Source organism: Hesperophylax consimilis, chromosome 5 (genome assembly GCF_061612785.1).
Source record: "Hesperophylax consimilis isolate HC1 chromosome 5, BYU_Hcon_1.0, whole genome shotgun sequence".
NCBI lineage: Eukaryota > Metazoa > Arthropoda > Insecta > Trichoptera > Limnephilidae > Hesperophylax > Hesperophylax consimilis.
The window spans coordinates 8,058,907-8,130,995 of NC_142840.1; the positions used below are offsets into that span (position 1 = coordinate 8,058,907).

A 72,089-nucleotide genomic window follows, 5' to 3' on the forward strand; every position below is an offset into this window, starting at 1 on the left:
AGCAACTGTGGGAGTTAGACACCATTCCCCAGTCTTCACACCTTACTCCTGAGGAACAACTTTGTGAACAAATGTACTGCACTGACCACTCACGGGACGGATCTTCGGGAAGATACATCGTATCCTTGCCTTTCCGAGAAAGGGGAAGGGATATCTCTTTCACAGGGTCGCGTGAGATCGCTTTACGCAGATTCCATTCACTCGAGCGCAAACTCATAGCAAATTCAACCTTACGTGAACAACATTCTGCTTTCATGACTGATTATTCACACAGTGGTCACATGACTCGTGTTCCTGGAAAAGATTTGCACAAGGGAAAGTATCACACACCTCATCATTGCATTCTTCGTCCAGGCAGCGCTAGCACTTACTTAAGAGTGGTTTTTGACGCCTCAGCGACGGATGTGAACGGATCCTCGTTAAATAATACCTTGATTTTCGGTCCAAAGCTTCAAAAGAACCTGCTGGAGCTTTCGCTAAAATTCCGTACACCATCAGTGTTAGTGTTCACTGCTGATGTACGACAAATGTATCGCCAAATATTGGTTCAAGAACCAGATCGTGCTTTTCAAAGAATATTTTGGCGTTTTCATTCGTCGGAACCCATCCAAGAGCACCAATTGCTTCCGATCTCCAATACGTTTGCGTGGTCGGATTCAACCATCGGGCTCGCCTGGTTACGCTCTCCTTCGCGTCGCTGGAAGACTTTCGTGGCCAACCGTGTCAGTCGCATTCAAGATGCCTTCGAAGGGACTCCTTGGCATCACGTGTCATCTGGAGATAATCCAGCGGATGTCGCTTCTCGTGGTCAATCTCCAGCCGATCTAATCGATAACACGTTATGGTGGGCGGGGCCTTCGCGGCGGATCCAATCACTCGATTCTTGGTCGTCTTTCGATGGCAATGTCGACGAAATTGAACTTCACTCTGAGGAACGAGTTAGATCGTTATTTGTCCAACAGGACGAAAATCTGGTGGACCTATTACTAATTAAATTTTCTTCAATTCCGACGATCCAACGCATTCTCGGTTACTGTCTTAGATTCATCTACAACCTACAGAATAACGAATCTCGTCGTTCGTATCTTCCATTAAACCGTGCCGAAATTCACACTTCAATTTTGACAGTAGTTAAACGCACTCAACATCTACATTTTAATGATGATATCACGCGCTTGAAAGAGGGCAACCTTATGTCGAAACAAATGCGGAAGCTTAATCCCTTCATTGACGACCACGGTGTGCTCAGGGTGGGTGGCAGGTTATCTCGATCCGGGCTCGAATTCGAGTATAAACATCCTGCCCTACTTCCTCGCGAATCTAAGCTTACTTCTCTTATGATAGACGCTCTACATCGAGAACATTGTCACCCAGGCCCCGACGGCGTTGTTCGTATCGCTACGGTTCGTACATCGAATGGTTCTCTTCTCACGAGACCATTAACCAAATTATGTCCATTGCCTAGTCAATGTGACTAATCATCTTCGCTTCCGCGGCGCATTCTTTCTTATCATTTTCATTATTATTATTAATATATATATGTTTTTCTTTTCTTTTTCTTCTCTCTTTTCACTGTCTCTTCATTCACGCAACGTTCCACAGCATTGCCCGTTTTGTTTCTAAATTTTCTTTAAAATACACGTTGTTGTATTTTGGTGGGCGGAATGTTCTGTAACGCCGATCGCTTTTGACAGGCTGTGTAATGACCAATCGTATCGTCAGAAATTAAACTGTATAATTTAATTTCGCACATGTCAGCTGGAATCACGGAGGCCGTGGGCCGACCAGTTGCACAAAAACGGTTCGTCCTGTCAACTCTCGATCGCCGGTTGTCTAATCGGAATAATCATAACACGTATTTTTATCGCAATTTAATCTAAAATAACGAGTGCTAACAACCACGCTAAATGTCCCAGTGCTGACAGATGATGCTCACTATGCAGATTTCACCATCTCCTCCCGGTAAGTTGATTGTGAATTAACGTTATGTATTGTGTTTTTGCATCGCCTGTCACAAGCCATATAATTCATTTATACTTTATCTGTGTGGAATAGCCCTTTAAAGTGTGGCTATTCCAACCCCTGTTCGTTCTTCGAACAATGGGCATAGAATAAAGAATAACACAAGAATTGCCTTGTAGGCGCATTTCGTGATCGAGTTTCAATTCGGGCCTACATTTCCATACAAAACTGTTTTTCACTAGGATTAAGAAATTCAAATGGGATGGCTATATACGATTTCATGCAAGTGTAAGAGAGACAGACCGAGTGCTAAATGGTCTAGAACCAAAAGGTAGTAAGTCAATCCATTCAAATTTACATGGAAGGCATTTCTAGTTATCTTCTTTATTCTATGTTATCATGGTTGCTGGGTACAAAACCGCGATGAAAACAAACAAAAAACATTGAAAAAAAAATATGGTTTTTAAATTCAAACCAATCTACGCTCCTGACACAAATAAGAAAAAACTTTGAAATTTTCAGTGAAATTGGAACAGTAGTCTTTTAATCTAGTTTTGGTGAATTCAATTTCACCCCTGTGAATCCAAGATATCAACCATACCTAGTTAAGAAAATTATAAATTAAAACACTTTGTTATACATTTTACTATAAAAAAATGAAATAAATGAAGAGAAAACCAAAGTTTTCTGATATGTGCCTAAAATAAGTGTTCTTTAAAAATAATATGAGTGAAAAAGCCCGCGATCGTTTATTTGACATTTACTACTGAGCTGAATAATAAAAGCAGTTGTTATTTGTTGTTTTGTTTCAGATGTATCAACAATTGCGTGACTGTGGCATCGGACGGATTGAAGGCGCCGGCGGAGGACACAACATTGTTCCTGTGGCAGTTGAGGAGAGAATCCTGAACTTAATTACCGAAGATCCCACGCTGTCCGTGCGTCGGGTCGCTCTGATGATAGGACACAGGGAACACATGGCGGTATGGAGAGTTCTGAAGAAGCAAACCTTTTCACTATAGGCGCTGCCAAGGCCTCATGGAGAATGACCACTTTTCCAGAGTCGTGTACTGCAGAAGAATGCTGCATAATGTCATAAGGGATGCAGACTTCATGACAAACATATTGTTTACCGACGAAGCACAGTTCACTAAAACAGGAGTGCTAAATGTGCACAACTTGCACCATTGGGCTGAACAAAACCCCAAGCTTGTTCGGGAGTCGTCGAGCCAGGACAGATTTTCCATCAACATTTGGGCAGGAATCCTGGGAAATCAAATACTCGGTCCAATCGAGTTGCCTCCCAGACTAAATGGACCGATGTATTTAGAGTTCTTACACGTGCAACTGGGCGAGATTCTGGAAGATGTGAACCTTGAATTACTACGGAGAATGTGGTTCCAGCACGATGGAACCCCACCACACTATTCGATTGCCGTGCGGAACTACTTGGAAGTCGAGTTTCCTGGTCGTTGGATAGGCCGTGGAAGTCCGACCATTGCTTGGCCACCAAGATCACCCGACCTAACCCCCCTGGATTACTACCTGTGGGGGGCTCTCAAGGAAAAAGTGTATGCTAAGCCAATAGCCTCAAGAGAGCAACTGCTCGAACGAGTGATGGAAGCCGCTGCAGAAATGAAAGCAAATCCTGCAAACTTAAATAATCAAATTATAACAAGACTACACGCTTGCATTGAAAATAATGGTAGTCACTTCGACAAATGCTCCAATAAAAAATATAACATAAACTACATGTCCGCATTTTCATTTATTATTTATTGGTAAAATTCTCACAATGTAATTCATTTACACATCAATATTACCTACATATCAATATTTAATCAAATCTGTAGAAATAATAAATCCTGGTGAGTATGCCCGTCGGCATTGTTTCTCGTGCTCAACAGCTGTTATTAGCAAGTGTGTCGAAAAGCGTCTTCGCTCTTTCCTACACACTAAATAATAATAGTTAAAAATGAGACGAATAGTGCCATACATTTCATTGTGATTGTAAAAGCGCGCCAATACGTAAGTATATTATTCAACGAAACTCGAATAAGAATTGCCAGGTGGGTTTTTTAATCGCTTTAATCTGACTTCAAACAATAAATAATTAAACACGTAAAAATTTAGTAAAATATTTCCAAGTATTATTGAATATAATATTACAGTACAGTACTTTGAACCTTTGCAATAAATTTATTTGATTTTAAGTTTAGTTTGTAGTATTTCAATTTAGAGAGAAAAAAAAATTGAACAGTCTTATTATTAAATTTATAAAAACAGTGTGTTTATAAACAAGTTCTGCTAGTTGTAATTATTATTACGCGTGACAGCTGTTTCACCTTCTGACGGCATTATCAAACTGTGGTGAAGCCACTTACAGACGACGTAAGTGATAACTTTCTATTTTTATTATCCTGGCTTTATTGATATCCGAGTAAATTGTCGTAAATTATTATTTGCTAATCCCTATTATTGCATTGTTTAAAATTTCACTTAATGTCGTTGGTATTTCCAACTGATGACTCAGGGGTTTATTTCCCTGAATAATTAAGTATTTTGGGGTCTAATTATTATGCATTTCATTCCATCCGATTTATCTACACAATTTTTATGTTGAATTGGGGTAAGTTTTATGGCTTAGGGAAGGAGTGGAAGGTGAGGAAATACCTGGATATTCAGATCTGGTCACCAAATACGGCTAGTCATTTCAAGCAACGTTTTAATTCTGAATTAATTAATCAATTACGAAAAAGCGTGGGGTTAAAAATATTTTTTTAAATTATAGTTGTAATTTATTGTCGAGTTTTTAAAAAATTTGCGATGTTTTAAATAAAATGTAATAATTATGTAAATAACTTAGCGATCTGGCAGCATTCATTTGGCAGATGGTCAATCCCGTGCTTATCCCATGCAGTCATGACGTGTTTTCCTTTGTGTGGGTGCTTTCTGCTCGCTGTTGAGCGGTTTTATATGAACCGTTTTTTGATTCATCAGGATTGTTTTTAAAACTATACATTCTTTGTACCTTCAAATTAGTAGAAATAAACTTAAGGACCGGTTGTTTCGGAGAATTTGAACAATTCATCAAATTTCAACGTTAATATGCGAGTTCTGTGAAAGAAATTTTCTAGTTCTGTTATTATTTCAGTTCTGTCAAGCAACTAGCCTATAATGATATAATATCACAACTGAATAGGACTTTCACAGAACTCGCAAATTAACGTTGAAATTTTATGAATTCTTCAAATTCTCCGAAACAACCCGTCCTAAGTGTGTCAAGCTGCTCGTTATGTTCCGGTAATTCTGGAAGGCTTTTAACATAAGCAATAATATTCATAAATCACAGTCCGCGAAGTTGTAAATAACTAAATTTATTAAAAAATATACCTTGTAGGATAGCCTAGTAAGTAACATTTTTATAGAGCACTTACGGTGATTTAAAAAACAACGGCGCTATACAAATAATCCAATTATTATTATTGATAAGTACCTAAGTGAGGAAAATTGTTTTTAACAGTGCTCAGAATTATTGGACTTCGATGGTCTTCGATTATAAATTCAGGAAACCTACTAATTAGTTTCTTAGTTTCAAAATTAGACTATTTAATACGTGAAACGCGTAAGAGGTGAAACCAGAGCATTCCAGAGGTGAAACAATTTCGATACAAAAATAAAACTGATGTGTACAATACAATGAGACAATAAGTGATTCGCATACGAAAAATGTGAATAATCATTATTGTTAAATAAAATATTTATTTTCTGGTACTGGATTGTGTAATACGGGCTTCGTTCGCAGCGACGTCAGGAATCGGTATTGAAACGCGAGTTGAGTTGCGACGTTGCTTTCAAACTTTGACAAAAGATAAAACAGTGGTGACATGTGGTGAAAATATAAATATTAAATTTTTTATTAAAAAAAACCTTACCGGACAGCAAAGTGCACATTAGATTTTTTACTCCAAATGTGCTAAGGAATAGCTGGTTAAAGTTTGTGGGGTACGTGCCGATACACCCTGAGAAGATTACATTTGCTTTTGATTAATATGGCTCTAACAATCCAGCTGAATCTATAAATTGGTGCATTGACTTTATAGTTACCGGAAGTGCATTATAATATTGCATTCATTTGTATAGTAAACTGTTTTGTGTATTGTCTTTGTCTAATTTCTAACTAAAATCGTATTTAAAATAGGTTTCTTCCTTTCCAGCGGTTTGCCATCGTATCCTCATAAAGTACGCTTATCTGGTGACAATGTTACTGTGGTTAACGTATTTCTGTCGGTATGAAAGAGACAGGCATATCTGAGTGAGACAGCATGACCGAGACGTATAAAAAGGCGTGTCTGTTGTAACTCGTCCTCTCTTTGCAATAACATCTCAAATACTGTCCATTTGTATAAATACTAAATAAACCAAATAGTATGGAGTATCCAAACGAATATTATTTACATATTATCTGAGTGATCGGCACGGCAGATCACCACAGTTACATTTCTAAAATAACGATTGGAAATAAAATCCGGCATGACCGACATGCTTGCCCCTGAATCAACCATAGCAGAACATTTTACTTAATTAATTACCACATTAGCCCTAAACGGATTAATGTATGAAATACTATTATTCTGGGATTGTTCAAAAATCGGATTAACATTGTGATTCCTACATAATTTCTTCAAATGCCCTACCTTGTGACAATTAAAACATTTTGCGTTCTTGAATTTACAATATTTTTCTAAATGACATTCACCGCAAATCACATCAGCCATCAGCTAAGCTTTCTGGCAAGCGCGTTCAAAGTTCGCAAAAAGAAGATAACCCCCTTAAACGTACTGCGAAATCTCTGACTGATTCCCCATGCGATTGCTTGGCTTGATAGAATTTTTCTCGTTCCTTGAACACCGATCGCGGTCTGGAACAATGTTTCTCAATTAATTCTATTAACTGATCGAATGCCACGTCTGTAACTTTAGCAGGGAAACATAAGTTAATCAAAACATGAGTTAATGTCTCCGCTTCTAGAAGATTCAGCAAATATGCGCGTTTCTGTGAAGCATCTAACTTAGTCGTTTTTGTGTCATCACGAATTAAAAGGAACTGTTTTAACCTCAAGCGAAAAAGACTCCAATCTCCATTAACGTGAGAGAACCTGGAAATTCCGCCCGATTCCATGATCGCAACAAAAAAAAAAAAAAAAAACACCCGGCAACAATAACACCTTCCAGAAACAAACAAGAAACAAGACAACCTGACTCCAGGAACCGGCGCCAATGCAGTCCAGCGCCCAGCCGCTTCCAGGAATTCCAAGTCTTCTCTTCTGTGTTACTGGTCTGGTCTTTGTTACCCAGAGCCACGTAATTATTTCTTCTTCCAATTGTCCTTATTATGCCCTATGAATCTCCTTTTACGATTTATTGTCACCTTGATAATAAAATACCGGAGATTTCCGCAAGTCACGATCACTGGTGTGAATTAGACCGACTTGCCGGCAATCCGAAAAAACTGTTTCCGTATACTCCTTATGACTGCGCCACTGTAACATATCGTTATAGTACGATATCTTCTTAAGAGTAGAATACTGGGCCCATTATCTCCAGTATTCTATGAGGAAAGGATCAGGTATAAACACTGAATACACGTAAATACTTGGTACACGGAAGCTGGTTTATTTGGAATATAATACTATGACAATGCAAGTAAGATGTTGCCCAAAGGCCGTCTAGCCAATGAATCGTGCTCTCTTGGCGAACACGACAATATAAAGCGCGCTCTACACTCGCGGCGCGAACGGCCGCGAAGGCCGCGAAACGCGAGTGTGGATCTTGTTCACGCCTTCGCAATCTTCGCGTTCGCGCTTCGCGCCATTCCCCGATTTTTGTCGGTTTTTTGGCCCGCGACAAAGGGTTTGCGGTTTTAAGTCGCGAACAAGACTGAAACTTTGCGAGTGTGGATGGACACAGTTCACGCGCGGATCGCGGCGTATATTCACGGCGTGAATTCACGGCGCGACTTCGCGCGCGAGTGTAGAGCCAACATAACAGGTGACGGTAGGTCGCGTTCGGTTAAGTTCGGTAAAACCCGAACTTACCCGAACCTTTTAATAACCAAATTCTACAGTTATGTAACTGAAACAGTTTTATTTTACAAATACATATTCAACGAAGATTTATTTTAAACTTAACTATTAAAAATAAAGATTAACAAAATATTTTACTGAGGAAGAAAATACTAATAAACAATCCTAGATTTGTTAGTATTATCTTAGCAGCGGAGATGACCCATCCTCTCGGGGTGTTAAATGATAAATGTCAGAGTTGATCAATGTTAGGAATAGGGACAGGGTAATTATCATTTTTCACGGAAGTATATTTTTTATCAGTCAGACAATGATTTCATTGAGAAAGCTTTCAGATTTTTTTCTCCCACTTTCGATCAGGTAGGTAATTCGTTTTTAAAAGAGTCTGTTTTATGCTTACTGCATTGCTGATGAATCCACTATATGCTTTAGGAGCTAGGAAGATATTAAATCTTTGTCCAAATGATGTAAATATTGTCGTGTAGCTGTGATCTACAAGACCATAAAGCTTGGAGTTATACATATAGTAGGTACATACAAGTGCATGTATAATCCATCTGCCTTACATCTAATAATTATGTTTCCTTGGATAGAGGTGTCAATGGATATATGTAAGGTTTTTGTACCCATCACCCTCGCTACAACTTTTTGCACCTTAGCTAACGATTCTAGAATGGTTTTGGCTGCACCGCCCCAGCTTCGTATGCCATACATAATAATTGAATGGCACTCTACTTTGAAAACTAAAAGTTTTAAAATGGGGAAAGGCGGGAAGAAATAGGGGAGGAGAAATAGAGGGGATGGTTGGGAAAGTAACAGGCTGTTCAGATATAGTCATTTAAGAAACCTTTTTTATTTAGTCGAAATGCAGATGCGAGTATGTACCTTTCGTTTTTAGTGTGATCATGACACAAGAGTTACAACTACTCGGGGCCAGTAGGTCTATGGCATCCCGTAAATTGGTTATGCTGTGAGACTGAAGGAGATGGAAAGAGAAGGATTGAGTGGTCTTTCGTTGGGGTTGTATTGAGAGTATCTACCAATCTGGACTGGTGCAAATAGGTATAGGGGAGAGTATGGTATATCGCAGTGTTCCGCAAACTTTTTATGTTCACGGTACACCTAACTAATCAAGAAATTTTAACGGTACACCAAAGAAAAAAAAAACAAGGTAAATTTTGGATAGGCTTATTACGAATAACGGCGAACTTTGAGGTTAAACTACGAAAGCTGCATGTCATCATAATTTTAAAAAACATCCCAGGTTTTGAATGGTTTGTTTGGCAAAGCAGGGTTTGTCTAGCCGGGTTTGTGTAATTATGATTGATATTTATCACATAACAGTGACAGAATGACCGCCAACTGTCACCGAATCGGTTCGAGAAGTGAATTTTAATTTTACGCAATTGATAATTAAAATGCATCTTTTTCCGCCGCTACCAAGCCAAAAAGTTTCCTTTTATAGTAATTACGGCATATCTAAAGTTTTTTTCTAAAAATTATTCGTAATAAGCGTGGCCACTCCGAACCAAAATTTACCAAAAACAATATTTTATTAATATTTATTATTAAAATCAATATAACATGAAAAGATGTTTAATGCGAAATGTGAGCCTGTTTAACTGAACACACACGATCAAAATTTGGAACAATCGTTGATAACGCTGCTCGCATCTCTTCGTCGATCGTCCTCAGGCGTTCTCTTTTTTTTGACTTTATCGTTGTGAGAGTTGAAACCCCCAATTCGCATAAATAGGTCGTGGCAAATGGTAATAGAATTGCAATAGCTCGCTTTGACAGCAGTGGATACTCATTTTTTTACGTGGAGCCAAAAATGTGCTAACTCTGTTTCAGAAAATTTTAATTTTAGTGTCCGATCAGTTTTAAGCTCCATGAATTCTTCCTGCTCGTTTATTGGTAAATGTCCAAGGGAAATGCTTTCCAAAAATGGATTTCTTACCCAGTCCATAGGTTGCAGGTCACACTTAGGAAAATATGAGTTCATTTTTTCTGCTAACAGCTCCAAGTGTTTCACTATCACTTTTTTTTCTGAATCGGCAGCCATGACATTTGGAAACATTTCGTTACTACCATTGGTAGCGTGGCTTATCCATAGCACCAACTTAGCGCGAAAGCTTTCAATCTTGTCCGAAGACGTTAAAGTGTTACAATTTCTTCCTTGCATTTATTTGTTCAGCTCATTTAATTGAACGAATATGTCCGCCAGATATGCAAGTTTTGCTACCCATTCTTCTTTTTTAAATAGAGAAGCAAAGTCTGAACCCTGGGTTTCTAGAAATGTCTGGGTTTCATTTTTCAGCTCGTAAATCCGAGAAAGCACTTTTCTGCGAGAAAGCCATCGTACTTCTGTATGAAACAGAAGTGACTGATGATCTGCTCCCATTTCCTGACACAATGCATTAAACAGACGAGAGTTCAGCGGTCGCGACTTGATGTAATTGACAATTTTGACGACTTCTTGTAAGACAGACAACAATTCATCAGGCAGAGACTTCGTCATCAGTGCCTCTCTGTGTAAAAAGCAATGTAAATTTTTAATATTAGGATTTTTTCAGAAGCCCTGGTTATAAATCCCCTAATTTTTCCTGTCATAGCTGCTGCTCCGTCTGTGCAAATGCTTAAACAGTTGCGCCATTCCAAATTATGTTCACTGAAGTACTGGTTTGTTACTCTGAATATTTCTTCTCAGGTGGTATAACCAGGTAGTGGCAGACAAAATAAAAACTCCTCTTTTATTTCATATCCATCCGTGTACCTCTCATTTGTGATGAGATGCGCGTGACCACTGATATCAGTAGACTCGTCGACTTGTAGCGCGAAAACTCCACTTAGCCTTAATTTTTCAATTAACGTTGATTGAATGTCGGTGGATATTTCATTAATGCGACGTGAGATCGTATCTGCTGACGCAGGTATTTTTTCGATTTCCTTAGCGGCTTCTTGGCTAATCATAATTTTGACAATTTCTTTGCAGACAGGTAAAATTAAAGTTTCAGCGAGAGAATGAGGTTTCTTCGATTTAACCAGCATATTAGCGATCACGTAGCTTGCTTTTTGCGCTTTGCTTGATGTATTGAAAGACGAACTCATGAGAGTTACCTGTTTCTTAGACTGGTCTTTCATACGTTGAAAGAAGGCTTTATCTTTGTGAGCCACCGATGGGTGTTTAGTTGTTAAATGTCGTGAAAGTTTACTGGGCACCATCGAATTATTAGCCAAAGTTTCTCCACAAACAAGACATTTTGGGATTGGGCACGATTCGTCACCGCAATATATAAAGCCATAACGCACATAGCTCTCATCGTATTTCCGATCAAAAAGCTTAGGTTTTTTCTTTGTTGACTCTGCTTCTTCTTGGGAATCATTAGTTTCACTTGACAAACTTGCGGTACGTTTAACGAATTTATCCATTATATACACGTAATATGGGATATTTTTTTGCAATTAAAAAAGTCAATTAAGTTCGCGACGGCACAACCAAACACTAGCATTAACGAATGACTACTAAACAAGCGGGCGCAACGTCGCCGTCGTAATGTTATGTTGTCACGCGCATGCACCCCGATAGCTCGTGCGCAATCACGTGATAATGTAGCAATAGCACCCCACTTATGTAGTGTAGCACACGTGATAATGTAGCGTAGCGGCGTAGCACACGGCCACTTCGCAGCGATCGAGTCCCACCCACGCCACCTCCGGCCGCCGCGCCGCACAGAAAAGTAAAGACCGATTTACAGAGCACTTTGTGAGAAGTGACGCGGGACTCGCGGCACACTTACAAATGGCCACGGCACACCAGTGTGCCGCGGAGCACACTTTGCGGAACACTACTATATCGTACCGGTCGGTAAATCGTACCACCTCGATATTTTTGCTACGGGTCACAGTTCAGAAAGTTGAATTGGGGCAAACAAATTCAAACGCGTCGACATCGTTCAACTATCAATTCTTGAGATTTCTCCAATACCAAAGAACCAAGGAAAGAAAAACACGCGCATGGCACAAAAGGCTGCTGAAATAACAGCAAGTTCGTATAAAAAGGACTAGAAATTGCTGCTGGTAGACGCTCAGCTGTCAAAATGCCCAAATTAAAAATTGAAAAAAAGAAAAATAAGATTATTAAAACTGATAAAAGCCCATTAGCTATTAAGCCACTAACCCATTAGCTATTAGATTATTAAGCCCATTAAGGGTAAGAAGTATGCTCGACGAAAGAAGGCCAATTGCAGAAGTAGTGATAGTGAAGATGCTGACAGTATTGTCGTTTTGAATGATTCGGATACGGATATTGATGATGACGATAAAGAAAACGTATGCCATCTATGCTTTGGCAATTATTTTGAAAAGGCAGGACCCAAAGAAGACTGGATCCAGTGCGTTCGTTGCCATAAATGGGTGCATGAAGCTTACACCAGTAACTCAGAGATTTGCGACACATGTATGCCTTAAAAATGTCCATGTTTTCTTCGATATAAATTGGAATAATGGTCTAGGTACGATTTACCATACCGGTGGTACGATTAACCGTACCGGTTCGTTAAATCGTACCGAAAACCATTTTTTATAAAACGTTTAATTTAAAAACATTCCAGATGCCTGTAAAATATGATTTAAATAAATATCGTACACAATAAAATAAGTATTTATTTGAACCTAACTCTGATTCTCTAACCCATTTCGTTCATACAGTATTGAGAGTTAAGTGCGAAGTGGTACGATATACCATACTCTCCCCTATATTATTGTAATATTATGTGAAATAATAGATGCAATTTCTTTTTTTACTTACGACAAAAAACATTTTTCATTTAATTTTCCTGCTAATACCATACGCCTAATTTTATTTCAAACTAAAAATCGGCAGCATGCCACTGCACTGTAGGGTGGATCGATTTTTTGTTTTTATGTTTTTCTTAGCAGCGGGATGTGGAATGGATGCTCTATGGGGATACTTTTAAAAGTCATTATGACAGCATTAAGATATTTCGAGTGCAAGTACTGCCCCAAGTCAATTCAAATTTAATAAAAAAGCGTGAAACTAGAAAAAGAAGGGTTTAATCTTTGCTCAATAAAAGTAGTTAAACTATAAAAAAAATTAACGTTTCATTTACTAATCATATTATCTACTAATCAAGAAACAATAAAAGTACCATTGCTACACAAAAAATCACTAACACTGTTAAAAAATATAGTCAAAAATCATAAAAGTTATTGTATTTTATAGTCCTTCTTCGAATTCAATACTGGCATTATACGACAAGATTCTAGCTTGTTTTGTATCCACCCTTCACGTCTTTCAGGGCCGCAAACAGCAAAGCATGATGCCGTTACTACTTTGATGCATCTTTTCGTGGCTTGCGTGTGACAGGGCATCAATCGGAACTTACACAAAATGTTGGATTCGATAATTTCGTGGTCTGCAATGGCATCAATTATTGTCTCGCTAGATATCAGTTTTGTAAGAGGTGCTTCTGATGGTTTTTCCCAGTAGATCAAGTCAATATAGTCTTCTGCGTTGAAATTAAAAGTAGGTAGCTTAAATACTCTTATTGGAGAGAACCCCAATGTAAGTTCTCGGATACTTAGAATCCGTCTGAGAGCCAACTCTCTAATCTGTCTTCGTTCATCGTTTAATATACTAATAAGTATATTTTCGCTTGGCCAAAATACTCGTTGCGTTGAATTACGGGATCTACCACCTTTTTCAAATTCTCTGGAAGGTAACGAGATAATTTTATGGTTTCGTGGAGGTGTCTCGCCAGTTGAAATCTGCTCTTGGTTGTGTTTTTATTTTAAACCACATCGGAGCATACACTCTTAGCACAAATTCAGTCAATATCACCTGATTTCTGTCGGATTCTTGGTTGAAGTGTAAAGTCAGAGAATAGTATTGGCTGTTGTTAACCAACGCGAATGACAGATTTTACCCGGGTTTCTTTTCGCTAAGTTTTCATTACATTGTCCTTCGGCGATTGCTCGGCACATTTCCAATAAATAAAGCTTCTGTGCTAAGGTCGTCACGGGATTTTGTAATTTCATAAGTAAGGTTCATAGGTAAGTTGCATTCTATTGCTTGAAATTCTATCACAGGAAGATGTTCACAGTTTTTGAGTAACTTTCTTAGTTGGCCGCTAAAGCTTCTAGGACCTGTTGTCAATCCATCGAGGTATTCGAAAAGGTGTCTCAAACTTAACTCTTTAGATGATGTAGCTTTCTTTCAAGAAGTTGAATAATGCCAGACTTAGTTCCAGTATTAACTGCTGTTCCGTCACATCCGATAGCCACGATGCACGCTAAATCAATGGATTTTGCCACAAAATATGCAAACAATTTGTGAGCTATTGTTTTAGCATCGCCGAACTTAACGCCCATGTGGCCAATGTATTGTGAGCTAAGTTCTTTTAAAAGACTGATATGTTCTTCTATCAAAACTTTTCTGCGACCATCCTCCATGATTAATGTTTTATCCTTTGACCGTCAAACGATATGCAAATGCACAAATCAAAATGGGGCTGGTTGATGGCAGTCAGTGTGGTCCTAGTTTTGGCACGAGCACGTCGAATCTTATTACGATCGATCACGTTTGGGGCAGTACTTGCTATTAAAATTTTAAATTGTTATTTTGTATGCTTAATTGTATGTACCTAGAGCATCTATTCCGCACCCCGCGAAAACTAATTTATAAAAAAAAAAAATTCCATACAATGGCGATCCACCCTACTCCACAGGTACCAATATAAATATGTAATATGACTCAAGCATAGTGTTATTTTACTGTCAGTAACTCAATACATACATACAAGATAGGCAAATGTGATTATTTATCAAGAGTTTATCAGATTACGAGTATTTCAATAGCAATGTTATATTTTTATCAATTGGTAGATATACCTCACGCTGCCTTTATCAGTTCAGTTATTAGCTAGTGTGAACAGGCTTGTATGGTTGTTCTGTAAGAATAATAAATGGTGAATAAAGTATTAATACATAAAAAATGTTTAAGAAATCGGCTTTTCTTTGATTTTGTTCTTGAACATGACCACCTAGTATGAAAGCTCTGGTGTTTTATTAAAATAATTCGGGTAAGAACTAATATTTTTCTTTGATATGAAGCAATGAGTATTTTTATAAACAATATTTTACAATGCCTGTTCACAGTTATTGATGTCAGCAGCATAAAAACAATCCCTGTTCACAGTTATTGATGTCAGCAGCATGCAAACAATCCCTGTTCACAGTTATTGATGTCAGCAGCATGAAAACAATCCCTGTTCACAGTTATTGATGTCAGCAGCATGCAAACAATCCCTGTTCACAGTTATTGATGTCAGCAGCATGCAAACAATCCCTGTTCACAGTTATTGATGTCAGCAGCATGAAAACAATCCCTGTTCACAGTTATTGATGTCAGCAGCATGCAAACAATCCCTGTTCACAGTTATTGATATCAGCAGCATAAAAACAAATCGACTCTCCAAGTCATTCCTTTATGCTGCCAGCATTCGTCTGCATGAACTATCTTGCAGTGTCGTAAAATTGTGTGCTTATACTATAGATCCTTGCTTTTACACAATACACTAGGGAGAGCTCTCGTATGTCTTTCAAAAACAATTAAATTGATGAGAAAAATTATTTAACCTTGAGGTTTTTCAGAGCGTTCAAAAGAGTGAAATATTTTTAGCTCTTCATTTTTTTTAATGTTTTCACAGTGCGTATTTTATAAAATCAAACATAATATCAAAATAACCCAATAAAATCTGAATTTAAAAAAAAAAAATCCGACTTTATGTCCGGGTTAAATCTTCCCCACAGGAAAAACTAAACCCTTCCACACACTTTTCCACAAATGATCATCTAGTTAATCCACATTATGCAAGTGCATTATATAAGCTTAATAAATACAAAACAATACAAGAACAACACGTCAAATCACCAGAGATCAAATGGGAAAATAATTCACCGACTCCAGATATTTTCATATGAGAGGGTTTGTTTCGGTAAAACTTCTAATTAGACCTATAAATCCTACTGATCCCTCAACATAAATATTTAAAAAATCTTTCGTAATCCTATATGTATTTAAAATGACTGATTTTTGCATTTTTATATATAAATTCTTTAACAGATCCAATACGCCTAAATTTTCAATGAGAGAGCTGGGTATAATGCCAATAGCCGAAATAACAAATGGTAATATTTTTATAGTCTGAGAATGCCAAATTCTTTAAATCTCATTTCCTAAATCTGTGTATTTTCTTATTTTTTCAGAAACAGATTTTTGAATATTACAGGAATTTGGAATAGCGACATCAATGATAAGAGTTATTTTTTTAATTTTGTCATGTAAAACTATATTGGGTCTATTATGACTAATCGTTCGGTCTGTTAGTATAGTTTTATCATAATATACCTATTTTATAAAATTCATTTTCTAAAAATGAATTTGGTTCGTATTCATAATATGGTACTATATTACGGCAGTCAATCAAGTAATGTTTAATTACCAAACTTTGGTGAATTATTTTTAAAACTTGATTATGTCTAAATGTATACTCGGACGGTGCTAATATAGAACATCCCGATATAATATGTTCTATAGTTTCTGGAAAAGCCAAACATTATCTACCTAAATCATCAATTTGATTTGTATCTTTGATTATATGCTTCCTATGATTTTTAGTATTAATGATTCTATCCGAATGGCAATCATAAATCCTTCTATTTCTGCGCTCAACTCTCCAATACTCAACCATTTGTTTGACGAAAATTTGTCAACGTATGTTTGGTTGAGATAATTGAAGTGTTTTGCGTGTATAATTTTATTTGACCAGGAATCTAATAATTCCTGGTTGGGATTTATAAAAATGTTGGCATTCTCGTTGTATAAATTTAAAGGTTTAATGTTTCTATCTGCCTTGCAAATAATTTTAAAATTTAATATTATTATTAATAGGAGGATTTCTACAAACACTGCAATATTGCATACGTCCATACTCCTTTACTTTTTTTACAGACGTACATGGTGTGGCTATACTTTCCTAAAGATTAAATTCAATTGAATGTGAGAAAAAAACACCACCTCAATTTAGAATTTGAAGCAAACAGATACGTATTACAAAGGAATCTTACTTTTCTATCTTACAGATGAAGAGCGGATTCCAACAATATTGAGATGGAGGGGTACAACCCAATGCCCCTTTATGGCTTTGATCCCCAAAAACGATTGTTCCAAGCCTTACAGGAGAAGAACTTCAGCACTTTCGAAGAGCTGCTTCAATCTGGAGTCAATCCTGACCAATGTCACGACTACACAGACTACAAAACATGTCTGGATGTAGCCTGCTCCACTCCTGGCTGCAGCCACTTTGTAAAACTCCTTCTTGAGAAAAATGTGGACATAAACAAATACAATTCAATACATGAGAAAGCGCCTATTCACTTTGCAACTGAAATTGGTGACTTGGATATAGTTGAAACACTTCTCAAAGAAGCTAGCAGCACCAGAGAGTCTAATATATACAGAAGTATGGAAGCTAGGGACTTGGTTTCAACGCTGCTTCTAAATCATACCCAATTAGATGTTAGTGCCGTGTCCGGGGGAGCAAATACAGCACTACACTTAGCCATCAAACAAATAACCAAACATCAAAGTCCTGACGACAACACAAAATATAAAGAAATCATTAAATTACTCCTCCATTCTAATTCAGATGTTAATCAGCCGGACTCAAATGGAAACACTCCCATCATGTCAGCGGCTAAAGGAGGCCTAGAAAATATAGTTAAACTCATCATGAAATTTTCGAAGAAACCCGTGGATCTGGATTCATACAAAGATGAAAATCAAAGGTCAGCGAGAATGATCATTGAAGAAACTTTCCCATTCTTGAAGGAAAAACTCCCACCACAGGATAAACTTGAAGAAATCATTGAACTGGACGAGTTGTTTTCCCATCTGGATTGTAACAATGAACAAAGATTTATGGCAGATTTCTATAAAATTGCAAAGAGTGAACCACCTGAATTTCTTGAAAAGCATACTGGAAGCATGACCTTACTTCAGACATCTTGTAACAATGGACTGGAAAAAGTGACCAAAATATTACTTGAAAATGGAGCGAAACCAAATCTGATAACCTCAGGTTGTGATAAGAGACCAATCGAAATAGCTTGCTGGAATGGATATCATGAAATACTGAAATTACTTTTAGATCATGAAAACACATCATTGAAGCCAAGTAAATATGGATCTCTAATTCAAATTACTATTAAAGAAGCGAAATTGGATTCCAAAGCAGGGTCAAAAAGAGATTACAAGAATTGCTTGAACATTTTGCTAACAAATCCAAAATTAAACATGGATATTAACTACATAGACTCTGAAAAAAACAGCGCTCTTCATTATGCGGCGAGAAGCAGAGATCAAGAAATGGTTTTAACCTTATTGAAGAATGGCGCATGCATAGGAATGAGGAATGTCTTCCATAGACCCGCACTGGCTGACATTTCAGCAAAAACATTAGAGTCTTATCTAGACAATTGCTTGACAACTAATAACGAAAGACCAGATAATCGTAATTATGAAATAAAATTTAATTACAGTTTTCTTGCACCTCCTAGGAATATTCCTTATCTTGGACATGATACAGTATCACCTCTTATGAATGAAGCAGAAAACAGAATCACCTCCTTTGATCGCTTCTTGGCACCTGAAACAGACGCTCTATTGTACATGACACAACATTCTGAGTTAAAACCCCTGCTCAAGCACCCCATCATTTCAACTTTTCTTTATTTAAAATGGTTAAAGATTCAATGCTTATTTTACACCAACATTACGCTCTATGCTATTTTTTGTCTTTCACTTTTAATTAATATTCTATGTGTAGGAGACACTGAGAATATTGTTTACGTTTACATCGTAACGAGAATTTTAACAATCATCGGATTAATCCTGTTGATTATTAGGGAACTTTTTCAAACAGCGGTATCTCCAAAAGCATACATCCAAAGTTTTGAAAATTTATTACAAATAATTTTCATTGGGATAATAGCAGCAATAGTAGTTTTTAATACAAAATATTACAAGCCTCAACTGTCAGCTGTGGCCATGTTGCTTTCATCTGTGGAACTTTTCTACTTGATGGGAAAATTTCCATGCCTATCCACATATAAAGAGATGCTAAAAAAAGTATTGTGGAATTTCTTTAAATGTCTAATATGCTACATTTGCATAGCTCTCGCATTTTTACTTAGTCTTTATATTCTACTCAGAGCGGACTCTAATTTTACTTTAGACTTAAATGCTTTTCCAATACTGAGTCATATTATGTTTGTGTTGTTTGTATTTATGATACCGATTGTATTGTCTAACTTGCTGAATGGTTTGTCAGTTAGTGATGCACAAGCAATTAAAGCAAATGGTGACATTTTGGAGCAGATTTCAAGGATTAAGCTTATTTCTTATTATGAGAACATAATTTTGGGTGATTTAAGACAGGGCCACAAATGCTTAAGATCCAGAATGATTTCTTTAAAGCCTCTGGTGAAAAGGGTCTGCTTATTTCCTAACTTTTTGCCATTGGCACAAATAACTGTCAAGCCTAACCAGTCTTGCATTTATGAAGTGTTCTCAAGTGATTATTATGATAAAAACAGTGAGGGAGGTTTTGGTTGTTTGGGACATTACTACCAGAGAGAAATGGACAAGAACATAGTTAGAGCTGCAATGACATTGATAGAAGAGAGGGAAGAACGGGGTAATGAGATGAAGCAACTAAAAGATAAATTACTATGTTGTGAAAGAAAGATAGAGAATTTAGTAAATTATCATGACAGCCTTTTAAATTTGAATATGAAATAAATTTAGCATTCAGAAAAAGATAAATAAAATAAATAATACAGAGATGATGCATTATTTTCCATATGTACTTGAATACTATTGATAGAATCATTAAAACTATTTGACTATCTGAATAATTTTGTTATCGTTAGGAAAAATAACATATCGTACCAATAGGAAAGCAATTAACAATGAGGGCGGAAAATTACAAAATGTTACAACGTCATTTATTATACATAGATTACATATTATTTATTAAAACAATAATATAAAAAACAGCTTTATTCATCATAACTATTGCGAGTATGATACTCATTGAGAAATTGCAACAATCACACATGTTAAATATATTGTTATTTTAAATTAATATTTAATACATACAGATGTTCTACCTATGAATCAATTAAAACAATGTGCTATTAAAAGGAATTTACTAACAATATTTGTATAATTTGATTAGCTAAGATGCGGGCGGTTACGATGATTATATAGTTGTATTCAATGACATTACAAACTGTAGACATGTTGGAGAGGTTTCAAAAGCGGCAAGCAAAAAATAAGCTAATTGTCATACTACATTGTGATGTAGAATGTAGTATTCGCCGCAACTTTTAAATACAAAAACGACACACAATCCTATCTATTTCGTTCGTACACACACATTCTTTGAATGTCTATCTTTGTCATAAATGAACCTTTAAATTAGAAATTTGCTGGAAACATGAGAATATTTGTTACTTGCCACATTTTGCCACTCGTAATAGGTCTAGATGTATTGTAATGTCATTGGTTACATTATAATCATTTGTGTTAATGAGTGATTAATTAAATTAGAATTTCAGATATTATTCAAGTCTGAAAAATATTTGAAGGACTTTTGAATAAATCATATAATTTAACATATTTTGGAAGTAATCGACGAATCAAAAGTTTTATGTAATGTGCTAGAATTATGGCATAATTAAAGATAATTTTGGCACATTTTGGGCATGGCTAAGTTAACTAAAATATAATATAATAAAATGTTCAGTTTTTTGATTCTCCAACATGACAAAATTACAATTTTAAAAGAGAAGTTAAATAGTGAGATTGTGTGGGCGATATGTATCACATAAAAAGGTTTACATATTATTTTTTTATTGTTACTATTTAAGAAAACCAGCTAAATATGTAACATGTTACATTTTTCGGCGGCAAATTGCATTAAAATATTAACAGGTAATTTTCAAAATATCTAAAAGATGTTAAGTTCTATCTATTTAAACTAAAGACAACAATATTAAAAGCATCAAATAATAATGTGAATGTTGACTATCTGGATAATTAATGGCTCTAGATCACATATATACATACGCTTCCATGATTACTCCTCAAAATGACAATTCAACACACCTATAAAAAGTATTATGTATAAAGTTATGAAAAGTGATGAAACAAAAAACTGGGTTAGATAGTTACATATGTAACCTACTCCATGTTTTTGATTCATCACTTTTCATAAATTTATAGCACATTTTATAAGTGTGTTGAATTGTCATTTTTATGAGTTATCCAATCACCATACATACATATTGAGAAAGAAATAATAATGTGAATGTTGACTATCTGTGTAACTAATGGCTCTAGCTCACATATAAACATACATATTGAGTAACCAATAAAATGGCAATATTTATCCACACTGAAAACAAAAGGTCACACGAGAAAACATGCTGAAATAAATGAGCATAATTAGTTTTATGGAATGAAGACTATTAGTGTTGTTCACTAAGCTATAGAATTATTATCTAACCTACATACATATTAGTCAAATAATGACATTAAAGGGATTTCATGCACTTTATTAAATATGCAATTGAGATAATAAAGCAATTCTTTCGTATTTTCGCTGTGAATTCAATTCAATGAGAAAATTAAATATGTAGGAAATACAGATATTTCTTAAAACTTTAAGAAAATCAGATGATAGATGTAAAACAATAATAATCAAAAATACTATTCGGTTGTCTGCGGTTGGTTGCGAGTTAGTCCTGCGTGAAATCTGGTTCAATGAACTCAAATTTTATTTGAATTTATGTTTGGAACTAATGTGTGAAGAATTCAGACAAAACATAAAGTAGGTACCTGCCTATAATATTATGACAATTTAACAGAAAATGATTTGGTCATTTTCAAAAATGGTACTTATTCGTCAAGAATTCAGACTATTTTGAGATTTTTCACGGGTCTGCGCTAGTACCACATAATTTGTCAAGAATTCAGACTATCTTGAGATTTTTCACGGGTCTGCGCTAGTACCACATAATTTGTCAAGAATTCAGACTATCTTGAGATTTTTCACGGGTCTGCGCTAGTACCACATAATTTGTCAAGAATTCAGACTATCTTGAGATTTTTCACGGGTCTGCGCTAGTACAACATAATTTGTGAAGAATTCAGACTATCTTGAGATTTTTCACAGGTCTGCGCTAGTACAACATAATTTGTCAAGAATCCAGACTATCTTGAGATTTTCACAGGTCTGCACTAGTACAACATAATTTGTCAAGAATTCAGACTATCTTGAGATTTTTCACAGGTCTGCGCTAGTACAACATAATTGTTAATGATTATTGATCCTTTTACAATTGTGTGACTTTTTATGTGCCTAATATAATTACGTAGGTGAAATCGGTAAACAAAATGGTACAAAAAGTTTTTTTACCGTCTATAATTTGTATTTCAAATTTGAAAACCAAAATAAGCTACACATATATTTTGAATATCAAACAATTGCTAAAAATGTTTTCAAATTATATTACATAGATGAACAAATTCTTGAGCAAATTTAGAGATCTCAAAGAATATTTTCTGGTTGTACTCTCATCCACAATAAATTAAGAATGTTCTGTTAAGAAGAATTGAAGAATAAAAATAAAGTACAAATTATGAACAGCCAACAGACTGGAGTGATTTTTTGATATTTTTTGTTTTTTTGCAAAAATGTTTTGAGAGATCGCTCGTCATAATGTGCCATATTTATAGAACCTAAAAATATGGGATAGGCAGCGAAATCTAGGTGGATTCATTGGCTTTTAACCGCAGTAAGCAGTTTCATATATTTACATGTTAATATTTTGTGGAATGGTATTAATTAAATAATATGGAAAATATATATATGACACCAATCTCTCCAGTGGTTAGAGCATTGAATGCTGTTGTGTGAACTAATTTGTGATTTCAACAATATGTGCATATTTTTATTGTATGCTACAAGACAACATTTAACAATACTTTCACACTTTTACGTAATTTTACTAAGACAAACATCAAATTGGCAACCGAATTAAATATTAATTTGTACTTTGATTTTTCATTAATTTTTGTTATTTTACTTTTAATTTAATTATCAAAAAAAATAACAAATTTCAAATTGTAAAATTTTAATATAATAATATGAAGGTACACATCTATGGCAACAGAGTTGAATCATTGCAAACTCAAAGGGACATGTATTGCTAAAAAATTTAAAAGCAATGTAAAAAATACACATTAACTCGTAAAACCTATGGAAAAAAAAAATAGGAAAAAAATATGTATTTTAATTTTAAGTTTGGATGATTTTTATGGATAAGGCATGGCAGACTTTCATTCATAATACTTGACGCTTTGTTTGATTAAGTGTACAAAATACCTGGACATATTATGTACGTAAGTGTAAGTGTGAAGAATAAAAAAATGTTATATTTAACAATCTTGTGTAAAATGAGTATTCATGCAAAGATCAAGAAGATTAGTTTATTTTTTTAATGTTTTAGTAATGCGAAGAAAACATTCGTAGATCTATTTTCGAAGATCGCGATCTTGAGATTGCCGTGAATTTTCCATGATGAGGTAGTCCAATTTCTCTGCATAGAATGAGTTGAAGTTCAATCTGCAATAAAGTGGAGAAAGATTAATCCTGTAATGGTCAAAATAAATTATGTAAATGTACGAGTAGTTTTGTGTACAGTAGACCTGGCATCCATACTAGTAGTTATGTGAACAGTAGACCTTGCATCCATAAATAATAATGATAATATTTGAATGATTTGTGTAGCGCCATTTTTGTGCAAAATCACCTCAAGGGCGCTGTGCAACTAATACTAGTAGTTCTGTGAACAGTAGACCTCCCATCCAATATCAGTTAAAACAGGATTCTTTTACTTTTTTAAATTCGAAATTAGTTGGTCAGTAATTAGAAGATTATTTTGGTAAAAAAATCGATTTGTGTGAAATGATGTTGTAAATCTGAATCTGGTAGACTGACTTTGAAGGTAAAATGATGTTGTAAATCTGAATCTGGTAGACTGACTTTGAAGGTAAAATGATGTTGTAAATCTGAATCTGGTAGACTGACTTTGAAGGTAAAATGCCATAAAATTTCGTCCTAATTAATATGTATTATTATTTCATAAATCTGAATCTGACAGGCCGGCCGCAATGGTAATTTTTCGATTTACTCATGAATATGTTGTTTTTTTTACGAATTTTATTAGAATATTGAATTCAAAGAGCCGGCCGCGATGATAATCAGCAGCTAAATTGTCGTACTTTTACAAATTTACTTTAAATACCTAAGGCAGGGCTTCCCTAACTGTGAGTCGCGACGCCCCGGGGCGCCGCGGGATCATCCCAGGGGCGTCGTGAGGCAATCTTTATAGCGAGAATATCGTTCCATCAGCACTGCAGCGTTAAGGGTTTTATTACCGTTTGCGACATCATACTTGTGTGAGACAGGTTTCTCTGCAGTTGCAGTAATTAAGAATAAGTACAGATCAAAAATAAATTTAGAGGCAGAGACGAGAGTGGCGATTTCGAAACTTCAACCTCGTTTTGAGAAACTATGCTCAGAAAAGCAAGCACATCCTTCTCATTAATACCAAAGAAAAAAATTGCTTTTTTATCTTTTTTGTTTGCTTCCATTTTTTGTTTTTATGTTGTGTGCTTTATTTTCTAATAAAAAATTTAGATACTATTTGTAGTTTTTCTCACAAATTGTTATTAGGTAACGTACCCATACTACGTGACCCGTTCAGGGGGGGGGGGGGGGCTTCAAAATACTACGCTTGGTACAAATGAGCGGCGGGGGGCTTAGATTTTTAGTCACCGTGGGGGGGGGGGGGGCGTCGCAACAAATATGGGAACTTCCCAAGGGCGTCACAGTTGAAAAAAGTTTGGGAAGCCCTGACCTAAGGCATTGAATATGCAAGGCAACTTGACTTTTTGGCAATTTTAGAGATTTTTCTTATAATTTTGAATAACACACATGGGAATTCGTTTCTGGTACTTCATGGTACTTGAGTTGGGCCGTGTCAAGAGCCAGAATAATAGAAGAGTGTGTATTATCCGACGTGTGAATGTGAATGAGGCAAGGAGTGTGTGCCAAGACCGAGTTGTTTGGCGGTCCGTCCTCTCTGCAGGGATACGGCATGGTGGTTAGTTAGATAGTTTGGAAGTGGTTTATTTAAAATCTGGTTTTGAGGTCCCTTGGATTTGGAATGAACAGGGTTCGACTGTAATATTAATACATGATTAAAATGGGGCATACCTGTACATAATGTTGACCAGTTTCTTGGTGTTGTTGTCTTTGGCCATATCGTTGATCATGTTGAGTAGGGTGAGCAGAGAAGAGGTGAAGAGCAGGTCATACTGATGGATGCTTTGCTCAAACGAATTGGCGGGAGGAGCGTTACTGTCGGTTGACTTGGTCATGGAATCTCCAGTCATGTCATGACCCTACAATAGTACACAAAAGTGATATTAAAAGAACAGAGCAGTTTGACTTAAGAACATTTATCATCATTAAATTTGCAGAAAGAACACAACAAATCCGTGCCACATAAAACATCTTTTTGTCAAATCCATATCAGTCAGGCTCCACTGATGTTCAATGTTCTTTCAAATTATATGAAGTCTTCCACTTCCTTAGTTAAATTTAGAAAGATTGTTAAGACGTTAGTGTTAACAGAGGAATGCCATAATAATGTTTCATCCCTGTCCTTCCTTAAATAATAATTCTATTTTATGTTAATGGCACATGTCGTGCCATTTGTATGCCAAAAACAGAGTTCATTTTATGATTATTTTGTTCTTCTTGGGAATAATGATTTATTTATGGTTCAAATATTGCAACGCATTCTCAAAGTACCCAACTGGCCACTCATGTAAAACTCATGTAATTCAGATAAAACAAATTACATAATACTAAAATTATAAAATATTTGTATGAATTATATAAATAAAATTGAAATACAATACAATAAAAATTGGAATAGTAAAAATACATACCTGTATATATAAATGAGCATCATACATTATAGAGATATAAGTACATATAAATTAATGCGTGATATAATATTTATTACAAATTACACAAAAAGCAGAAAAATTAAACAATAGAAGGAAAAATAGTGCATGTATACAGTGCTAACATACAATAATATTATGGAGTAATGAATAGAGTATTTTTTTACTGAATATGGTCATTGCAAGACATTATAGGATACTTACCTTATTTATACATAGGGAAATAAATTAACACAAAGTATACATAATCCCCTTACTTTAATAAATCTATTTTACCTGATAAACAACCATTTACCCTACATTAATAGTTGTTTCACAGTTGTGTAAAATGAAAAACACATTTAATAGTAAGGCCCATTATATATAACACTTTGCAGAATGGTAAAAATATACAGGGTGTCCGGGGGTAAAACGCACTAACTTCGGGAGGTTATTCTACATGATGGTAGAAGTAAAAAAGACAAATAACTTTTTTCGAAAATCTGTTGTTTTTTCCATACAAACAATTCTACTTTTTAACCTAAAAACTGCCTCAAAACAGGAGAATTTCAAAAAAAATAATTTAATTATTTTATTTGTAATATCACAATCATTTCCCGAGTTAGTGCAATTTACCCCCGGACACCTTGTATTGGTTCCTGTAAAAGCTAATATCTATAAGAATTACCTTTGATTGGAAATAAGGATTTACAAAACATAACTTAACCCCTCCGACTTTTCGCGAACTTGAAGCTAAAATGTCTTTATCGAAATGTCAATTTTACGAAAACGTTGTGTTATTACCGCCTCACAATCAAAGCTCTATAAATGAAACATTACTGAACGGAGCCGAATAGTAAAAACTGTTTTAGAAAGGTTACAAAATAGGCTTTCAAATTGTTGTATCATAAATAAATATTAACATTTGTAAATATTTAAATTTAGAATGGAAACATGAAAAAATTGTAAAAATGACTCACCTGTAATGTTTTATGTAAAAACGATACTAAAATCACGGATAATGTAAAAAAAAAACACTTATTTCATCGTACAAATGTACAATAAACAATTCTGTCACTTCACTTTTTGACCATTTCATACAAAATATATTTTTTAAAAAATAATTAAACTTGCGAGGCGGGTCGGCACGTCAAACGGCTTTCTTGGCGTCGTTTTACGATTTGGCGGGTAAAATTTGCTTCCACTGAGTAGGTCTTTTTACGGGTTTCTATGGATAACTTTGAATAGAGATGTGAAGCTTCATTCAATACGAATATTCTACTTTTTGTTTTAGGGATGTCACTAGAAGAATAACGGAGTTATGACGATTTTTGTGGAAACACACGCGTTGACGTGTAAACACGCTTATTGTACTTGACTGCTATCGTTATTTTATCGTGTATATCTGCTTACGTTGCTGACCGGTTATGTCCCTAGGATTGTCTCAATCAATAATATTAACAAAAATCCCTCACCCACTCTTCACTAATCCCTAATCACGCTTCCACCCACCCCCACTTCAACATAAAATAACATATTATGTTTACATATTATTTTTAAATGTTAAGTTAGTATTTATTTTGCCCTGAGGAAGGGACGGTTGACCGGCAGCTTTGATATAAAAAATATGGTGGTTGAAACAAAGAAATATTCTTTTTTAATTATAGTAAAAAAAATATTTTGACCAGAAAATATTTTTAAATGCGTGTAATCTTCAAAGCATAAAATTTGTTTGTATAAAAATCTTTAGCAGCAAACAATCATGGCGAGTTTTGATGTTGTGAAGATTGCACAGCATTTTTTCATCCCAAATTTCTAGGTCAACGTAACTTCAATTAATTCCTATCATGGGATAAACAGTTTTGAAATATGTACTCATTTAACTGAAAAAATAATACGGGCAGGCGCCGTGTACATTTTTTCGTTTGTAACAAAAAAATCTAAAAATAAGTGTCGAAACTCAGGCAAAGTTGGCCATATGGTAACTAATAACACTGGTCAACACATTTTTTGTCCCTTTAACGAAAGTAGCCAAATCTGACAGGAAATTTCACGCTGATTTCAGATATGTGATTAGTTTTTTTCTATCACCTCAGGTTTTTATGGGTTTTAAGTTTTACTAAATTGTGTATTAATTCATTTTTATTCGTGAGTTATCATTAATTTTTTGATTTTTGACCATCCATTCCAATTGGTCATGCTGCAAACATGAAAGAAAACTATGACAACATGAAGCTGCTGTTAACAAAAAATAAATTTGTAAAATACGAATGGAAAATATGTGGTAATCTAAAAATAATAGGGCTCCTACTAGGACTGCAAGAGGGATACACAAAGTATTGTTGTTTTCTGTGCAAGTGGGACAGCAGAGACCGGAAAAACCATTATGCCAAGAAGGACTGGCCTACTAGAAAGCACCTTAAACCTGGCACGAAGAATGTTCAACATGCTCCCTTAGTAAAATCTAAAGATATTTTATTTTTTTTTATTTTATTTATTTGCAAAAACAGTACAAAAACCAATACATTGCAAAAGCGGTAAACAAATTATTGAAGAAAATTTTATACATAAGTATACAGTTAAAACATATGCAAAAGCGGTAAACAAAATATGGAAAAAAAATTATACATAAGTATACAGTTAAAACAAATACAATATTTCGCGCTTAAAGTCGTTGTAGGACATATGGAAAATATCCAAGTTAGCTGGAAGGGAGTTAATTAACCTAGTGAGTCTTCCCAGGGGCATCACCATTGGTAAGTTAGTTCTGGACCTGGGAAGAATTAAAAGCCTGTGTTGGCGGCCTCTCGTGAAATTATCCGGGACATAAAGTCCTATTTTTGACAGAATGTCTGGAATTGATACTAAACCATTCAGAAGCTTGTAAGCCATCATCAATAATGCGACGTCCCGTCTGGAACTAAGGCTGCAGATATTCAGCATTCCCGAGATAAATGCTGTTGGAAACAGCCATGGGTAAAAACCAAACTCTCTCATATAGAGGTATCGTAAAAATTTCTTTTGAATTTTCTCGACCATTAGTACATAGACAGTGTCCTCTGGCCCCCATACCTGAGATCCACTCTCGAGAATGCTACGCACTAAGCTAAAGTAAAGCAGCCTAATGACTGCAAGGTTTGTCAGTTCCTTTGAATTGTGTATGACAAAACCTAACATTCTTGTAGCTGATTTACAGATCTTTTCAATGTGAGCGTGAAATGTTAAGCGAGCGTCATACACAATTCCTAAGTCCTTATAAGTCACCGTATGCTTTAGTGATGTATTTTTCATTTTGTAATTAAAATATACGATCTTTTGTGACCTCGTAAAACACATAACTGAGCATTTTTGGAAGTTGAAACCGAGTTTGCTGTCAATACTCCAGTCAATAATTGCATTTATATCTTCCTGGAGCTTTTTACAGTCTTCTAATGATCTTATTCTTAAGAACAGTTTAATATCATCTGCAAAAAGTAAAAAACGGACGAATTTGATTTTTCCCCGAATATTATTTATAAAAATTAGAAACAATAAGGGTCCTAAATTGGAACCCTGCGGCACACCAGAGTTTGTAGGATACGCGTTAGAGTTAAAACCACCATAGGAAACGAATTGTTCCCTTTCTTTTAAATAGTTAGCAAAGAGTTTAATTAAGTTTTCGGAAAAACCAATTTCTTCAAGCCTACTTAAGAGCACTAAGTGATCAACCTTATCGAAAGCTTTCGCAAAGTCATGGTATGACGTGTCAACTTGCTCATTATTATCGAGCACTCTCGCCACGTAATCAGTATATGCCATCAAGTTTGTAGTGGTTGATCGGCCACGTCGAAATCCGTGTTGTTGTTCGATCAAGAATGGTTCAACCTTGGCATATACATATTTATGAATAATTATTTCGAATAACTTGGCAGGTGCGGAAAGAATTGCTATAGGACGGTAATTGGTTGCCTGACACTTGTCACCATCTTTATGTAGAGGGGTAACTTTTGACAGCTTCCACAGTTTAGGAAAAATTCCGTTTTTAATCGTAAGATTAAATATATGTAGAAGTGGATTAGACAGTGGTTCAGAACAACCCTTAATGACGAAGGGTGGAATGAAATCAGGGCCAAATGATGTTTTTGGTTTCAATTTTCTTATTGCTAAACTGAAATCCATGTTATTAACGTTTTCTATAGATATGTTTTGAGCTTTTGTCAATCCAATCTGTCCTGGTACGTAAGAATCAAAATCAGCTTTTTCTGGATTATAGACAGATTGGAAATATTTTGCGAAAGCTTCCGGTACGTCAGTTCCTTTGTAAGTACAATCATTCAGAATAATATGATTTAAGAGGCCTCTGTCATTTTTTTTGTCAGAAACATATTTCCAAAATGACTTTGGATCGTGTTTAACATTATTCTCTACCTCCACAATATATTTTTTGTGTGCTATTGAAATGCTATGTTTAATTTTTGTACGATAGGATTTGAATAACTCGTGTTCACTATCCAAACCTGATCGTTTCCACCGTCGATGGTATACAAGCTTCGTCTTTATGTCCCCGATAATCTCACGCGAAAACCATCTAGGATAGTTTTCATTTCGCGGCGCTTTTTTTCTTAGAAAACATTTGTCAAAATACGCGTATAGGGTATCGTAGAAGTACTTAACTGCTTCGTCAACATCGGAGATCTCCAAGATAGCCAGCCAATTGTGGTCACGCAATTGGCTGTACAGCTTCTCAAAGTCTCCTTTGCGGAAATTCCAACCACGAAAGTTATTTTCTGAATGTAAACAACGACTTTTCAACGGTCTGTCATGATCAAGACTAATTTCTGACACAAGTGTCGGGTGATAATTATCTTCTTGAACAAGACAGAAATCGGATTTTTTTGTAAACATACTAAAGTTACTTAATACTAGATCCAAAGTACGATTACATGAGTTAAGTACTGTATTAAACTGCTTCAATTGAAAAAGTTCCATAACATATAAAAGCTCAGTGTTCACTGCACGTGGATTTTGTGAAGAATTAATGTTAAAATCACCAATCACTAAGATTTTTTTATCAACAAGGTAAGTTAAGTTACTAATTAAAGTTTCGAAAAAAGTCGTGTAAATATGCGTTTTTGAACTGGGTGGGATATAAACAGAACAAATAAATAAACATAAGCCTTGAATTGTGACTTTGACCCATAAATTTTCGTCTCCCGTTTCCAGATGGGAAAGTCGTTCGGCTCGCATGTTTTCTTCGTTTAGTAAAGCGAGCAGTAGTCCACCACCTCGTGTTTGTTGAGTGCTTCTGTCTTTTCGGAAAACTGTGTATCTGCTGTCGAAAATTTGCGCGTTAAATATCGAATCGTTTAGCCAAGACTCCGTAATCACGATGAATTTATGTTCTTGGTTAAGAACATTTTCTAGAAATTGATTCATCTTAGACCTGAGTCCTCGCACGTTCTGGTATAGTAGCAGTCATTTTGATTCGGTCGGCTTTTTCGCGTTTTCTTGACCTGAAATGCGTTTATTATAATATCTAAAATGACGGACAACCACTCCTCGGGGCCATAGTTCTTCTTTTAGTAGTAAATCTATGTTCTGCTCGTCGACTCCTATTTTAAAGGATGAGTATTCTTTAGAAAACGCCATAAACTTTTCAGCATTACAGCTGAGAGCTGTATTCGTTTTGACATGGGAAATGACTTCCTCCGTCGTCGTGTCGGGATCTAAGCGTGAAACGATAATAAATTTTATCTTACTTACACCCTTACACGTTAAATTGGGTTTGATGAAATTTTTTCAAAAGGCTTCTCTAAGGATGGAAATGGCATGATTTACTTAACCTCTCAGACAAAGGCATTTGTATGCTATGTGTTCCTTTGCGAACTGTCAAAACGCGGAAATTTTTGTGTTATTCACGACTTTTGCTAAAAGCATCATAACTCACGTCTTGGGAAACGTAGCCTCATTCTAAAAAATGTTTTGGAAAGATTATGAAATTCACTATCGTATTGTTTTGTTATACGTAAATATTTGCGTTTCTAAATATACATTTTCTGAAAACGTCAAAAATATGTAAAAATCGCTGACCATTATTTCAAAGCTGTGAAAAATGTACTTTTTTCTGAGTATCATAAAGAAATAACACTTTATATATTGAAGAAATATAATTAAAAACTATTGGTCACCTCAAAATATTAACCGTCCAAACTAAAATATTTTTAATAAATTATTTAAAAACGCAATAAATTACGAACGAACAAGCTGACAGATTCAATCGACTCAGATAATGCACCTCAAGATTCCATAGATATTTTTGAATGCAGACGCGTAGCGTTATTCATTATCGATACTCTGTTTTTTAAATCATGGCAATCCGTATACTAGTGATGGAAATAAATCGATTTTTGTAAAATCTCGCGCGCTTACGTGAAAAGACGTACTAATGTCTTGACCGCTATTATCATATTTACGTCTTTTGACGTTCTAATGTTCCGAGTGGTTAAAGCAAAAGTTTCCTTAGGTCAGCGACGCAAAAATTAAAGAAGGAATATTTGTGGGACCACAAATAAGGGAGGTCTTGACTGATCCGAATTTTATAACAGTGATGAGACCAGTCGAGCTAGCCGCTTGGTCAGCCTTCAAGAATGTTGTCGAGAACTTTCTTGGAAGTCATAAAAGTGAAGACTATATCAGCATTGTGTCTGAAATGCTCATAGTCTATAAAAATATGGGATGTAACATGTTACTAAAAATACACTTCTTTCACTCTCATTTGAATTTTTTCCCTGAAAATATGGGAGATGTCAGTGACGAGCACGGCGAACGATTTCACCAGGACATTGCGGGTATGGAAAAGTGATACCAAGGAAAGTGGAGTCCATCTATGCTAGCAGACTATTGCTGGACCCTGCAGAGAGACTCTCAAAATACTCACAAGCGCAAATAAACAAGGAGCAAAAAAATTTTAATTGAATTAGTTTTGAAATTTTGTAAAGTAAGTACCCGTCATACTATGGAAGAATTATGTAAAAAAACTTTGTTAAATAATAAAAAAACCTGACCCACTAAAATTTTTTTTTGTTTCATTTCGTGTTTATGGATACTAAATACATATAAAAAAATTAGCTATGCTTAAGGGACAGCACTTAAAAAAATAAATGTCGACCAGTGTAATTATTGTTTAAAAAAAACATGCAAATACATTACTATAATTGTGCTCAAGAGAAAAACATCGCATAAGGTACTCCTATTTAAAGGCAGAAGTTTCAAGTGATAACAGTGGACGATCTATATAAATAAAAATGGAAATGATCTTTTATTCAAAATCTTAAACCTCCGAAAGTTCTTCACAGATTGCTTTAAAATTTTGACACAACGTTGCATTTGATTACATGTGTGTTTTTATTTACCTATATTATATAGATGTCACCTGTGACAGGTAAAAACAAGCTTTTTTGTGCCATCTGTTGGACGTAAAAGCAACACGCGCTATTGTTTCTCTATTTGCACAGACAGACTGAGCCACAGCAAAGCGTGGCGGGTTACAGCTAGTTGAATAAAACAAAAGAAGGCAGTATACTTGAGAAGGCAGTCCCAAACCAAGAATCTGATGCATAATATGAGAAGAGTTGAAATATGTAATGCCGTCACCAAACAGATATGGAATTAGCAACAAGATAGAATTCAAGCTCAAGAAACATTGAGCAAAGGCGTGATATGCTGATCCCTTGTGGCCTGTTTACACGAGGACGGTGTTTAGGACATTGAATTAGTGGCAACCAAATCGTTTAGTTCATTTTAAGACAACGTCCGCGTATGGACAGTGACCTAAGTGGTACATAATTAGTAAGTTATCATTTAATTGACTGGAATAGAATCTTTCCTATTATTTCAGTTTAGTACCCACTTCCATTGCTGAGCATGCATCCTTATAGTTAGGTGAGGGCTGCTATCCTTGTTCTGTTGACATTTGGACAGGAACTTTCTACTTAATTGCGTTTCACTGTGTGGACAGGCACACAGTAAAATTTATTAATAGTTATAACTATAGGCGTGGACGGCACTCTCAGGAAAGTAATTTTGTTACCAATAACCACTGCCCTCATGTAAACAGGCCATTACAATTAGGGTTAAATTTATAATATTTTTTTAAATGCATAATGAGATAGGAAAACAAATGCACTGAAAATTATTAAAAAAAGCAATGAACTGTAAGATAGCTTTTAAATATATATGCATATTTAAATAATTATATACCTCTAGTGATTCTGTTGCTTCATAGGCAGAACCAATCATACCATTCAACTCTGCGTCCACAAAATATTTCCTCATTTCCTTTAGATTTCGAGTGAGCAGCATGATAAAAAGAACAATATATTTAATATATTATGTAGAAATATTTTGCAGACAAAACACTAAAATTCTCGTGATCAAGTATGTAGTAAGAAAAATTGTAAAAATTTTATACACTAACTAAATTCTTAAAATTAGTTCTTCAATTTTGAAAACAATACTTTTGTTAATAATTATTATTGGTCATAATGCAAAATTTAAAAAAAAAAGGATTTATTTTTATTTTGTTTGCATGAATAAATTCAAAAACGGTGAAATACCACAAAAATATAAAAAAGCGTATAAAAAATATACTCTAGCCACCGAGATATTGCAAGCAGTGAAATCAGAAAACAATTTAAAAAAAAATTATACAATCTGCCATTTATGATTTAGCTGCAGACAATCTATCCTTTCTTTGGCGGTAAAAAGTATATTTATGAATGACTTCTAAAATACTATTAGTGCTTGAATCAATTATTAAAAAAAAATTTAAAAAACCACAATCTAATGAATTCATAATTATTGTAGTGTGTGTGATTCACTCTATTTACATAGCAAGTGAATGATTTACACATCATGAAGTGTGCACTTCTACATTGTAGGATTAAATGATCAAATAGGATTGTTATGTTACCTGGAAGAACTGGCAGAACTGAACGCAGACTTGGCACAGCTTGGTGAGGTTTTGCAGGAGGGGTGGGCTGGTCAACATGCAGTCGTCGAGGCACGCTTCCAGGAAGTCTCCGTGCTTCTCCAGAACCTCGTCAACATTGGTAACCTAAAATCATTCCATAAAAAGTCAGTTTTGTTCCTATGCCCTAAGCAAGTACTCGCAAATGCCCAGGGCTAGTTGAATTGTGAGGTTGAGACAAATTGGGGAGGGGAAGGAGAAGATTAAGAAAGCTCTGGCTATGCAGATCTGGTCACTCAAAGCAACTTAAGCCATTTCTATCAATGTCTTGATTCTGAATAGTAGTCGATCACAAGGACTATACTAGAAAGATCTTTCACCCTGGATAAAAAAATATTATAATTCTGTAAGTGAAAAAAAAACACATAATAAATAATGCGCTTTTATTTACCTATGCCGGGTTTTTAACTTGCCCCTTCTAGGTGTAGAGTCAAGGTGCTTGCCACTCTACCACAATTATAGAAAAGATGTCATAATGTTTCCTTACAACATGCTTTTATTTACCTATGACGGGTTTTTAACTTGCCCCTTCTAGGTGTAGAGTCAAGGTGCTTACCACTCGCCTTATCTAGGAAAGATGTCATAATGTTTCCTTGCAACATACACACGTTGTTTCCAGTTTTATCAGTTCACATGTTATGATATACCTACAATTTATTTATAAGCTAAGCATCTAAAAATCGTAAATCTGTGAATAGACCTAGGTGGTACCTTGTTAAGTCCCGCAGTGAAGTTGGACCAGTTGGGCTCAATGACCTCCACGCACATGTAGTACTGCAGATTCTGCAGGCAGCTCAGCATTCTCTGGCGAAGGGCGAAGGCCGCTCCGTACTGGCGAGCCTCGCTGAAGCGTTTCGCCACCTTGTTGCATAACCACACTCTGAAAATCACAATCATGCGTGTTTGTTTAAATGACGGGAATTTACATAAGAATAATTGATTTGTCTTTTTCTTTTGAAACTGAACACGCGGTCATTCAGGTGGCTTATGGCAACCTGACTATTGTATCCATACGCACTCCCATGCAATCCCTAATAACCTTCAAACATACAACTAAACAGTCAAACGGTTAAAGGTTGTATGTGTGCGGAGCCATACAAGTAGAAGGTGTCTGGTGGATAATATCTCCTTCAATAACAAGATCTATAAACTAGGACAGCTCCGCTAAGCAGGACCAGTTATAAGAATAGAGGAAAGAGGGCCATAAAAGAGGCTTCTCTCTATAATAAACCTGTAGGACAAAGAAGTGTAGGGAAGCCTAAATTTAGGTGCTTGGAAGATATAGAAACAAAATGCTGCAGTCTTAGACATAAGAAATTTGAGGGAAACGGCAGGAAACCAGTAGAAGTGGAAGCTTTTGCTAGAAGTTCACAAGGCTCTCCAAGGGTTATATGTAACAACAATGATGTGCATAGAATGATAAAACAAAAATACAACTTAAATTGAAAATGCATAATTGGTTTGTCATTACCTGCAGAGCATTCTCTCGACGTGTTTGCAGTAGAAGAGATGTCTGAAAATCATTTGGTAGCACGTGATAGCCTTTTGGTTTATGATGAGAGACACGGGCCACTTCACTTCAATGGCAAATGTAAAAGACTCCCATCCTGTCAGAGTAAGCTTCTCGTCTTTATGTTGCCGAACTTCTGGTAACAATGGCGCCAACGAAGGAATAAAACAAAGATTAAATTTAAACTTTTAACAGTAATAAATATTTGTGATTTATTTATACTAGCTGTACCCCGCCACGCTTTGCTGTAGCTCAGCCTGTCTGTGTAGATAAAGAAACAATAATGTGTTTTGCTTTTGCATCCAACAGATGGTGCTGTTTTTCAGTAAAAGCATGTTTTTGCCTGTCACAGGTGACATCTATATAATACACGTATGGTGTTTTAAAATTTCAAAGCAATCGGTTTCAAAGAACTATCGAAGATTTAAGATTTTTGAACAAACGAACATATACATTTATATTTATATAGATTGGTTTATTAAAATTATGTTAAAGAGTTGTGAATGATGAATACTTGGAGCAGGTGGAAGAGTTTGTATATTTGGGATGTATGTTTACGAGAGATGGAAATGATGATAGAGATATTAAAAGAAGGGTAAATGCAAGAAACTGAATGCGGTTGGTGCTAAAAATTGTCCAAAGAAGCGAAGCTAGCAGTCCACAATGGAGTGCTGGTACCTGGTTAGGCATAAAACTGGGGTTGCAAAGAGTGCAAGGCTAATGTAAGAGTAATGAGTAAGATTAAGAAAGTGATGTTAGATGGTTTGGACATGTAGAGAGAATGAACAAAGAAAAGAGTGGAAGGAGAATATATGAGGCAAATGAATGGTAGAAGAAGTGGGAGACACCCGAGGAAGACATGGCACGATCAAGTGAACTAAATACTACTACAATAGACTATGTCAAAAATTGGAATAACAGAATAATAAGTATGAATGTGAATGAGGCAAGGAGAGTGTGCCAAGATCGAGTTGTTTGGCGGTCCGTCCTTTCTGCCTACCCCTGTTAGTTAGTCATGTTAAAGAATTTTTAATTACCTTTCTCTTCTTGGGTTTGGATAGATAAAATTTTGGACATTTGTAATTGCAGATCATCTGTGAGTAATTCAGTTCTCATATCTTCATTATACTGATCGTGATTGGCTGCCGACAGTCTGAAAGGAGAATATTTCACATAAATCGTCATTGTGTTAAGTCATTAAAAAAAAATTACAAGCTATGTAATGACAAATAGCAAAGATTTTAATGGGTGAGCTCTGGCATCACGAAATTTTAAATTAAATTTCTATGTAAAATTTATTTTCCATCATGGAGCTTTGAAATATACATGTAAGATGTTAAACTCTAGTAAAATAACCACTGTGATAAACCAAACATACAAAAGAACCGAAAAAAATTCTTGTCAAGTGAAATCGTACAATATGGTAGTCCCAGAGAGAGGTCGTAAATACATCATCAATGAAAAATCTTCCTTCTCACACAAGATGTATGAAAACGAAAATTAAGATACTGGAACTATGACATCATGTACAACCTCTCTGGGACTACTATAGTTACCTTAAACACAACCCCAAGAGCGTATCGAGCCTGGTCGGTATGATATCATCAATGTGCTTGTTCAGCTCCTGCTCGCTGGCATCCATGAACTGGACGATGAAGTCCCCCTGGTCCATGAGGAAGTAGTGTTTGACGGACTTGAGGCGCCCCATCAGGTCGTACTCCTTCATCAGAAGCTCCAGCAGAGACTTGCTGGCGAAGGAGTAGGCTCTCTGGATGGCAGTCACATAGTGCTGCTCTCGGAGGGTGTATTTTATTTCTTCAGCGTCAGGGAGGCTGATGCTTTTACCTTAATTAATTAGACACATATATGATCTTACTTATTAGATTCTTACACCAGTCTTAAGTCCGGTTTAACTATATCTATGCCATGGTAATAAGTTAATTTTTTCAATATTCCAAGCTTACGCGCCGAGTAATATTTACACAGTGTTTACAAGTAAGGGAGATAATTTTTTTTTACATTAAATCCACACAGGAGGACCTGAAGAAAATATTTCCTTTACCCAGCAAGTCAGACAAGGCAAATCATAAGAGCCAAACCTGCACCAAACGAAGACAGAATTGAACAAGAGTCGAAAGGCTGTGCCTTCCTGCCTTATGTGCACAATGTGACAGACAGAATTGCCAGGCTATTGAGAAAGGGAAATATCAAGACTGTCTTCGGAACAACAACAAAGATACAGGACTTACTGAGGTCTGCAAAGACTAAGTTTCCTCTGGAAACAGATGGAGTGTATAAACTCAGCTTTCCGGATGTGACAAGGTCTATGTAGGCCAGACAGAGCGGACTATCTCCAAAAGGATTTCAGAACACTTCAGAGCTTGTAAACTCGGCCACCCTGACAAATCGGCAATTGCCGAGCATTTGATTGACACCGGGCATTACTTTGGATTTGTTCCTGAAATCCTGGGGAGACCCAAAACTTATAGAGCACGGCTGATTACGGAAGCCATTGAAATTCATAAAAATCCCGTAAACATTAATAGAGACGATGGAGCTAAGCTCAATAGTTCTTGGTATCCGGTAATTGACGGATACACCAGAGCTAAACGAAGAAAACCACTTTAAATATAAAATGATACATTAATGTTAGCTCAGAGGGTTGGAGCTGGCAACACGGTATCACAACCTCATACATAAGCTCACATTTTAACACAACCTCAAATAACACATCTGCCCTGATGATGGACACTGCAATGCTGTCCGAAAAGTTGGCTAAAGAAGGAGTTAGCGCAACACGGCATAACACCCCAAAAACAAATAACAAAAATATATATTTCCTGTCATTTTTGCATGGATGCTGTGGGTGGAGGGTCTTTTTCAGGAAAGGAAGAAGTGAACCTGGGTCTTGAAGGGACCAATGTTGTAGGAGGGAGGAAACACAGAGGCCGGTATATCATTCCACAGCCGAGCTGTTGAACTCAAGAACGAGTCGTAGAAATGATCCATTCTCATGTAACTGTGTACAAATTAGTGATGGTCAAAAAACCGAAACCATTACAAAACTGTTACTAATAGACTGTTTTAATAATAAGGATATATGAGAAGATTTTACACCATTTGTGAAAAAGTTCTTCACAAAGGTCATCTTTCTTCTTGAGTCAAAATTGCGGACAGTCCCACAGTGTCCATCATCAGGGTAGAACTTTATTTAATAAGCTTCATAAGATTTAGGAAGCCTCTTTAATGTGGGTTCTGGTGCTCACTTATAGAAATACAATCCAAAGCTGGACAACAGTGTTCTTTTTTGTTTGTTTAATGTGGACACCCCACAAGAGTCCCAACTGCCTGAGGTAAGTGGGGTTGAGTGGGGAGGGGAAGGAAATGGGTCAGAGGAAGGTTGGGAATTGGTTGTCTTTCACCAGGCTGATGCTGAGAATCTGAGTCCACTCTAAGGACTCTGTAAAATGCTAACCCATCATACAGATTAATATTGATGTAAGTTATCAAATCCACCCTGTTTTATGGCATCTAAATTAAAACTATTTAATCCCAACAATCAATTTCGACAGGAGTATAAGCTATGTATTGTGGGATAATAAAGTTGGTAGCCTGACTACAACAGTGTTAAGAGTGAGATGGCAATAGGCAATGCTTTATATACAGTAGTGCATGCTCCACTAACTCAGACATTAGCCGAGTTGGCTCACTATATTCAGTTGTTACTAATATAGTGCGTTCAATAAACTTATCATAAACTGAAGTGTTCATTTTAAATCCTACATTCTCAACATCTAAGTAGCAGTATCTATCAGTTAAAAAATACCATTCACAAATTTATATCAGTATTTCATACATACCACATTGACTGATGACATTGAGATATTTTCCCGTTCTTAGTATGATGTCAGCCAGCCTATTCAAAAACTTGGGGGTTCTATCCTTTTGTATGGCGTATCTCTTTTCCCAGTAATCTGCTGAGTAGCCCAAAGGTAAATCTTCCTTTCTGAACACTTCATTATCTTCTACTAGGAATTCCTAAGGAAATACAACAAATTATTAATGAAGATTCAATATGAACCATGACACAGACAGTTTGTACTTGTTTTTCCATTTCTGTTACTTTTATATTTCACTTATAAACTTCCACCAATATCAGATTACTAGATATGGGATGTTTTTCAGTGCAGAAATTCTGGGACTAACTATGCATGAACCATAATATGTACTCCCCATTGCCCAGAATACTAATGGCGAGCAGAGATGTGCAAAATGGGTACCCAAAACCATTTGAAATGCAAAATGGAAATGGGTCAAAACTTTTCCATTTGAAAATGCAAAATGCAAAATGGTTTTTAGAAAAGCATTTCAAATGCAAAATGCAAAATACCTATTTTCAAAATGCATTGAAAATGCAAAATGGTTTCTCAGGTCAAACAATTAAAATAATTATAGAATTTTTAAACAATTTTGTTATTTAATAATGGACATCAATGTAGAACAAACATACTACATGATGGTAAATCCAAAAACACCACGACTACAGATTATGAAACCACAAAAAATTTGAGCGGGACTAATGTTGCCAACGTAAAAACATAGAAACTGCTATCTAACATTTAATATTACAGCATCATGGCCCCATGTTCAGTATTTGAATCAGTATTTTTTGTAATGGTATCACTCAATTGCCAGGGCTCCTACCAGGGAGCAACTTGACAAATGAAAATTATCTCTCATAGCGAGGTTGAGGACCGACTGATATTTGGGGCTTATGAAAAAAAGATGAGTGGATATAGTAGGAAGAATGTTGCAAAAAAGCATTTAAAATGGAAAATGCATTGAGAAAAGCATTTAAAATGCAAAATGGAAAATACCCATTTTGCATTTCCATTTGAAATGGATTTATTTGAAATAAAGCACATCTCTGATGGCGAGTAATAATACTATAATACTAATTATGGCAAGTCAGTGGACATCTTCAGTTTATCACTTAATAAATACAAAAGATTGTTCAATTTTATTGAAATAACTTTCAAAGGTTGTAAAAATCAATGTAATAAATATATTAATCTAACTAGCTGTACCCCGCCACGCGTTGCTGTGGCTCATTCTGTCTGTGCAGATAGAGAAACAATAAAGCGTGTTATTTTTATTTCCAACAGATGGCGCTAATTTTCAAAAAAGGATGTTTTTCCAATAGATCACTGTTTATAAAAAAAAAATTTTAATCACAGGTGACATACATATACATAATAAGTATATAAAAATACATGTGTATTCGACTGCAACGTTGGGTCAAAATTTCAAAGCAATCGGTGAAGATCTTTAACAAATGAATACTTACATTTATATATATTGACAGGTAGATAGATTAAAATATCATTGAAGAAGAAGACAATACTAATAAATCTAAAAGAAACATGAAACAGAACAGGGCATAGAAAAATAAAAAGTAATGGTCACAACTGGGAATCGAACCCAGGATCTCTGTCTTACCAGGACAACGCTTCAACCAACTCTTGAAAATAAATCCGGGAATCTTAAAATGCCACATATATAGAATGAAATCAACAGGAAAATGAATGCAAATGCATACTTAGATGTACAATATAATATAATATGTACATTCTCATATGAATACCAAATTATAAACCCTGTAAAGAGATAGCAGTAAGATGTGACAAATACAGAATTCCGGCCCAGTGAGAGTTGGTCAAATGAAGAAGGTAGATCCAAGAGATAATTGGTAGCCCGCGAGTAGGACGTGCCGAGTTAGATACACAAGTGAACCAAAGGCGGATTAATATGGCATGGAAATTTGTCAACTGTCGCTGAGCTCCGACCAAAGTGCACAAAAGCATTGGAGCCAACGAAAGTTGCACGTTTGGTGTGTAGGTAGAAACAAAGGCAGGGAGCACTGTGCAGCAGTAGTACAGGTGAACAATGTTGATGACACTTTGTAATCAACAAATCTTAGAAGACACAGAGAGAAGTTTAAGTAAAAATAATAATATATATATGAAAGTGGATTGCCTGTTTACCTGAAAGGGGTCATGGATGAAGCCCTTGTATATCCACTGGTGCAGGATCTGCATGTAGGGCTGGCTGGCCTTCTGCGTGAGGAACAGGCAGATGTCCTGGGCTTTGGTGTCCCCTAGGAGTGCGCTGGTCTGCTCGTGTAGCAGGGTGAGAACTGCGCCACTGCGTGCTTCACTCTGGAAACAGAATACATATAAATCAATTAGGGAAACTATAGCTCGACCACGTAAAGAAGATGCAACACACGTCTCTTGCCATGTGCAGAAAGAGTGTTGGTTTGCCACGTCGCACTCGCTTTCTGCACTGCACTTCAGACCGGACAACTTTAGGGAACATTCCCTTGTTTTCGTCAAACTATAATTAAAAGAACATTGGATATTGATAATTCACATTTATTTATTTACCTTTCCTATGTCTGCTGATATGTTGGCAAGAATTTCCATGGTATGCATAATGGGCCTAAGGAAATACCACAGCTTTTGGAGATTTAAAGTTCCCGCAATCTGTTCTGTTTCTAGTTGGGCAATGACCACCTGTGAACATGAAAAAAGCAAATATTATTAACAGACTAATGGTTAATAAGATTCAACGCTAAAAATGGTAACTGATACCATAAAGTCCACTGCAAACCATCACCGCATACATCAAATCATTGCATAAATTGTTCTGAAATGCTATTCGAAGATGGCAATTAACCTCTTGTGTGCCGCCGTATCCAATAGGCACAATCAAAACATCACCACCTAACAGGTTTTCCAATAAGAGGTGTTATTTTGATAATCAATCTTAACAGATCAATGGTTTCGTTGCTTGTGTGGCACGTAGCGCCGTCTTGTTAAAAGTTAATGTTGTCCAGATCAATACCATCCAATTCCGGCCATAAAAAATAATTAATCATCTCTCCATAGCGATCCATTCACCGTAACTGTTGCTCCAGCCTCATTTTCGAAAAAGTAAGGTCCAATGACTCCGCCGGACCATAAACCGCACCAAACAGTCGTTGAGGATAGAGAGGCTTTTCAACAATAACTCTTGGGTTTTTCGATCCCCAGATGCGACAATTTTGCTTGTTGACGAAGCCACCGAGGTGGAAATGGGCCTCATCACTCAAGATGGTTTGTATTTGATTCACTCAAGTGAATTTTAAGAATTTCAATGCGTTGCTGAAGCGTGTATCGTTCCATTTTTATTAATGGTGTAGTTTCTACTTGTCAAATGTCAAAAAATGACAGCTTCAAAAGTAACATCTACCGAAATAGCGGGCTATTCAAAATAACACCTCTTATTGGAAAACCCTGTATATCATATCATTGCATAAATCATCCTGAAATGCTATCCGAAGGTGGCAATTAACCTCTCTCTTGCCGCCGTATCCAGGCGCAATCAAAAAATCATTTCTCGGAGCTATTCTGGGAAACTACTTATGGTATATTTACATAATATTTTTATAAATATATAAACACATTATCAAGATGGTACAATTAACAAAAATATAATTTGGCAAAAACAAATAAGTTACGAAAATAGAATGAGCTGGTGGAAGGTGAAAATTTAGCATCAGCACACCAAGCGTTAAAAAGTATTGGTAGAAATTTAAAAAAATTGTCTGACAACAAAATCAGTTACGCTACACAACTCAAATCGTCTTCATTTTGGTAGAATCGTAAATAGCTTGTAAAGTAATCCAACATGATTTAAGCAATGATGGATTGCTGTTCACTCTACAAATTAGTGACTAGCGTCTTAGATATTTTAATTAAAAGAAACGCTTGCATGTACTTCAGACTAAGGACCCTAAAGATTAATAAATCTCTTCCTAGAGCTTCTTCCTTAACCTGTGTCAAAACCTTGCCCAACCGGGCAACGATTTGATCCTTGTGGTTGTTCACAGTACAGAAATAAATCAAATAAAAACTACTTACATAGTAATCTTTCAACAATATTTCCATAGCATACACCAGCGCGTGTATAACCTTCCCCGACCCGAAATGGCTGTTCTCGATGAAGCGCCTGACGATGGAGTAGTGTGAGGCCAGCGGCAGCAGCTGTCGGATGATGTGGCGAAGTGCCTCATCCACTTCATGGCTGACCTCGAAGTGACGCTGGCCGTGGAGCTCCACCAGCGGCTGTGGGACTATGTACTTTCCGGGGACGCCCTCCAGACAGCAAAGGAGATCGTCGATCAGGATGGTTTCTTGGGATACCTTTGGTATGGCAGCTGGAAATATGTTAAAAATGTACCTAATCTAATTAGCAGGGAATGTTGGGAGACCTAAAATTGAGTTGCTAGATGATGTCGAGGTCAAACACCGCAGCCTTAACGCACAAGGAACTGTAAGATTGGCAGAAGTGGAGGGGTTTCCTGGAGGCGGCCAAGACTTTCAAAGGGTTTTGAGCCAAATGTGTTATTCTAACACAGGAGTTTGTTTCATAATAACAAAACCTTATTTGTTAAATAAACTGAAAACAAAATGCAATTTAAATCACTTTGGTCATAGCACCAAAAATTAGATAGTTAAAAAGAGACCACAGTTGTAATCACACTTTTTGTTACATGTGTCCTGTATGAGAAAGAGGGAGACATTATATTGGATATATCAAAAGTCTACATATATTTATATAATAACAAATCAAGGTCAGTTTTACTACCCTGGATTTTCCTAAATTTCAACGATCTTTTTTCTTATTAAATAATTGAAAAGTATGGCATCTTGTACATTTAAACAGTGAAATTAATATTCGAAGCTAAGTAAGTTCATGATAAAAATGATTTTGCGTCGACCTAGAAATTCTAAACAAAAAAGTCAGGCAAACTTTATTTGCAAAATGGTGCAAGAGCGCACCACTCGAGAGTTTTTGCTGTATCAGACAAACAGAAATCTGCTTTTGAGTAAGTTAGGATATTGGTAACATCATTAATATTGTTAAAATGTTAAGTTGATTCAGATTATCTAAGACGTCTGTTGAAATTAGGCAGACAGAGCTTTATAATGAATCACTGATTTAATAAGAGACAAAGCTGCCCATAAGGGCGAGAGAAACCAACCAACAATGCGAAGCAGGGAAATCGGAGTGGCCGTATCCCTTTCAACTAACAAATGAATCCAGCAGGCTAAAGGCAACTTGCATTGTATTATCATTATTTTAGCATTTGAAAATAAAATCTGCTTATGAATAAGTAGTCCTTTTTACAGAGACGTGCGAATTGCTCGCTGCGTAATAACTGTAATTGTGAATCCCAAATTGGGTAAAATAAATTTCAGGTTGTTAACGAAATTGAATATTTGATGAGGGAATACCTGATGGTTTGTTTAGAAACAAAGATAAAGTCCTATAATGGATCGCCATGCGTACCATTACCTTACTTCAGAGAATATACTCTTTTGCACAGGGTCTGGTTATTGTGATGTGTGCTTGCCGACGGTCAATGCACAAATGATTACATAGTTTATTTAAGACATGCTCGAATCCTTCTGGTGCCGAAAAGATTGTCACGTGGTTTGCCTAGAGCTGATAATTAAAATATGTATTCAGATTTTTCATTAGGGCAGGTCTAACTCTTAAGATGTCAGTATTTATAAAACATATATATACAATATATAACTGACTGAACTTTATATATATATTTAGAGGTGAAATATCACTAAAATTGCACAGGATAAATTTTATTTCATTATGTATGCATTATAATTATTTATTTGTAAGAAATTAAGGCGATGCCATACGTAGTAATGCAAAATCATGTGTTTTTGGTTTGAAAATTTGGTCTCCTAGAAATGTTCAGATGCTTTAATTAAATACTGCGAGTAGAATACATCTTGACCTTTGAAATAATCGAGCATTTTTTATAAAAGTCTTTTTATAAGCCTAGAAAAAAATAATGTATAGGCCTATGAAAACTGCTTTAAAGTTCAAAATCTCCTACTTCCGAACCCATTTTCGTTTATTATTTTATTGTATAATGTGGCAAATTAAGTTATTTATAAAATGATCGGAAAAAATTAAATATTTATGCCTGAACATCCACAAAATAAAATAAAGGACTTTTCGGCCATGTTTTTTTCTTGCATAAATCAAATCAAATAAGCGGGAATTTAAACCTTATCGCCATCTACGTAAGGGTTGTTATTGATAGCGACTCAATTTAAAATATTACACGACGTAGTGCATCGCCTTAATATTATAATTAGAGCAATGTTCCATTTATCAGTAAGCATTCTTACCAATAGATGCGGTGATGTTGAAGATATCATTGGGAAAGTCCCAGGAGAGGGCGGCTCGCTCCGAGAGACAGGCAGGGAAGGAGGGCAGGTCCTGCCGCCCATTTCGTCCCCACGGATCCTCAGAATTGTTCTTCCGATGTGTTTTTTTTACTTCTTCAACTGCCTTCTGGATTTTGTTTTTAATCTAGAATGCAACCAATCACTCACCACTATATCTCTGCGAAGGGGCACGTAACATAATCACTTTAATATATATTACAGTTCCAGTCATACCTCAAGGTAATTAAAATGAAGGAAATACGATATTACGTACTTCCACGATAGTAAAAATACTTCTTTTACTTAAGAGGTCTGTTTTCGCTGCATGAAATATGCATCTCGAAAGAAGGTCTATTGTACTCTATCCCTCTCTAGCGAAGTAAACGATCCTGGTTACGTACCGGGTAGCGGGAGGTAGTTCTGGGCTCTTGTCCGACAGCGCGAGCAACAAAAAAGTTATATAAAGGGTTAAATAAACGGGAACATTTAGTTTTATTATTTAAAAATTTGCACGAAGCCGGAGAACTACCCCTTTCATTTAGTTCATTCGAAATAGCGAAACAGATCACATACGCGGCTCTGGGCCTATTTTTTTGTGTAATTCACACTGGTGGCTGTGTGACGCAGACAATTGCAGGTGTCCCGGTGACGGAAAACAAAAATGATATTTTAGGTGTATGCGTGAATATATTTGCATCAAAACGGGAATCACCCATTTGTTTAGTTCATCCAAATTAGCGGAGAAATGTATTGTTGTAGGAGATACGGATATCGGATGATGCATGATGTATGTTATGCAAATATACATTTCTACAATGATCTATGTTATTACTAACTAAATATAGAGATATTATCGTACAATTCTCCGTAAGGAGCATACATAATAAAATAGACTTTAAGATTGAATGTCTAGGGAAATTTCTTTCTGAAATTAGGGAAATAAAAATCCGTTTGGGATATGTTTTCACATTTTTTTTTATTTACCTCTATTTTGTAACTGTTCCAATTTGTCAAAAACTTTACATAAAAAAAAAAATTAAATTAATATTTTATAAAGTATAATAAGTAGGCTCCGAATGAGAATTTTTGGACCAATTTGTTTCATACAAAAAGCCTGAAGATATCGATCTAGTGAGTGGTTTATTTATAATTGTGCAATCAATCCTTCTTCCATTCTCCAAATGCCAAAGCTATTACATACTTCATTTACAATATATAACCGATTGAACTTTACCTGGGGAAGATCCTCCTTTGTGAAAATTATCTTAGTGTCGTTTATTATAGGTTTTGGTGCAGTTTTTGGTTTCGCTCCGGGACTTCTCAATTTCTTATCATCATTCAAAATATAGTACAGCAATGATACTAACTGTCCCAATGAATCAACACTGAAATAAGAATGGTGTTACTATTTGTTAAATAATGTTTACATTTAGATGGTCTGACATATCAGTGACATAAGGAACCAACAGCCAGATCCAAGGTTCGTTGAAAATGTATTTAACGAGGTTGGCTCACACAGGCCATTTTCGGAAAAAACGCATCGGGCCGCTAGTGACGTCACTCGTCTATTTGTAGTCCGAAAGGAACTTTTCCACTTGTACAGCAGTAAATTCACATCTCCCAGTGGAAAATGGTTCTTCCAGCTACGTCACGACTTTTTAGGAAAACACCGCTCTACCCTCTGGATGAGCTAACATTTTAAATAAATTTTCTACGAAACTTGAGCCAAACCAACATATTACGGAAAACAAGCCTACTCACTTTTTCGTTCTCATTTCTTCAAACTTCTTCATGAATTTTTTAGGATTTGTTGTTCTTTGTGAAAGCTTTATTGCATGCTCGTATGTTTGTTTTGAGGAACAAACTCCATTACCATAGTTTGGATTGTTCTGAATATGTTCTAATATCACATCTGGCGACATATCACACCTAAAAGTTTCACAAATTATTTAAGTCGGTAGGTACATAATGAAAATTACATAAATGTCAAATAGAACGAACTTAAATCATTTGGTTAAGAATTTAATTATGCATGCGATAAAAAAGAGACTTTAAATGTGTAAATAAGGACATCAAAACAAGGCAATTGACGTTAATTAGGTATGGAAGTCAAAATTTGACAGAATGGACCCCAATACGACATTTTTTCTACGTTTATGTTATATTTACCCCAATGCCTCGAGGAGCTCTTGGATTACCGTGTGCATCATTTTAAAGTGTCAATCCTGGCAAAATATTATCTAATAAACCTCAAAGAGGATTGTTTTGTTTTGGCTCCATTCACCAAATGACAGTTTAATATTCGAACATGGCGCACCCAGGTTGGGTAATTCAAGGAGAAAAATAGTGCCTATTGTTCATGGGCTACCAACCGTAAACGATATCGGATGCAGACAACTGTAAATGGTTAGACAGCTTTGTAATATTTTTAAAAGAGGGCGGACGTTGTATCGTTTTCAGTTGAGATACATTGAAAACTTATTTTTATTATTTATTCAAAAAATCCAATATGAACGTAATTAACACTAATTTAAAGCAAAGTAATAAAAGCATTACTTTTTACTTCATTACCAGAAAGTATCCAAATATTTACCAAAGATTTTAAACTTCACGTTAAAAACACACTGAAAATATAAACTGCATACTTTGGCTTATTATATAAAAAATAACACATCCCCCCAGAGGCGGATTTGCAGTCTTGGCCGCCCTAGGCCTCAGACCATGTAGCCGCCCCTTTCTCAGTACCCATCATATTGACCAGGAGTATCCAAAGTTTTCAGTAAGTTCCTAGGGTCAAAACCGTTTTAATTTTCCTGCCATTATCATTCATGGTTCATGGGGTGAGATTTGTCCAGCTCTTGGCGGCGGATACGTCTGCCCACCTGCTGCGTGGCGGGCCGGATCGAGAGAGACTGGGTGAGGGAGGCCTTTTGACCTTTCCAGCCGGACTTTCTTGACTCATCGCCTTGCACCGCAGTTGGAGGGATGTATTCATACGTATGTCACTCATGGACACACTAATCCCCAGATTCCTACCCACCCCTCATACATTTTCCTTTTCAGAACTTCCTATCCTTCCCTTCCTTAAAAAGACCCTCCACACAGCATCACCTAAGATGACATAGGTCGTGAGGGAAAATATTTTCCTCAAAGCCTCCTGTGTGGATTTAATGTAAAAAAATACGCTTGCTAAATTCGCTAGTTCAATTACTGTATAATTGTCGATTGTCGCAGGCCGGATTGATGACATTGGCGGGCCGTTGTTTGGAGACCCCTGATATAGACTATAGACTACATAATGAATTTACTTTATTGACAACTTTTATCGAAATCGATTCAGAAATTTAGTTAACTATAATAGCTGCTAGTTTGTAATACTTTCTAAGGTTTCAAGGATTTGAATAAAACATTTAAAACAGTTTTACCTAGGTTTAATTTATTTAACTAGTTTCAGGTTTATTCTCATACAATAATATATAAGTGTTTCATTCATAGATTTTAACTGAAAATATGTATATTTTTATTTTTTAAAGAAAATACCTTTATAATGTCACACTTTATTATTCACTATCATCAGTGGAAAGTTCATAATTGGCATAAATAACATCTTATTATTGTATTATTTTATAATCTCTGATTTATTTATTTATTATAGCTTTTGTAAGGTGATTAAGAGCGTGTGTTAAGATTTCAGGTACTGAAATATTAATATTGGTGCTTGTCACCCTAATGATGTGGCAACATTTATTTTGTGTTAGCGATTGCCGGGGCAATTTCGTATTGCCACGGATTTAATTTTTCTTCTCTTGTTACCATCCGTCTTGGGCGGTCGTTTTGGCAAAACGGCGGAGCTGCCAGGTTTTCACTTACATGTGGTTAATAAAACCGCGGAGAGAGATAGCAATATTGGGCTCACCTTACATGAGCTGCCCTACGGGTCTTTTTTATTGTTAAAATAAAGACCACTATTCGAGAGCTGGAGTTATTATTGAAGACTTACTCCAGTCATACTTCCTTGGAATCTGGTGACTCACCACGCCGGATTGCTCTGTCAGGAGAGTGAAGTCAAGATCCTGAACATTGGTCATTCAAGAGCCGGATGATTATTATTTGGATTGATCCATTTGAGACGGAAGATCATTATTTGGAGTGGTCCAGTCGGGCCTCATCATCATCGGGAGTGGTCCAGTCGGGCCTCATCATCATCAGGAGTGGTCCAGTCGGCGTCCTCATCATCATCGGGAGTGGTCCAGTCGGCGTCCTCATCACCATCATTGGATTGATCAAGCGAGCCTCATCACGACGCTCGCATGCACAGCAAATCAGGTTGTAGCCTTCCTTTCATTGTCCTTTCAAATTCCATTTAAAAAAGCTAAAAATCTGTGTAGATGCCACATTATTTCGTATTGATTATATCGAATTATATTCGGGTGTTCATAATCAGATGCTTTCAAAATAGCATAAAATTGTTGGTGATAATAATTTTTATTGTTGTATTCTGCCGAATAACTTTGCTTCTGCTTACGTACATATCTAGCCACGCGTTTGCAAGTCGTTCGTCCTTGCATGCCATAGTATTTTGATTGGTTTCTTTATAATCCATAGTATTATTTTATTCACGTCAAAACGTCAAACTGCCGTTTCGAGTTGTGTATTAAGTTTTTAAATCAGGTTATTGTGTTATTCGTTTCTAAAAAATGGAACTCGACAAGTTGGTTAAACAGCGCGGGGTGTTGAAAGGTTCATTAACGAGATTTGAAACCTATTTAAGCAACGAAAATGATATTAGGCCCAGCGTATTGTCGTCGAGATTAGATGCCATCAAACCTTCTCTGATGGAATTCTCCAAAATTCAGCTGGAGATTGATTTATTGAATAAATCAGAAGATCATGACGCGAGGGATAATTTTGAAGGTACATATTTTAATTTAATTGCATTAGGACAGGAAATATTATCAAAATTTAAGAAGATTGAAAATGTCCCGAATACATCTGTGAATTTACCACCAATATCAATACCAATTTTTTCAGGTTATAGTCATAAATGGTTGACTTTTAAAAACTCGTTCATTGCCCTAATTCATGATAACAGTAAATTAAATCATGTTCAGAAATTTCATTACCTTATTAGTTATGTGTCCGGAGACGCACTTGATTTGATTAGTTCTCTAGAAATAACCGGGGATAATTATACTGCAGCCTGGACGATGCTTATTTCAAGATACGAAAATGTCAGACTTATTGCAAATAGACATCTGAATTTCTTATTTAATGTTACACCGTTAAAACGACAGAATCATCATGAATTGCGAAATTTAATTGATCAAGCAAACATTCATTTGAGAGCTTTACATAATTTAAAGCTTCCAACAGAACATTGGGACACATTAATTATACATATTCTAACCTCAAAGTTAGATAATCACACACGTAGCCTGTGGGAATCCATGGAGTGCGATAAAATTTATCCTACGTTCGAGCAGTTTAGCAATTTTATTTCACAAAGGTCGCAGATCCTGGAAACTATCCAAGGTGATAATGATGGAATGCAACAGAAAGCGGAACCAGTTGCAACAAAACCAAAGTTTTTTAATTTTAAGGAAAGGAATTCTACGAACAAGGTTACGTTAGCGTCAAGCAACGTCAATTGTATGCTGTGTAATGACAGCCATTTCATTTATTCTTGTAAAATATTTGTTAACAAAGCACCAGCGGCACGAAGAAAGTTCGTTTCAGAGAGCAATTTATGTTATAACTGCCTAAAGCCGGGGCACCCTTCAAAGGTGTGCAGGTGGAAGGAAAAATGCAGTGTTTGTGATCGAAAACATCACACTCTGTTACATATCAATACTGATAATGTACAAGCGGGTACTTCAACTGGCAAGGGTCAGTCGGAGGCACCAGTGAATTTAGCGTGTCATAGCGACATGAACGGGCGAGAAATTTTACTATCTACCGTAATAGTAAAAATAGAAGACGCGTACGGTGGAACACACAAAATACGCGCACTTTTGGATTCAGGTTCAATGTCTAATTTTATTACAAAGGATACTTGTAAGAGATTAAATTTGCATTGTACAAAATTGAACATACCTGTTTCAGGTTTGCATAATAATTTAATTCATGTAAAGGAAACAGTTGACATTAAATTTAAATCATTATGTTCTCAATACGAGGATGAAATATCTTGTTTGGTATTAGATGAGATTTCTTGCAATCTTCCACAGACCGTGATTAACCCAAAAATGTTGAACATTCCAGACGGTGTCCGGTTAGCTGATCCGCAGTTTTACCAGCCAGCTTCTATTGATATGCTGATCGGAGCAGAGGTTTTCTGGCAGGTGCTTCGTACGGATCAGATACAGTTAGGAAAGGGTAAACCTACATTGCATCGAACGGAGCTAGGCTGGATAATATCAGGAGCTGTACAGAGTCGTCATAATACGAGGCCAGTTAAAGTTTGTCATATTTCATTAAATTCTTTGCAGAACCAAATAGAAAGGTTTTGGAAGGTTGAAGAAACCGAAAATAGTAAGCATCACTCTCTGGAAGATAGTGAATGTGAAAGGATTTTCGAAGGCACGCATAAACGCGATGCAAACGGTAGATTTGTAGTCAACTTACCGTTTAAATCTAACCTATCTCAATTAGGAGATTCATTTAGTATTGCTAAAGGTAGATTAGCGTCAATGGGAAGGAAATTCTTAAGACAACCTAGTTTAAAGGAACAATACTCGGAATTTATTGATGAGTATCTTGCGTTAGGTCACATGACTGAATGTGAACCTCCAAAACGCAATGAAATTACTTATTATTTACCACATCACGCTGTATTTAAAGAAGCAAGCACAACTACTAAAATTCGTGTTGTTTTTGACGGGTCGGCTAAACCCGCTCGAGGGATTTCTTTGAATCGCGCTCTAATGATTGGGCCCACCATTCAAAATGATATATTTTGTCACTTGGTATTTTTCAGAAAACATCAATATGCAGTCACCGCAGATATTGCAAAGATGTACCGCCAAATTAATATCAACCCGGAACACAGAAATTACCAACGTATATTATGGAAAAGGGATGCGGAGGATTGTTTGAAACATTATACGCTAAACACGGTGACATATGGTTTGGCTCCTTCGCCTTATTTAGCAATACGTTGTCTGCACCAGCTAGGTAATGACGTTTCATTTACTACATTTGATACTCCCACGGAGTTGCCAGAAACGGCGAGGATAGTTTTGGTTACTAGTAGTCCTGTCGATTGGGAAATATTTAATAATTATTCTTCATTAAGACGACTGAGGCGCGTAGTTGCTTATATGTTACGTTTCATACATAACTGTTCTAAACGAAAACCGATGCGGGTCGACGAGCTTTCTGTAATCGAACTGGAACATGCCATGCATGTAATGATTTTGAACGCTCAGCGATTCGCATTTCGTGATGAAATAGCTTCTTTAAGTAATGGAAGATTTGTATCTAGGCGGAGCAAGGTAAAGGCACTAAATCCTTTTATGCAGGATGGGTTATTGTGTGTTGGAGGTCGACTATCACAATCTGATATTACCTCGGTCTCTCAAAAACATCCAATTTTGTTACCACAAGATCATAAGTTGACTGACTTAATAGTAACCCATCTGCATTATGAGAATTTGCATTTAGGATGTAATGCTCTGCTCGCATTACTGCGTTTACGGTTTTGGCCAATATTTGGTAAAAACGCAGTAAAGCGAGCACTGCATAAATGTATTGTATGTTTCCGAGTCCGTCCGCGCGAGTGTCGCCAGCTCATGGGTGACCTTCCTGCTGACCGATTCCGAATCCAAAGACCATTTTATGTAACCGGCATAGATTATGCAGGTCCAATTTTAATTAAGTCTGGTTTAACCAGAAATGCCAAGAGTGTAAAATCTTACATATGTTTATTTATTTGTTTTTCAACGAAGGCAATTCACCTAGAATTAGTGACTAATTTAACTTCAATGGCATTTATGAATGCATTGAAAAGATTTATAGCTAGGAGGGGTAAACCCTCACGACTCTTTAGTGATAATGGAACTAACTTTACAGGTAGTTATAGGGAACTTACTGAACTATTTGATTTTTTGAAGGCATCTGATAAGGAAATCCATAATTTTTTAGCCCAGCAGAATATTAGCTGGAGTTTCTTGCCTCCCCGCTCACCGCATCACGGTGGACTTTGGGAAAGTGCAGTTAAAATGACTAAGTTACATTTAAAAAAGGCAATGCGGTCAACTGTTTTGACATACGAAGGCATGAATACCATACTAATACAGATTGAGGCTTGTTTAAATTCCCGTCCTCTGACTCCATTATCATCAGATCCAAATGATTTAAACGCACTCACTCCTTCACACTTCCTTATTGGCGACAACCTGTTAGCATTGCCTGAGCTTGATATCCATCATCTGCCTACAAACAGGCTTAATATTTACCAAAAGATGTCTACCGTTGTTCAATCTTTTTGGCACAGATGGAGCCGGGAATACCTAGCAGAATTGCAGAACCGAGTCAAATGGCAAGAAGGACGTCAACGCAGTTTACAGCCTGGTGACATGGTCATCATCAAAGACAACCAACTACCTCCGCAGTACTGGAGGATGGCGCGAGTGACGGAGATCCACCCTGGTCAAGACGGACGCGTCCGCGTCGTCTCCTTGAGGACGGCCAGAGGTGTCACCAAAAGAGCCGTGACACAGCTCTGTCTACTTCCCATGGAGGATCCTTCCTCCAACCTGGATTAAGAACAAATTACAACACTAAAAGTGATGTTATGTGTGAATCAAAATGCCGTCAGGCTCAACAGTGCCAAGTGATAAGATATTTTCTCATAAGTGGGTGCAGCGCACCAGAAGTTTCTACGTTATTAGACTTTATTTTTTAATGTCAAGTCTGACATAGGGTTATATACGTTGTTATAAGTTTTTTGTTATTATTTTGATATCCATGTATTGAATATTGTTTATTTTTGTATGTGAACCTGTTGGGTAAATTCTGAGTACCAATGTTGCAATCTCTTCCTACATTATTTTATGAAAAACGACTATTCCTTAATACTCGTTTTGGGGCGGGAATATGTTAAGATTTCAGGTACTGAAATATTAATATTGGTGCTTGTCACCCTAATGATGTGGCAACATTTATTTTGTGTTAGCGATTGCCGGGGCAATTTCGTATTGCCACGGATTTAATTTTTCTTCTCTTGTTACCATCCGTCTTGGGCGGTCGTTTTGGCAAAACGGCGGAGCTGCCAGGTTTTCACTTACATGTGGGTTATAAAACCGCGGAGAGAGATAGCAATATTGGGCTCACCTTACATGAGCTGCCCTACGGGTCTTTTTTATTGTTAAAATAAAGACCACTATTCGAGAGCTGGAGTTATTATTGAAGACTTACTCCAGTCATACTTCCTTGGAATCTGGTGACTCACCACGCCGGATTGCTCTGTCAGGAGAGTGAAGTTAAGATCCTGAACAGCGTGTTCACACAGAGCTATTATGCATAACAATACCTAACGCGGTTCAGTCACTAGCGCAACTGAATCACGGTAGGGATTGGAAATACGCGAGCGGGCGAGCGACGGGGCATGATAGGTGTGGCGAGGGCGGCTGCGGGGCGTGGGGGCGCGCTGTGTGCTGTGAGTGAACACGCTCTTGCATATCGCTATTTCGTACGTAGAATATTTAGGTACTTAGGAAGTCATTTCTTGTCATCATCTGTGACTTTTTTGTCACGATTGGCCGCCCCTAATATCTGGCCGCCCTAGGCCCGGGCCTACATAGGCCTAAGGGCAAATCCGCCTCTGCATCCCCCATACACACAAGCCTAGCTTTATTATGGTGGTACATATTATGTATAAAAATAGGTGAAATAATTACTATATTTTCTGTTATGTATGTAACATTATTTTTTGTAAATAAATATCTTTAAACAAATTGTTTTAAAATACTCTTCTGAAAAATGATAATCATTTAGTTTTTTTCAATTATTCAACTTTTTCAATTTTTGTCTAAAAATTTACAAAAAATAGTAATAAATATCCCGGCACTATTTATTTAAATACTTTTTCGAAAAATATCGCCATCTGTTGGACTAACATGCTTTTTCGTAAAACACCGCCATCTGTTGGACGTAAAAGCAACATGCACTATTTTTTCTCTATCTGCACAGACAGACTGAGCCACAGCAACGCGTGGCGGGGTAGTTAACCTAGTTTAGCATAAAATTATCGTACAGACCGCTAGTAGGTACCAGTGACGCGAATTGATCTATGGTCAAAGGGAGTAAGGGAGATGTGCATAGATTTTCAAATTCGGGTAAGAATTTAATATTTGAAAAAGATAAAAAATTTAAGAGTAATTAAATTTGTCATTTTGGAAAAAAATATCAACGTAGATCAATGCAACATGAAAAATATTCACAAACGTACTCTATACATAATTGTACCAATAAAAAAATTATTTTATTTTCTAATGGTCCGCTTTTTTAAGGGTAGGCACATATTTCAGCCTTTATGGACTGAACGCCTCTGATAGACAGCCTCCCCTATCTACCTAGATCTAGATAGATAAACCTATGTACTAGGACAAGCATGGCCACAACAATGCCAAAACATTGAACAAAAGCGAACGCACTGTCGAATCACGATTATTATTGATTGCATCACCAACCCGCGGATATATTTCGGATAAAAAATGACCATCTGCGATCAGCGTTCACCTTTCGCCCATCATATTTTAGCCATTATTAGACCGGCCTCTAATTAGGGGGATTGAACAGGCCTGAGGCCTGATGTATGGAGGTAAAGCTGGTAGAGGTAGGTTAGTGTTTACTATCCACTGAGGAGATAAACTGCTAGAGGTGTGTTTGGGCGCATCCAAGTAGGCCCTATTACGCCTCAATTCGGTTGAGATTGAACGAAAGTTTATATGTAAGTATCGATTCTATTACAATGTTACTTACAGACATTTTAGCGACAATCTTTTGACGAGTGTTACAAATAGTAAAAATGCACCCATGACACTTTTATACTTCATTTTTGCAATATTCTATCAAAGTTTTCTAGTCGCACCATAGAAAAGGCTTCGCGGCCTTTTACATATGAAACATTTATTTAGATTTGAGGCCAAAATACTCAAACAATGAATAATTATTTTTTAATCAAAGGGTGTAGAAAGTACGGATATGTGCTAGTTTATTTATTTGTGTTTCAGATTATAAAATATAGGACATTAAGAGGAAGCTACAAGCCAAAAATGTGTATTTTCTTGGTATACCTTATATCGTAGGTAATAGGCATTAAAATCGCTTGACAAACGGAGTCTAGAAACGTTCGATTTCAAGCAAATAACTGTTATTTTTTTTTTGTAAATAATTTTATAAGAAAGCAAAAAGTCAATCAAGTGAAACTGTGACAGATAATCTTAGCTATAAGACTGTATTTTTTAAAAGTTGTTTCCTTTATGCGTTCATATATTTCTATTAAAAAAATTTTTTTTTTTGTAGTTTGCATTTATATTTTTTATTGAGTAATTTATTTTTTATCTGTATTCTACTAAAGCGAAGCGATAGGAAAACCAATTTATCTAAAGCATATTTTTTGTATTCATAATGTACACCAATTCGTTATATAATTTTTCATCATCAGTAGTTACAGTTCGCATTTCTAGTGAGTATCTATTCACTGGTACTGGCCAATAAGGTTTTAAAATATTGGTTATAAATCATCGTCAACCAGGTGTTTGCACCTTTACGCAATATCAGAAACAGATTTTTAAAGTGTATGTAGGTAGGTACGTACCCACGTCTAAATATTGGGCAGCCCTTTGATTGTGAAAATGTAGGTTTGTAAATCATAACACTTTTTCAAAAACATAACTAAGCTTGAAACACTTAATTTGTAGGTAGTCATCAATGTTGATTTTGTGAATATAAAAAAATCTGCAAATTGAAAAAAAAATCTTCTTTCGTTAGTTCCTTCTTTAGCAGTCTGATAAATTACCTCTGTCGAGCTGTGTATCTGTGTTATTATGTATTATACAATTTGCCAGAGTTGGAGATAGGTACTCTTAGTAAATTTTTCTTCTTCCCCATTTTCGACCTCTGTGTGAGTGGTTACGATTTACGATCCTCGCCTACGGATCTGGAGGTCACGGGTTCAAATCCCGGCGTGCGCAAGTAAAATTTTATTTTAATAAATTCGTGTATTTCGTATTTATTCATTAAAAATAATAAAACAGAGATAATTTCAGTATGACCCTGTGAAAGACCACCATTTAAAATCTAAACGTTGCTTAAAATGGCGGTAATTATTTACCTAACCGCCGCACTTTTACACACAGATTATGGAAACTACAATTCGTTTCAACAATAAATTCAAAGTACAAGAAACAACTGCTGCACATGCAAAAAAATTGTATATAGGTTCTTAGTTTGGGTTAATTAAATAATTTAGATTGAAACCTAACTTTCGCAAACCTCAATCCATACTAAAAACATCCATAATGGAGATCATTTTAAAAAGGAAATTATGAACTTTGTTTGAATAAAAATTGATCTTTAATACGTATTTTTTCTCAACGTCATTAGTTGTTTCTAGTAGTAGTTGAGTTGAAAAATAATTTCCAAAATCTGAGTATATTAAATGTGAGACGGATAGGTAAATATTTACCGAAATAGCTTTTCTTCCCACCGTCCTCTTCCCCATCTACTTCATAACCTAACTACCTTCAGCCTCACAAAGTACCTCAATTGGGGATATCTGTCTCAATGGAGCAGTTGTGACTCAATGGAGCCGTAATCTCAATGGCCCAAATGTGAAGTTCACATAAAAAGGTAATTTTTCCTATCTATGAGGACGGCCTCCACAGCCTAAAGTATGTTCACAATATAAATTTATAAAATATATATTTTAATATATTTTAATTTAACCCTTTCAGTCCCGAATGGTCACTGTCAGTGGCAGAACTTATTTGATTTTTGTTAACAATTGGTATAATTTTTTTAAAATATATGTTATAGGCGTGTTTCACATAAAATTGAAACAACATTGGGTCTCAAACGGTGTGTTTCTCATAAAATCGAAAGAATTTTAAGTATTTTACGCCGTCTGAGATATTTTGTGAAACACATAAAATTGAAAGAACATTAAGTCTCAGACGGCGTGTTTCACATAAACATCGTACACTGTATAGCAAAAAATTACATTATATTAAAAATGTTTAATTCCGGAGAAAAAATCCAATATAAAATAATAGCTCGCAAAGCCAGTTATACTATTAATTAAACGAAATTTATTCGCTCTAGATAGCGAAGAAAAAATCTGAAGTCTATTTATATTCGAATATGGCCAATGTCAATGTTGTGACGATGTTTATAAAGTTTGATATATCTTGCAAAGCTTCAGCTGTCGTAAGAAACATAATGATTCAGTAATTCAGTAATTCAGTTATTCAGTCCTTCAGTCATTTGAAATGTGTTTGTAAGAAAACACAAAAAATATCTTTGTTTACATCTAAATTTGTAAGTTAAGTTTACTCCTTCATTGGAACAATTTGGAATTCAGTATTACAAAATTCCTACAGTAGTTAGTTAGGTACCTTACTTTTCGTTAAAACTTAGTTTAATGTTTTTTTTTAAATTTGGAATGTTTTGGAAACACTCCTTTTAGATCAGCGCACCTTGAAAACTGCTAAACAATTATGCGGGTTAAAACTATCAGCTTGAGCTGCTCGGTGTGACGTACCAGGAAAGGAGGCAATTTAATAACATATGTTTTATCACCCCAGAAGCCTTCAATGGTAAAAGTTAATCGAATTATATTCACGGTTTTGAAACTGTATTTAGATATGTGTTATGTATCTAAATACATTACGATGGTGTTGAAAAAGCTTTTTTGTATTGTTTATTTACTTTGCTAAAACAGTATAAAATCAATTTATTGAAAATTAAAATTAAAAAAATATACAGTATGCATAACAATACATAAAGTTACATGCATAACAAAAAAGTTACAAAGTGCCTTAAGTTATTGTAGGACAGTGAAAAATATCTAAATTTTCTGATAAGATACCTTCAAGAGAGTATAAGCCATCAGCAGTAATGCGACATTCCTCTTAGAACTAAAGACTTTTGCTATGTTCCTAATTAGGAAGCAAAGAAGCCAAAATTATTATCAGTGCAAACCGTAAAAAATGTACATAAAAAGGTATATTTTATAATTTACAATTTTCACATAATTAACAGATACGAATCAACAAGACAGTTCACGATTTTGTACAAGAATAACTCATCAGTAATTTTTGTACGTTTATATAGAGCAATAGAGATTATCATTAAAGATATATGTTTTGTATTTTTTTTTGTTTTCAATACGATCAATAGGTTTGATTTTGATGATTCCAAATGACCAATGATAATATGTCATATGTAGCAAAATAAAAGTTCAAATAATTAATTTAAATTTGGTACCTAAATACCTCTTAGTATGTATAAATAAAATATTATTACGTACGATACATTGTCAATTTCTGTTTTCATTACATTTAAAGCAAATTGGACTTGATCTCTGTATGATGACTACGAGGCAATATCGATGAGGCAAGGGGTGATACCTGATGATAATGGTATTTAGCAGTTAATGATACAATAGGATACCTTCGCCAGACTTACAGCGTGGTAAATTAAAACGTGTTCGGGAAAACCAAAAGTCAGTCGGTCAGAGGTCGTGTCATAGTCCACTTCGGGAGTTCCTACTTCCAAAAGTGCAATTTCAAGTTCTAATATGCAACTCAGTATTGTGATAGAAATTGGATATTCGTTCTCTGAATTCAAGTGATCTCATAATAAGACCCTATTCATTGTTCGTTTAAAAAATATTGTGACCGAAAGATGATACGTTAATTTTTGTTGTCGAAGTGTCCAGTATCGCAAAACGCACACCGAGAGTAAGCCCGCAAAAAGAATATGAAAAAATAATACGCGAAACAGACATTGCCTTGTCTGTGAGGAATAAAGGAAGTAGGCCTAAGGAAGATCTCCGCGAGAATGGAAGGAAATGTGACACCAGGGCGCGCGCGACCCCCTTGCATAAAAGACTACAGTGAGATGACTCAAACCTTCCAATCGTTCAATAGAAAGACAGCGCTACCGCAAAAGCTCTATTGTTCCATTGAAATGCGGACAATATCGCCGACGGCCTGGAACCCCGTCAGGTGCCCGCTGCAGCAGTCGGACAGCTGGAGCCATCTTCCAGCCATCAATGAGGACCCACACAATCAAGATTCATATCCAGAAATCAGATACCGCCAAGAACAACAACAACCAAATTATGAAAGAACTCCGTTTGAATACGCTGCGAGCTCAGAAGAAGATTTCAATGAAGAGCCATGGGACACCAATAGAAATACAAAAACTGATGATGATGTTGTTGGGGTGTGTGCAAGGAAGAGTTTGAGGTTCAGAGGAAGGGTTGGGAGGAATGCCCGGGAGAGGAGGCGCGTGAGGGCGGTCAGTGGGGCCTTCTTGAGGCTCCGGAGAGCTGTGCCCCATTCAGCCCCGGATTCTTGCGGTCCTTCCAAGAGACTGAGCAAACTTAAAACGCTTAAAGGTGCTATTAATTATATTCAAGATCTGCAAAAAGCTCTTTACATGACGAGTCAGTATTCGTTTAGCAACATGCAAAAATAAAACCATGTCTCTTTTCGAGGAAAGAAAAAAGAATGCCTTAGTGTGGGAAGGTAGCACATTGATGCATACCAAAAAATAAACTTTATCTTAGGTACATGAAAAAGAGTGACGGAATTTAAAATCAAACACAATGTCAGCAGATGGTCAGAAGAGTTTAAATCATTAGGTAATATTCTCACCCTCTCCTATAAAACTATTTTTTTAAACAATCTAATATGTAGTCGCAAAAATATTTTAACCTTTTTGGAAAACTATATCGCTAATCAATGTTGCCAAATATGACACACTCTTATGTATTTATTTTTATTTAATATTCATACCTATAACATCTAGTCAAATATGTTAAATAAATTATTCTTATTTATACTAAAAATCGTAATTTGTGTTTTATTTCAAAGCCTCTTAAATAATGTACATTTGATAAGTCTCATTATTAGTAGAAATGGGTAGTATGAATATGAATACATAAAACATTAGTGATTTACTTAGTACAACCATTAAACCAATTATATTAATTTTAGTATATATTTATTTGTATAGCGCTCTGGAGGGGATTTTTCACAAAAACGGCGCTGTTCAAACCAGCCAAATATTATTATTATTACTAACAGTAAAAACTACATCTACTTAAAAAAATCTCAAAAAATACTCATTAATTAATAAATAAGTTAAGGACAATCTATAATTCACTGTGATCGTACAAATTATATTTATAGGACTGTTTTTTTATTGTATTTTACTGTATTTTATTTATGTTCTTCATGAAAAATGGTATAGTCATTTGACTTTGTATCGTTGTATAAAGGATGTAACAGCACGTACCCGAAGGATTTTAACCAGCAAAATGATTATTTTTTATCAAAAAAAAACTTTTTTTTCTATCACACGTCGCCATTGATTACACTCATTGATGTATTTATTAGTCTATGATCACACTGCTAGATTTCGCGACGGGATCACGTGATAGCGCTCTGTCGCGTATATTACCGTGCTGCTAGAACGAGAGAGAGAGAGCGTATCACGTGACTCGCTAGGCTATGCCCAAATATCGGACAATAAAATGACTTACATTTTTTATTCCAAATATGCTTAGAAATTATTATTTTTTTGGATACTTGCTGTTACATGCTACAGGTGCAGGTAGCAATGTACCCATGTATTCAAATATATAGGGAATGGTAGCGTAATTATATTTATAATGATGATGATTACATAAATTAAAACACACCTAAAAAAAAAAAAAAACATTTGGAGAAGCTTGGTATATTGGTTGCAGGAATTATTATTCAAATTGTAAGGGTACCCTCATATTCCTCATCAACACGAATATGTGAATAAATTGGAACCCATTTACATATTGAGATCAGTCTGATGTGGTCTGACGTCAATAAGTTTTTTAAGATATTCAGTGCAATCTAATTTCTGTATTTCCGAATCGAAGATTCTGTTATATCCACTTTGGAATATACGAAAATATTTAATAGTAGGTACTTCCAATAAAGCCTTTTGATTACGGTAAGAATAGTGTAAATATTGTAGGAACTTATAAGCAAGTACAATATTTCAGGAAAGTAGAATATGATACACACACACACACACCCTCACATACACACCCTCACACACACATACACACCCTCACATACACACACACACACATAAGAGAGGGATTTTTTTTCTTTTACCATTAAGGTGTCCTTCAATGTTTAATGAATTTTGCAAGATTTGATTGAATTGAAATTGAAAAATATGTTTTACGAGAGATGGAGAGGCTAATAGGGATATTGAATAAAAGGAAAATTCGGGGAGCTCCATTCGGAAGACTGAAAATGGTTGGCGCTAACGAAGATAAAGAAGTGAAGCTAGCAGTCCACAATGGAGTGCTGGTACCTACCCTGATGTATGGCAGTGAAGCATGAAGGTGGCAGAGGAAGGATGAAAGTAGAATTAATGCTGTAGAAATTAGAATTCAAGGTTGATATAAGCGTAATGAGTAAGATTAGGAAAAGGACGGTTAGATGGTTTGGGAATGTAAAGCTAAAGAACGGATAAAGTAGTGTAAGGATCAGAGATGTGCTTTATTTCAAATAAATCCATTTCAAATGGAAATGCAAAATGGGTATTTTCCATTTTGCATTTTAAATGCTTTTCTAAAAACCATTTTGCATTTTGCATTTTAAATGCTTTTCTCAATGCATTTTCCATTTTAAATGCTTTTTTGCAACATTCTTCCTACTATCTCCACTCATCTTTTTTCATAAGCCCCAAATATCAGTCGGTCCTCAACCTCGCTATGAGAGATAATTTACATTTGTCAAGTTGCTTCCTGGTAGGAGCCCTGGCAATTGAGTGATACCAATAATATGTTATGTACAAACATAGAAAGCAAGACCGATATTAAGTACCTAGGCATAACAATAGACCAGCGTTTAAAATGGTCCCCACATATAAATATTCTGAACGACAGAATAAGGAAACTAACATATATATTTAGATGTTTAAGAAATATTTTAAACGAAAAATTACTTAGAACCACATACTTTGCTTTCTGTCAATAAATTATACAATACGGCATTATAGGCTGGGGCGGTACGTATAAAAATCGAACACAAACAATTTACATATCACAAAAACTAATATTAAAAACCATATTAAAAAAAAAACCCTATTCATATTCGTCCGAACTTTTATTCAGGTCAGAAAATTAAGTGCACTATATTTCTACCATGCAACATTACAAATTTATAAAAACAATATTCTCAATAAAATTGCACACTTTAAAAATAACAGAAATCTTAGACAAACGTCCATACTTCCTACTCCTAAATGTAAAAAAAACAATAGGACAGTTCAACCATGAATATCTCGGAGTTAAATTTTTTAACTCATTACCAGAAAAAATTAGAAACATGAATGCAAATATAAACGAATTCAAAAGCCACCTTAAAAAGTATTCCGAACAGTTGAACTGAATCATATCAAATATAAACCAATATAACACCCCCCATACACACAAGCCCTGCTTATTTATGGGGGTACATCAAATACTTATATTATATTATATTATGTAATTAATAACTGTACTTTATTGTGTAATGTAATTCGTGTATCTTTTTTACTAATAAAAAAAATAATAATAATAAAAAAAAATATAAAAAAAATAAAAAACCATTATAAAAAATACTGAACATGGCCATGATGCTGTAATATTAACTACTAATTTTCTATGTTTTTACGTTGGCAACATTAGTCCCGCGCAATTTTTTTGTTGTCTCATAATCTGTAGTTGTGGTGTTTTTGGATTTACCATCATGTAATATGTTTGTTCTACATTGATATCCATTATTAAATGACAAAATTGTTTAAAAATTCTATAATTATTTTAATTGTTTGACCTCAGAAACCATTTTGCATTTTCAATGCATTTTGAAAATAGGTATTTTGCATTTTGCATTTGAAATGCTTTTCTAAAAACCATTTTGCATTTTGCATTTTCAAATGGAAAAGTTTTGACCCATTTCCATTTTGCATTTCAAATGGTTTTGGGTACCCATTTTGCACATCTCTGGTAAGGATGATATAGTAAGAAGTCGGGAACGTCCAAGGCTATGTTAGGAGTCAGATTAACAGAAGAGTAGCTGTGTGAAGCAAGGAGTGCGTGCCAAGACCAAGTTGTTTGGCGGTCCATCCCCTCTACCTAATACTGCGGGAAAAGACGTAATGGTTAGTAAGTTACTTAGTTTAGGTGATATCAAACATTCTGTAAAAGACTTGTTAACTTATTACATTTAGGCCCGTCGTTACCGAATCGACAAAAAAAAGAAATCAGGAGAAAAATGAGAAATGCTAATTTATTAAAACTCTTCATATTATGGGTAATCCTATTAAAAATGGGACTACAAATCGCTTCCTAATAAAGTGTTAGTAAATTCATAATAATATCGAAGGACGTGATCATACACTTGCGTTTCTCTTTATAATATATCATAACTAAATACAAAAGTTTTTTTATGAAAGGACATCGTGACAAAACATTGGTATTTTTCGTAAAGTTTATCAGAATACATATCAATTCATTATTGAATGGCCTACAATACTTCTTAATAAATCAGCAATATTTTTTATCAAGAAGTTTTCTCCGTGTGACTAAATAATAGGTACCTTAATACGACAAAGGTATGCTGTGTTAACGGGTACACACGAGTAGTAATGTGGCAATATGAAATAATATAGGAAGGTAAATATATAAATTAAATGTAAATTATCATAATTATAAGATTTAATATTTGGATTCAATAATATATTTAAATTATCAATTCGCACAGGCTTATTTTTTCTTATAAAGTGGATGGGCCGGGGAGATTGTCAATGAAATAGCTTACCATTATATTGGCTACTAATTGCCTAATAACAATTATTAAAATATATATATATACCTACATTTTACAGTGGTACTTGCAAATCGTTTTCTGTTATAATCCGTGAATTGCTCACTTTGGAAGTTTAATTAAATCGTTAATTTCAACAGCATCCGACGACTAGCGGTACCTTAAAAGCCGGACCTTAATTATCTCATTTGACCCATCTACCTTATATAATTCTAACGTTCCAGCCTAATGAATGAATGAATGTGTAACGTATGAGCAGTGTACGTGATAATAATTGTATGAATATTTCCACCAGCCATCGTTCCAGGGCTTCAATTAGTTACTCAGTGGTTAATTAAAAGTACGAAGACATGCGGAAGAAGTTAAGCCCCACATTCAGTTAATGCATCATCTGACTTGTGTAATTAGTAATTACAGTACCAATAATAAATATTAGGACTAATTTTCTCTAATGGATTGAGCATTCTCGAGTTCACCCACAGTTGACTTCTTGTTTCATGGCAGGACGTGTCATTTAATTTTACCTATTTCTAAAGGAAGCCTTGATGCTGCTTTAACCCTGAATATAGAAGCTTTTAATGTAAATAATATGGGTGCATCCTCAAAATTTTCTGGAAGAAAATGGTTAATAATTTAGAGTCCCTACTAATTGCAAAATTTTATTAAAACTTAGACCTAGAGAAGACCTAGCTAAAATTAGCATAGAACATTTCCAAATACATAGTTAATAAATTTGATCGGCGAAACCTTTTTTTTTGATTCATTCGGATTTGTGTATTCATACAATCCGCTGATTCCAAGCCTATTGCAATAATGAGTGCGCTCTTAATTGACAATTATTACGCAAATTAAAGCTTATTTCTAGGCTCGTTAAATCAACTAGAGACCAAATGTAAATTAGTAAAAATATATTAACTAATTTTTCAAATAACTGCCGTTCTAAATGAGAGATTAAAATGGAGGTAATTTAATCTATACTATTTAAGAGAATTTAGTTGCGTGCATCAAAATTCATTTAAGTATAATACAGGATGTCCGGGGGTAAATTAAACTAACTACATGATTTTAAAAGTAGAAAATTAAAAAAAAAAAAAAATTCCGACGTTTTAATGTAGTTTTTTTGTAAAAAGTTTAATTGTTCTTATGGGAAAATAAATATTGTTCTATGGATAAATATTTTAGTATGGGAAAACAAGTTGTATTTTTTAATTTTTTTTGATCTTTTTTACTTCTACCATCATGTGGAAGGACACCCTGTTTATTGTAGGTGCGCACAAGAGCGAGATGGCAATAAGGAGACTTTTTTGATTTTGTTCGGATTTTGGAATTATTTACAATAATAAATTGTCGTCCTCGCAACTAAAGTACTTCGTATGCGGGCTACTTAATATTGCCAAATAATAAACGTAGCTTGTCGTCCCACTGGGTCGGTATAGGTACCAAATCGACAAAAGCCGTAGACACTGCACAGAAAAGTCCCACAATGGATACGCTGCAAACCGTTGTGAACTTTACTTTTCTACGCAGAGTCTCCTGTTTTTTGTCGATTCGGTACCGATACCGACCCAGTGGGACGACGGGCTTAAATGTAATGAGTTAATAAGGCACTTACAGAATTTTTGCTATCACCTAAACTAACTAACTAACTAACCATCATGCCGTTTCCCCACAGGGGTAGGCCGAGAGGACTGACCGCCAAACAACTCGGTCTTGGTACACACTCTTTGCCTCATTCAAATTCATATATCGTCTCATACATACTCTTCTATTATTTTGACTCTTGACATGGCCAGACTCAAGTATCTGATTCACTTTATAGTGCCATATCTTCCTCGGGCGTCCCCGACTTCTGCCACCATTTACATTTGCGTCATATATTGTTCTTACGCTTCTTTCTTCGCTCATTCCCTGCCCAAACCGTCATTGTCTGCTCGTCTGGGCGTCATCTAAAACTTATAAAACTTGTTCATATACTAAAATATTTTCGTTAAGTGTTAATGCGAGATGCACACCTATCTGAACAAAATGATGTAATATTAATAAATTGAGTCATCTTGTATACGTATATAACCCAAACCTCCTAGATCACAAGGACGGGACACTCATTAAAAACAGCCTCCTAACTTGTAAGGGATTTTACAAAAAATTTCGTTTTCTTTTTTTTTTCAATTTTCTAAAACAACTTAAAAATGCTGTGGTTAATTTAAAAAAATAGATTTTTGGAGGTTACAAACAAGTTAAGAGGCTGATTTGATTCAGTGTCCCGGCCTTGTGATCTAGGAGGTTTTGATATAACCTACCTAAACTTTGACGAAATCCTCTGACACAAACAGAGGATAGCGAATTTACACCTATAATATGTAATCTCCAATGTCCTCCCACACCCAGTTGTAGATCCACTTACTGTAACTCGCTGACTTGGCGCCATCTTCTCAACTGGAGCAATATCCTTTAATTTGTAATTACCTCAATTAATACAGCGAATTTCTCTACAAGCGTTTAGCCGTTTAATTACTGATTAGGCAATGATTTTCACATCAATTGACTCCTCGTCCGGTCTTGCTTCAAACGAACTGCGACAGATTGGACGAAATTACTGTGAGTTGGTTCTAGGTTTACCACTTATTAGGTGCTAGGTTTTATCAGTAGGTAATTAATGAATGTATCAGTTAATTTTTAACTCCGTATTTTTAAACTTTGGCAGCCCTAAACAGTAGTCTCCTATATCAATAAGTAAGTACCTGCCTGTATATGCTATTTTTGAATACACTATTTGCAGGTTGTATATATGCAAATTAATGGTGGACAGGGGAGAGGGATAGGTACAAGGTACATGCAATATTCAGGAATCTTAACAAACTTTAGAGCATTGGCGTCAGGTGGGAGTGCTGCCCTTGTTCTCCAGGTATTTTAATGGAAGATGCTCCGAGGAAATAGCGTCATTGATCCCTTCAGCACCGGTAACATTTTTACGCGGTTGACAACATTTGTACGCGGTTGACACAAGTGAATGGGTCGTTTCTACGACTTCTCTGTGTTTCCTCTCTTCTACAACATCGGTATTGAAGAGACTCGTGTTAAATCCTTCCCCTCCTCAAAAATCCCCTCTACAAAGCATCCTCAAAGATGACATGAGTTAATACAAAAAAGAAAGAGAAGCTATCAAATAGGTACTTACTAGATAAGAATACGATTTTCAAGAATAATAACACTGTTTTTTCGAAACGTCATTCTTCAAACAATTGTAAATATAATGAAATTTTAAATTTTCGTCGGCCTCTGTGTTTCTTCACACAACACTTCTTCCATTTTTTAAAAGACCCACTAGGCAAGTAAAATAACTTAATCGAGTTATAAGAATTTTTCTTTAAAACCTCCTGCGCGAATGTATAAAACATGTGAAAAATCATCAAAACATTTGTCAACGCACACGCAGTTAAGCACTCTCCAAACGATACATAACATCAATGACAAAATATTTGTCAAGATTTAAAGGCGCCTTCCACACGCAAACGCAGTTAAGCACTCTCCAAACGATACATACCATCAATGACATTATATTCATCTAAGCATACCATTTTACTTGAGAAAACATGCAGTTGCATATACATTTTGATGTATTGAATATTTTCTTGTTGCAATCAACGAGTGAGGTTTCCGCCAACAATTTTTGTTTCCAAAAATATAAAATATTGATATTGAAAATGAAAACAAGAAAATAATTAAATAAAAGATCTAGTTTGAAAGAAGTACTAACTTCAATAAAATTATAAATATAAATTATGTAAACAAAGCCATAAATATAAATAAAACAAAAGAAAGAAAAAAAGCAATTATTGGGAATGAAAATGAGAAAAAAACACACAGCCGGAGTAAGATAGTCCAAGAATGACAGATTCATGATGTTTAATGATTGTTTCCTTTTGTTAGTTCCTACGCATAATCTAAACGGGCCTTCCCCATAAAGCATGCACTGGTTTCCCAGTACGAGTTCAACTACCTTATATAGCGGAAGGTCAAAACTATTGATGGAATACTAATGTCTGATGATAAATCTTAGCCCGTATCAATGCATATATAGGGTGCTACCGAATTTCCTTTGAATATGCCTTTAAATAAAATAATAAAAATACAGTAACATTTTCGCGAGCACTATGTAGAGGGTAAGAAATGGTTGTTTTTCATTTCACGATATTTCTGTAATGAAACATTTATTTTTGCGTACCTACGTAGCTTTATTTATTCGAAAATTTGACCAGGTGAAGAGAAAAGTGGGGAGGTACTGGACTTGGCTGGCAATTCAGATCTGGTCTCCAAACACGGCTAGCATCAAGTAAAATTTCGATTCTGAAAGATGGTGCTCCTCCAGGGTGATACTGAAAGTATCTACCATTCCGGAACTTACCGCAAATGTAGGTACTGTATATTATTAAATATATCTATTTGAATTTCGCTTTTGTTTTCGGGAATGAATGAATGAATGAATTCAGCTTGAGAGCTGAAATTAACACAGTTCATTATACCAATCGAAATGAAACTCGACAAAAAGATATTGCAACTCGTTGGCAATGCATTCTATCAGCTGTTGGTGGCAGCACGAACATTAAAGCAGTTAAATACCTGTATCATATAAGCAGTTCAAGATGACATAATAGCAGTTAAATACCTATATCATATAAGCAGTTCAAGATGACATAACAGCAGTTAAATACCTATATCATATAAGCAGTTCAAGATGACATAACAGCAGTTAAATACCTATATCATATAAGCAGTTCAAGATGACATAACAGCAGTTAAATACCTATATCATATAAGCAGTTCAATATGAAATTACAGCAGTTAAATACCTATATCATATAAGCAGTTCAAGATGACATAACAGCAGTTAAATACCTATATCATATAAGCAGTTCAAGATGACATAACAGCAGTTAAATACCTATATCATATAAGCAG

The 72,089-nt window shown here is 35.6% G+C and overlaps 2 protein-coding genes across 4 annotated transcripts; one reads left to right on the forward strand and one right to left on the reverse strand.

The window, feature by feature from the left end:
• The first annotated feature begins 17,240 nt into the window (after positions 1 to 17,240).
• LOC149423482 (transient receptor potential cation channel protein painless-like) lies at positions 17,241 to 20,106 on the forward strand. The gene is made up of 2 exons (XM_089632250.1): positions 17,241 to 18,642; positions 19,246 to 20,106. Exons 1-2 carry the CDS (start codon positions 17,241 to 17,243, stop codon positions 19,929 to 19,931), a joined length of 2,088 nt encoding a protein of 695 aa, XP_089488376.1. The 3' UTR covers positions 19,932 to 20,106.
• Positions 20,107 to 20,177: 71 nt separating this feature from the next.
• Positions 20,178 to 49,337, reverse strand: LOC149423483 (gamma-tubulin complex component 2-like). 3 transcript variants are annotated; one of them, XM_089631576.1, is made up of 16 exons: positions 49,207 to 49,337; positions 48,799 to 48,966; positions 48,272 to 48,422; positions 46,999 to 47,182; positions 44,698 to 44,993; positions 43,180 to 43,308; positions 42,778 to 42,951; positions 40,594 to 40,771; positions 38,290 to 38,578; positions 37,771 to 37,886; positions 36,695 to 36,866; positions 35,935 to 36,103; positions 35,167 to 35,310; positions 34,455 to 34,532; positions 25,480 to 25,667; positions 20,178 to 23,823 (listed from the first exon to the last, which is right to left on the reverse strand). In XM_089631576.1, the coding sequence occupies exons 1-16, from the start codon at positions 49,245 to 49,247 to the stop codon at positions 23,733 to 23,735; spliced, it is 2,568 nt and encodes an 855-aa protein (XP_089487702.1). In that variant the 5' UTR covers positions 49,248 to 49,337; the 3' UTR covers positions 20,178 to 23,732. The 3 variants fall into 3 exon arrangements, with proteins under 3 accessions (XP_089487702.1, XP_089487701.1, XP_089487703.1); XM_089631575.1 differs by having other exon boundaries at positions 36,695 to 36,869; XM_089631577.1 differs by lacking the exon at positions 34,455 to 34,532 and having other exon boundaries at positions 36,695 to 36,869.
• Between the last annotated feature and the right edge of the window lie 22,752 nt (positions 49,338 to 72,089).

Excerpts from the sequence above, each read along its gene's own strand:
- LOC149423483 (XM_089631575.1), bottom strand. The coding sequence starts at position 49,247 with ATGATGCACACGGTAATCCAAGAGCTCCTCGAGGCATTGGG. Across the intron at positions 47,183-48,271 it reads CAAAGGAGGATCTTCCCCAG|ATTAAAAACAAAATCCAGAA; the intron begins GTAAAGTTCAAT and ends GTTGCATTCTAG. Across the intron at positions 35,311-35,934 it reads TCACTGCGGGACTTAACAAG|GTTACCAATGTTGACGAGGT; the intron begins GTACCACCTAGG and ends GAATGATTTTAG.
- LOC149423482 (XM_089632250.1), top strand. The coding sequence starts at position 17,241 with ATGGAGGGGTACAACCCAATGCCCCTTTATGGCTTTGATCCCCAAAAA. Across the intron at positions 18,643-19,245 it reads TAACGAAAGACCAGATAATC|AGATGCTAAAAAAAGTATTG; the intron begins GTAATTATGAAA and ends CCACATATAAAG.